Genomic DNA, 72,089 nt, shown 5'->3' with positions numbered 1-72,089 from the left:
GTGCCTAAACATAAACATATATTCCATGAACAAAGTTTCTTTCTTCGAATACAACCCTGTGGAACTCATCCATTTTCAACTTCAACCTAAACATATTGTTAATGATGCGTTTCCCTTAAGTAATCCAATTTACCAACAATTACGACGGCAGTGTTACATTAACCACTGTATGCTTATTTACATCTATCCTCGAGTGGCATCTGGGCCCTAATTATGGTGACTCTTTTGTAAACAACATCATAAGTAAAACATAGGTATCTAAAATTTCAAATGTAAAATTTTCACTGACTCTAAAAAATATAATAATTAATTATGATTTCTTAAACTTGAAAAAAATATATTAATTATTGTGTAGAAACAACTGTTAAAAATAACAAATGTTACGAACTATTAAAAACTGGGATCGCAAATTAAAATCCAACACATTTCAGCATTTTGTAAGACCATATTCTGTGGAGATCATAAAATTCTATAAAGTTTCTTCCGTAAACAACTCGTGCTTTAGTTCTAATTAAATAACTTTATACCTATTAAGTCTGCACTTTATAAACCACAAACAGAGTGGATAATGCCAACACAGAAATGTTAGGTAAGCCTATCTAATCCAATGCTCACCAAACAATGAATTACAACTACACAATGTATATATTGTCTGATTATTATGCGAAGATAAATTAATATTGATACAACACATAATATATATTGTCTTATTATTATGTGACGATGAATTAATATTGATACAACATATAATATATATTGTCTGATTATTATATAAAGATGAATTAGTATTGATACAACACATAATATATATTGTCTTATTATTATGTGAAGATTAATTATTATTGATACAACACATAATATATATTGTCTTATTATTATGTGAAGATGAATTAGGATTGATACAACACATAATATATATTGTCTTATTATTATGTGAAGATGAATTAATATTGATACAACACATAATATACATTGTCTGTCTATTATGTGAAGATGAATTAATATTGATACAACACATAATATATATTGTCTTATTATTATGTGAAGATTAATTATTATTGATACAACACATAATAAATATTGTCTTATTATTATGTGAAGATGAATTAGGATTGATACAACACATAATATATATTGTCTTATTATTATGTGAAGATGAATTAATATTGATACAACACATAATATATATTGTCTTATTATTATGTGCAGACGAATTAGTATTGATACAACACATAATATATATTGTCTGATTATTATGTGAAGATGAATTAGTATTGATACAACACATAATATATATTGTCTGATTATTATGTGAAGATGAATTAATATTGATACAACACATAATATATATTGTCTGATTATTATTTGAATATGAATTAGTATTGATACAACACATAATATATATTGTCTTATTATTATGTGAAGATGAATTAGTATTGATACAACACATCATATATTGTCTGATTATTATATGAAGATGAATTAATATTTATACAACACATAATATATATTGTCTTATTATTATGTGAATATGAATTAATATTGATACAACACATAATATATATTGTCTTATTATTATGTGAAGGTGAATTAGTATTGAGACAACACATAAATATATATTGTCTTATTATTATGTGAATATGAATTAATATTGATACAACACATAATATATATTGTCTGATTATTATGTGAAGGTGAATTAGTATTGATACAACACATAATATATATTGTCTGATTATTATTTGAATATGAATTTATATTGATACAACACATAATATATATTGTCTTATTATTATGTGAAGGTGAATTAGTATTGATACAACACATAATATATATTGTCTGATTATTATGTAAAGATGAATTAGTATTGATACAACACATAATATATATTGTCTTATTATTATGTGAAGATCAATTAGTATTGATACAACACATAATATATATTGTCTTATTATTATGTGAAGATGATTTTATATTGATACAACACATAATATATATTATCTTATTATTATGTGAATATGAATTAGTATTGATACAACACATAATATATATTGTCTTATTATTATGTAAAGATGAATTTGTATTGACACAACACAATATATATCTTGTCTTATTATTATGTCAATATGAATTAGTATTGATACAACACATAATATATATTGTCTGATTATTTAGTGAATATGAATTAGTATTGATACAACACATAATATATATTGTCTTATTATTATGTAAAGATGAATTAATATTGATACAACACATAATATATATTGTCTTATTATTATGTGAAGACGAATTAGTATTGATACAACACATAATATATAATGCCTGATTATTATATAAAGATGAATTAGTATTGATACAACACATAATATATATTGTCTAATTATTATATAAAGATGAATTAATATTGATACAACACATAATATATATTGTCTGATTATTTAGTGAATATGAATTAGTATTGATACAACACCTCAACATTTTAAGGAAAATCGATTTGGCACGTGAGTTGTTACATATTCCTTACATATAATACAATTTAATGTCCGGGTAAAGTCTGCTATACAAACAGTAAAGATGATATTTAATGACAATATGGATACTCAGGGTTCGTTGAATTAGCATATCTTTCAATATAGCACTCTATACACTTTAGTTCTAATTAAATAACTTTATATCTCGTAAGTAGTAATGATAATCATATGAAATATTTAATTCAATAAGAAACTTAAAGATAATGATAATACTAAGAAACCATATTGAATTCAATAAAAAAATCAATAATTATGAAAACCATGTGAAATCATATTTAATTCAATAAAAACTCAATAATAAAATAATATAATCAAATGAAATAATATTTAATTCAATAAAAAACTAAAAAATCATGAAAATAATAATTCAATAAAAACTCAATAATAATGATGATCATATAAAATAATATTTAATTAAACAAAAAAACTTAATAATAATGATGATCATATAAAATATTATTTAATTAAACAAAAAACTCAATAATAATGATAATCATATGAAATAATATTTAATTCAATACAAAACTCAATAATAATGATAATCATATGAAATAATATTTAATTTAATAAAACACTAAATAATAATGATAATCATATGAAATAATATTTAATTCAATAAAAACCAAATAATAATGATTAGCATATGACATCTTATTTTATTCAATAAAAAACTCAATAATAATCATAATCATATGAAATAATATTTTATTCTATAAAAAACTCCTTAATAATGATAATCATATGAAATCTTATTTATTCAAAAATAATGATAATCATATGAATGTATGAATGTTATTCAATAATAATGATAATCATATGAAATAATATTTTATTCAACAAAAAAATCAATAATAATGACAGGTTTCTGCTCGTTTTACTTGTTGATCTAGTGTTAATTAATTCACTGTTCAGGTACCTCGTTATAATACATCATCATATTCCAGTACCTTTCACTGTAGACGTGGAGCTCTACTCTGTCCGTTTTCATTGCCTATAACAATTTACTATAAAATCTCTTAAAACTATATTCCTTAAAAAATAGGAAACAGAATTAACTTTCTAAACATAAAACCATTTTTATAGATGTATTATTAAATGTGCTGATCTTACATGTGATTATGTTTTAAAAAATATGTTAAGCTGAATTAGAGATGAACAAATATTTTTCTTCATTGGTTTGGAATAATAGGATTGACACATTGAGAAATACACGAGAAGAAATAGAAAATGTAATTGTCCCAAGCAAGGAAAACATTAATCTATATGTTGTAGTTGTATTGTTATCAAATGTTTAGTTAAAAATCAAAATAATATAATTACGTTAAATGTTTGTTATATGTTAATAATTTAAATATTTTGTCTTACTAATATTTAAATATAAAACATTAAACTCACTTATAAGTTAAACGTCTATGATTCCAAATAATTTTAACGTTCAGATGAATTAAGAATGAACAAATATTTTGAAATAAAACAATTCAACCCCATTTTTAAACTTTTTTTGTCTCAAATAATAGAAGTCTTACAAGCATCAACACAGGAGAATGGTTGGATTTTGATGTTTGTCTGATTGGTCGGGAGTAAGTATGTTGGTGCAGAGCGTATACCTGAAACTTTTTTAGAAGTCTAAGACAAATATGGTCTTGGTAGTTGCACGAAGCCATATTTGGCAACAATACATATGGTCATTTTAGCTTTGTTTACGTATAGGATACTCTTATGTAATTTTCTAGCAAGGTTTAAGCAGGCTTTGTAACATCCTTACTATGTAAATTGTGTATTAACAGATTATTAAATAACAATTTTGTTTTAACCAATAGTTAAAGTGACCTTAAATGGGCTGGTAAGTCCAGCTAGAATTCGTCACATAAAGATTAAATATTAACTCACTGATAAGTTAAACACGTAGTAACAACAATTTCTATGTTCAGATGAATTAGCGATAAACGCATATCCTTAAACAATCTATAAATTTTAATAATATGCTTTAAATTTGAGAAATATATACGGAAAACAAGAAATTACTAATAAAAAATAAATGTATTGATTTTTACTGTAGTTTTCCCAATCGAATTACTTAGGTTTTACGCATTAAATACGTCTCTTTTAATAAATTGTCTAGACTTTTGATAAATTTACATATTCCTATATCAAGTGTATGCATGTGCATTAATAAAGGAAAAAGCAAACGTTTGCTGATGAACCTAGATAGATTTCTCTGATTATAACAATGGTACATATTACATGAAAATGTTCACGTTTATAATCTATTTATTTAATAAACATATATTAAAATTGCAACGGTTTATTAAGCTCAATAGAAATGATTTACATTTTCAGAGTATATGTAACTTTATTAAACATTAAATTCACATACATATTGTTTAAATTACTGCGTCTTACACGTTTTTCATTGCATACACCATACAAATCATCAGACTTTTCATCAGTTCATCAAAGAAGAAAATGTTTATTTTTCTTGGTTCGAAAAGGAAATTTAATTTTAAAGCGAATTAAAAAAGTTTAAGAGATATAAAAATCCAAAATCCAGTAAAAACAGTAAAAGAAAACGTAATTTTAAAGCGAATTAAAAAGGTTTAAAAGACAATAAAATATCTACTGGTTATAAATACAGCATTAATATGCAGAATAAAGAAAGAAGTTGTTTGGAGACCATGAATTGAATAGGCTAATTTTACATTCATATTAAGCATTTTTTGTTTCGAAAGGAGAGCCCTCACCACGATGAGGAAAGAGTTATAATGGCTGCTCAAGACGAGGGATTGATGAGCAATGCATTCAAGAAAATGACAAGTATCAGTAATGACAACAAATGCAGGTTCTGCCATACAGAATTGGAATGAGTCAGCATTAATATGCAGAAGAAAGAGAGAAGATTAGTTTGTAGACGGTGAGTTGAATAGTTGAATTTCACAGGCCATATTTAAATTCATACTAAGCTTTCAACATTAATACTTTTTAATAATTTATAATATTAGAAGGTGAAAATAATTAGGATAAAAATCATTAAAAAAACTAAAAAATATACGAATAAATAAAATATGCTAAATACATTGGATGAAATAATTCATTGAATGCTAGTAACAATTTCTTGAATTTGAAAAATTAAAAAATTATTTTAATAAAAATTAAAATAACTACTAAGAATATATACAATAATAAGAATACAATGTATATGGTGTACGAATATGTGTTACCAGACTTTAATTAAAAAAAATAAAATTGCGATTATTAAAACTTTATATCATTTGTATAATAAAATATGGGAATGATAATAATGCATTCAAAAGCGTGGGATGAAAAAGTTTGTTGAATGAAAATACTGTTGATTTCTAAAAATAAAAAGTAAATAAAATAAGAACCTAATTCTATTGCATTAAATTATTATGAATATTAACAAATATGTAATGTTAGGAAAATATCCAGTGTAATAGCAAACACATTATAAATAAGCGGCTATCTTTCCACACATATGACTTAAAACGAAAGCTATTTTAAAAGACCATATTAGTATCCATTGCTAAGAAACTAGATTATATATTGATTTGTATCATTAACTTTAATTTACTAAATATTTAAATTCTTCCTGTATTATAAACTCATTATATTTCTATTATTAGCAATATATTTTTTATTATTATCTGTAGCAACTATGGTAGTTGTATGCTTATTGTTTTTACAAATTCTTACTATATTATTGTTTATTTTACTTTATTAATTGCATAATTCCTTTATCTATTACAAAATACTATGAATAGTATTTAACATTTAAACAATATGAATGTGAATTAAGTGTTTTTTGTGATTTTTAAATGTTTTATAAGGTTATGTTTCTTGTATTGTTGGTACGATTAAAATAAACAATGATATTAAAATATTTAATTTAATTTATTTTTATTTGCAGATGTTCCTGAATTAATGTTTTTAATGAATATGTGGGGATCATCTTCCTCCTTAAACAGTATTCTATACACAATTATTTCTTTACGTGACTGACAGCAAAAACAGCCGCACACAACTTTATTAGACATATATGTGTGAAAAGTTATTTTATCTGGATTGTTTAGCAAATAGTGATAAGAACATCACACGTATTAAAATTTGTGAAATTTTTGTTTACTGTTTTTATAAATCATAAGATATCGAATTAAACATTTCTGAAAAATCTGCTAATTTAGCAAAGAGAATGTTTAAACTTTTACACTACAAAATATCTATTATCAAATAAATGAAAAGAAATTAAAAGTGATACAAATTGAAATTTAATTAGCATAAAATCTAACTTGCATCGGCAACTCCAGACTAAAATTGAAAAAGTCAGGATAAAATTTAATATTGTTTATAACCTTCCTGCAGGGACCATTTTATTAACTATGAATATACACATTAGGGAAAAGCCACATTCTTGTAAACTGTGTGGATATTCTTGTTCTCAAAAATCAACATTAGTGATACATATGAGATCTCACACTGGGGAAAAGCCACATTCTTGTGAAGTGTGTGGATATTCTTGTTCTCAAAAATCAACATTAGTGATACATATGAGATCTCACACTGGGGAAAAGCCACATTCTTGTGAAGTGTGTGGATATTCTTGTTCTCAAAAATCAACATTAGTGATACATATGAGATCTCACACTGGGGAAAAGCCACATTCTTGTGAAGTGTGTGGATATTCTTGTTCTCAAAAATCAACATTAGTGAGACATATGAGATCTCACACTGGGGAAAAGCCACATTCTTGTGAAGTGTGTGGATATTCTTTTACTGGAAAATCAAAGTTAGTGAGACATATGAGATTTCACACTGGGGAAAAGCCACATTCTTGTGAAGTGTGTGGATATTCTTTTTCTCAAAAATCACATTTAGTGAGACATATAAGAACCCACACTGGGGAAAAGCCACATTCTTGTCAAGTGTGTTGATATACTTGTACTGAAAAATCAACATTAGTGACACATATAAGAACTCACACTGGGGAAAAGCCACATTCTTGTGAAGTGTGTGGATATTCTTGTACTGAAAAATCAAAGTTAGTAAAACATATGCGAACTCACACTGGGGAAAAGCCACATTCTTGTGAAGTTTGTGGATATTCTTGTTCTCAAAAATCAAATTTAGTGAAACATATGAGAACTCACACTGGGGAAAAGCCACATTCTTGTGAAGTTTGTGGATATTCTTGTTCTCAAAAATCACATTTAGTGAAACATATGAGAACTCACACTGGGGAAAACAAAATGATAAGAAAAATGAAAAAAGAGGGAAAAGCCACTAGATACATACCTCCTGTATCTTCGGCCTCTCTGTAAAGGGGTTTATTAGTGTATCTCAGAATGCCTCTGCAAGTGACATGGATTAATACACAAATATGAGGATGCTTCTTTCAGGAAGTAAACCCCAACCAAATGTTCCCCCAAAAAATATGAACAAGAAAATAATAAAAAGTTAACACTGGCATCATCATCATCATCATGACGACGTCATTACCATCATCAGGATAAAAATGTCCCCTCGTCATGACTACGCACTGGGCCGTATGTGGAAAATAACAGTGTAACTTTTCCCAGTGATACTACTAAAGGTAGCAACACTATGCTCGAGAATCCACCAGACCAGGCAAATTCTGATCCTGGACTCCGGCAAAACCAAGCAAAGACCACAAGAAAACGTAATTATAAAACAGTGAATTGGTCTATTGTGGAAAAGAAAACATCCTTCACTGCTTCAAATACTTATCTGAAAATGGGGTTGATGCAAGGATAAAATATTCGAAGGCCAAATAAAAAAACGGATCTACCAAGAGAAAAACTGGAGGCAACAACAACCAAAAAAATACTCTCTATAGTCTCACAAATTGATAAATATATACATCCACATGAGATTTATTATATAAAGGAGAGAGCCATAAAAGTGGCTGAAACTGATTTCAAATCCCAAAAAGACCAGGGAGAACACCATGAAACACAGTGGAGCCGGGAAGAAAAGTGGACCCTTATATAGGCAATGGAGTATGCCAAAGCCAAATATACAGGGCTGAAAGAATGGTGTGCAGAAGGCAAAGAATTTTCTACCACCATTGCTCATACAAAAATAACATCCCAAAGGGAAGACTGACTTCCCAGAAATCCAACTTTTTTATGAGTGGAACATTCTCATATGATGAGATTGCAAAACTAAAAGGCTGCACCACCAGATGGCGACAAACGGGGAGAGCCCAATCGACAACCTCGTCCCCATGCAGGAACCTAACCAGACAGCGAATATATATATATATAGCCCAGCAACAAACACTACGGAACAAGCACCAGATTCCGAGGAGACGACATAGCCGAAATAACATTCAAAATCTACTGATGCAAAACAGATTGAGGACCTGCTCGCCAATCAAATTGAAAGAACTAGGCATCTACAACTACAAGACCGACCCATACTGGTCCAAATAAAGATGACCAAGGCCTTCAAAAATCTCGCTGTAAAAGTGAACAATGCCCTCTCAAAGTTAGTACCAACACATGCTTCGTTAATAGAAATTAACCATGCAACATATGGGGCCGCATGATTTATCCAAACAAAACTCCTTCCCCAAACATCAGAAAGGAAAAAGGAGCACACAGGAGGTCTAAACCAAATGAACCAGTCTAGCAAACCAAACTCCATAAAAGGATAAATGGTCTCAGAAAAGAAATATCCCAGATATCTTCTTTCCTGCGGACTGAAAACCCCGACAAAACTTAAAGAAGAAGGCGAGAACTTTAAAATCTCGATACTCCCTTCAAACCACGAACCAACTAAGAGCCCATATAGCAGAAAATTAGGCTAAAGTGAAGGGCTTTGCCGCAAAAATAAAAAAATAAGCAACAAAAAATTGAATCCAGGTCCATAAACAGGTTGTTTGACTGAAACCCAAGAATAGTGTACCGAAATCTCATGAGAGATAATATCAAAGTAACGTCACCACCAACACAAGAACAGATCGATAAATTCTGGAGGGGGATTGTATGAGGACCCACAACAACACCGGGAGAGGGAGTGGATAGGCACAATAAAAGGAGCAACGAAAAATGCAAGCGTTGGAAATTACAAAAGCAGATGTAAATAAAAAGATAATCCACTACAGCAACTTCAAAAGCTCAGGAATTGATAACATTCCAAATTTCTCGCTAAAAAAGCTGACGGCACTACACCAACACTATGCCATAGCATTCAACCGAATTATTAGTGGCAAAGAAGAACCACCAGAATGGCTCACTATTGGCAAAACAACTCTTATATCCAAGAGTCAGGAAACACATTTGCCAAATAAATACCAGCCTATCTGCTGCCTTTCAACCACATACAAATGGCTTACTGGAATAATAACCGATGCAATTTATAAGCATTTGACTGATGATGAATACCTTGAGAAGGAGCAGAAAGGGTGAACGAAAATACAAGCTTGGGACAAAAGACCAACTTCTTTTGAGCAAAACCATCCTGGAAGACTGTAGGAAGCGACAAAGAAACCTGTCAATGGCTTGGATTGACTACAAAAAAGCATTTGACAGTGTGTCTCATTCCTGGATAATGCGGTGTCTGGAGCTGTATAATGTCCATGAGAACATAAGATCTTTTATTACAAAACAAATGACAATGTGGCAAACATCTATTTCCCTACACCACATGGAAGGGACAATACAGTTTTCAAATATTAGCATCCAGCGAGGCATATTTCAAGACGATAGCCTATCACTATTACTATTCTGCTTTGCAATCGATGCACTCAGCAAGCTTGTAAAAAATGTGATGCTGGGTACAATCTCAGTAGAGGCAGAAAAAAGATGAAAGTAAAAGTGTGAATCATTTACTTTTCATGGACGATCTAAAACTATATGCAGAGACAGAAAAACACCTTGTCTCCCTGATAGAAATTGTGAAAATGTTCCCAGAGAATATCTGCATGGAGTTTGGATTTGACAAATGTGCTAAATGCACAATAAAAAAGAGGAAAAAACAACATCCGAACATCTTCAGATCAAGGACAGCCTCATTGAAGATTTGAAAGAGGATTCCACATACAAATACATCGGTATTGAGGAAAACATTAATGTGGAATATGAAAAAATGAGACGTAGAGCAGAACAAGAATATACAGTACGTCTGAAAAAGATCCTCAAATCTGAACTAACCCCTAAAACAAAATTACGGCTATAAACCAGCTTGCAATACCTATGATCACGTACGGTTTCAGTATTATAGACTGGCCTCAATATAACATAAACAGGCTCGATACCAAGACCAGGAAACAACTATCCCTACATAAGGTAACATACCGAAACCAATGCATGGACAGGATATACCTACCACGAAAAGAAGGGGGCTTGGGCCTTATTGAATTTAATCATGCATATCGAGCCACTATAGTAAGCATGAGCCAATATATTAAAAGTTCAACGGACATGACAATGGAAATGGTGAAAGACCATCATAATCATCTTTCTCAACAAAGCTTGCTGAAAACTTTGGAGAAGTCATACCGGAAAACACTGTCGATGTACACGATAAACCACCAACACAGATTGCAAGAACAAAAAGGAACAAATACACTGAAATAGAGCCAGAGACAAGAAAAGAAGGATGATAACAAAATAAGCGAGCAGGAAAGTTCCTAGAGGAGCTCAACCAGCAGTACATAGACAAAGATGCTTTACTCCAATGACTCAAAAGTGGGAGACTTCCATTTGATGAGGAAAGACTTATTGAAGCCGGGCAAGATCAGGGCTTACTTACAAATGGATTTAAAAAAATGGCTGGCCTACAAACAAATAGGCAGTGTAGGTTTTGCCACTCTGCGATTGAAAGCACAAGCCATCTAATGTCTACATGCCCAATCTTATTGGCAGATGGCCATTATACTGCTCGTCACAACAAAGTATGCAAGTACCTGCATTGGAAGATCTGTGGACAGATGCAACTTGGTAGATCGCCGAACATTTGGGAACATGAACCACCACCAATAACATCAAACAGAAATGTGACCGTGTTCTATGACAAAGACATACAGGCAGACAGATACATAAAATACAAGTCCATCAAACCAGATATTGTTATATGGAACAAGCCTGAAAGAACTGCACTCATTGTCGATGTCACAGTCCCAAATGATTTCGGCCTAAACAGAGCTGAACAGGAAAATATAAAAAAAATATCAGGACCTAAAAAATGATCTAAAACTGACATGGTCTCCGAAAGAAATAAACATTATACCGGTTGTGATAGGAGCAACGTGTTTAATAAAAAAGAATCTTCATAAATACTTAGAAACAATCCCTGGAAGACCAAGCTGTAATGAAATACATATAGCAGCCATAAAGGGAACAGTATCTATGCTTAAAAGGGCCCTTGGATATAAATTTAAATCATAACGGAATAAAGTGTTTGCTCCAGGAAGGAGCCCCTTGATCTGTTAAAACTTACTAAAGTAAAATACAAAAAAAGGGAAAACATATATCCTTGTGAAGTTTGTGTGTATTCTTGTTCTCAAAAATCAAATTTAGTAACACATATGAGAACTCACTCTATGGAAAACCACATGCCTGCTAGGTGTGTGGACATTCTTTTTCTGCCAAATCAAACCTATAACCACATGTGAGAATCTACACTTGCTGAAAGTCACATTTTTGTGAAGTGTGTGAGTATACTTGTTCTCAAAAGTCACGGTTAAAGATACATATGAGCGATCACACTGCTGAAAATCCACATACTTGTGAAGTGTGCGGATTTTCTTGTTCTAGAAAATCCACATTAGTGAACCATAATGGAAGTCAAACAGGGGAAATGCTACATTCTTCTGAAGTGGGTGCATATTCCTTTACTCTAAGATCAAGTTTAGGGAAACATATGAGGAGAGAACTTGAATGCCTATTAGACACTATCCTCGAGTCTCTAAGAACTCACACTGTGGAAAAGCCACATACTTGTGAAGTTTGTGGATTTTCTTCTTCTAGAAATAATCGTTAGTAGACCATATGAGAACACACACTGAATAATAAATGCAGGTTCTGTAGCACTGAGATTGAGAGTGTGGGCCACCTGATTTCTGGTTGCAAAGTCCTACTTTGAGATGGTTATTATACAGATCGCGATAACGGAGTTTGCAAATACCTTCACTGGAAGATATGTAAGAAACTCAACATTCAGTGTAGTAAAAAATCCTGGGAACATATACCCGAACAAACAGTTGGGAATGACAACTACACTATTCACTATGACTACATAATCCCTACTGCTACATATCTAGAAAACGCAGCTGTTAAACCAGATATAGTGATTTGGGACAGAGCAAACAAAAAAGCAACCGTAATAGAGGTCAGTGTACCCAATGATACAGGGTTTAACAGAGTTGAGAGGGAAAAGATAACAAAGTATCAAGGACTTATGTATCATATGAAACGAAATTGGAAATTAAAAGACGTTTCAATTATACCAGTCATCATAAGAGCAACTGGGCTTATGAAAAAGAACTTTAAAAAGTACATAGCAAGCATACCCGGTGAACCAAGTGCAAGTGAAATACAAACGATTGCACTGAGAGGGACGGCTAGAATCCTGAAAAGATCTCTTGGTTGGACTCACTAAAATAGGGTTAAATGTCAGACATCTAGTTGGATGTCCCATCCCCTAGAAGAAAAAGTTTAAGAAAAATGAAAAAAAAAAGAGAAAAGCCACATTCTTGTGAAATTTGTGGATTTTCTTGTTCTAGAAAATCATTTTTTTGTAAAAGATATGAGAACTTACATTGAGGAAAAGGCACATTCTTGTTAAGTGTATTGATTGTTTTGAAAAATCATATTGATAGCGTTTATATTCTTATTGTGTAAATTCAAATATAATAAAACATGACAAGTGACACTGGTGAAATGTTTGGCTATTCATTATAATCAATTATCCTTAGTGGCACAAATGAGAACTCACATTAGGAAAAAGTCACATTCTTGTAAAGTGTTTTAATCTTATTTTAAAAAAAAATCACAGTTATGCGAACTGACACATGGAAAGAGCCATATTCTTGTGAAATGAAATGTGAAATGTGGGGGCATTCTTCTATAAAAAATCAAGCTTATTAAATTTTAATATTTTTGATATTCTTCTGTAAATATTATTTAGCAGCACATATGAGAATGCACGCTTGGGGAAAGCTACATACTTTTGAAGTGTGTGCACATTCTTGTTTGGAAGAATCTTTAGTGGCGCATATGAGAGATCACACATTTCTCTTCTGTGTGGAATTTTTTCTTCTGTAAAATCAGATGAACTCTATGAGAACTCACACTGTCAGTTATTTAGGATAAAAAGGAAAATGAAGCAACCTTATCAGAAGTCAGTGTCTCTAATGATGCTTGGTTAAATAGAGCTGAGATAGAAAAAAATTATGAAATACCAAGGTTCCATGTATGACAAAAAACCTGTAATCTTGGGAAGATTTCTATCATTCCAGTAATTATAGAAGCAAATCAGACATTGTAATATGGAACAAGCCTGAAAGAACTGCATTCATTATCGATGTCGCAGTCCCAAATTACTTCGACCTTAATAGAGTTGAACGGGAAAGATAACATACTATGAGGACTAAAAACGATCTAAAACCGAGATTGTCTCTGAAAAAATAAACATTAACTTTATACCAGTTTCTATATCTTGCTGCTAAACTCCCTACATAGTACCCCTGGAACTTAGGTCCCTGATAGTAATAAAAACGACTTAATAAAAACGAATCGTCAGTCATAATTAAAATAATTAGAAGCAACTTGCGGCCATAAAATTTGAATCATAATGGAATCAAGTTTTCGCTCCAAAAACTTACTGAAAAAAAGAGAAAAGCCACATTCTTTTGAAATGTGTGAATATTCTTGTTCTGTAAAATCCTTTTACTACATATGCTAATCGTTAGTGTAACATATAAGAACTCACATTGAAACGTGAAAAAACACAATTAGTAAAATACATATTCTTGCAAAATAAATATGTTTATAGTCATAAGAATTCGCCTGTATTTATATAGGAATTTCAAGCCTAAAGAAATATTTGCCACACTATCTGGAAAACCAGACTGGAATCAAAAACAGATACACGTGATAAAAGCAACGTCTTTACTAAGGAAGCACTTGTATGCATTTTAATTGGAATGAATATATGATCCAGTGAGGAAACCACTCGATTTCATGTTACTGAGGTAAATAAAATCAAAAACGAAAAGCAATATTCTTGTCCACATGTCAATAGTCCGATTTTTGTAAATAAAGTGTTGCGAAAATAACTAACAATTTACAGAAGCCATATTCTTTTAAAGCATGTGTGTATCACGGGAAGAATGGAGTCTATGCGTACCTTTAATAAATCACCCACGAAGAACATGGTCTGCTACAACACAGTATGTAAATACATTTATTGATAGATTTGAGGAGAGATGCAGCATGACACATCGTCGAATATCTGGGCAGATAAACCACAACCGATAACAGCAAATGACAAAGGCATACACGATCATTAAGCCAGACATTGTATATATATATAAAATAAATCCCGAAAACATTGCGCTCATTATTGATCACACCGTTCTAAATGATTATTGTCTTAATAGAGCTGTACTAGGAAAAAGATAGCAAAATAGATGAATCTTAAAATGATTTTAAAACATGATCTCTCAAAACAACGATGATCACAGTTTTGATAAAAGCAACTATCCTAATATAAAAATCTTAAGAAATGCTTAGAAACACTCTGTGGAAGACCAAGCCTTAATGAAATACAGTTGGCAACAATAAACGAAACAATGGTAATCCAGAAACAAACCTTTGTATATAAAAGATAAACGATAAGAGTAATACATTAGAAAGGCAGATACGTAATTAAGCCAAATATTGTAATATGAAAAAACGCCTGAATCAAATGCTATCCCGATTTTGATAAGAGCAACTAGCTAAAACTCTTAATAATACACTCCATGAAAGACCCAACTGTTACGAAATACAGTTGGCAACCATAAACAAAGCCTTTCATATAAGTGTATATCGCAATGTAATCAAATATAAAGCTATTTGATCTTTTAAAACTAACTTACGTAAATTAACAAAAGAAAAAAATCAATAACAATCTGACAAATATATCCGGTGAACCAAGTTTCATATATATTCAAGGTCCTTGATATGACCTTAAACTATATCCAATGGTGAGGGCCCCAGCTTGCAGGCCTTAGGGAGTGTGGAGCCACCCTTTAATTGCCATTGCTCCCAGGTCCACTCTGACCCGGAGTGGTAGCACCTGTTAGGGTCCCAACTATGGGTTAAATAGAATACGACTTGAAAAACAAATATACTATATTAAAAAATCGTTCTTCAAAATCACCAGATTCGGCATTAAATAACCTGAAAAGGGTTGATATGCCGTAAAACAAAACAACCAACCAACCAACCAGCAACAATTGCCCTTAAATGAAATTGGTTTCGTCACCACAGCTAGAAGAACATGATTAGAAAATAAAAAAGAAAGAATCAAGAAACCAAGCAAATATTGAATATAGCTCAATATAATGAACAACACATCTTAATGCCAGCACCAAAAATAACGCATGGAATGTTGATATCGTTTAATTCATTTGCAGTATGAAAAAACTTGCTTTGTTTGCCACAGTTTTAGATGAAGGATTATTATTATTATTATTATTATTATTATTATTATTATTATTATTATTATTATTATGATTATTATTGTATTATATAGTAATTATACCAGTTTTTCATCAATTTGTTGATTAGTAAGCAGACTACACAAGCACTACATCTCATAAAACACAACGCTCCTCATCACTATAACAGCGATCCCATAACAAAGACAGATGTTCCGTCACAATATGAAAGCTCTTCGCTCAACTTGTAGCATACAACAATATTACTGTTTGTGGTGCAGCTTAATAAATATCAAGCTGGAAGTAGTTTAGCACCAACAACCAAGTTACTGCTTAACAAGATAAGCATTATTGATTGTTAAATAAAGCGGAAGATAATTCTAATCGGGTTTTTGATTGATTTCTAATGAAAAATAATCGAGAGTCTTAGTTAATATTGGATCTAACAAAATTATGAAAGAAAACCAGAACAATGTAAAAGTTGCATCGATTCTAGTATCATAGCAAATATGAATGTTGTTCCACTTCAGACGTGTTACAAGCCTGAAAGAACTGCACTCATTGTCGATTGTTGATTTCGGCCTAAACAGAGCTGAACAGGAAAATATAAAAAAAATATCAGGACCTAAAAAATGATCTAAAACTGACATGGTCTCCGAAACCAGAACAATTTAAAAGTTGCATCGATTCTAGTATCATAGCAAATTCAATTCTCTATCTATATAAAAGCCAAGTACGGCCAAGGATGGAATACTGTTGCCATATCTGGGCAGGAGCTGCCAAAAACAGCCTATCATGCCTTGACAGAGTACAAAATAGACTTCGTGGTTTAGTGGGGGATGCCCTTTTCTCTACCCTGCAACCCCTCTCCCACAGAAGAGACGTTGCGAGCCTATCCTTGTTTTATCGTTATTTTCATGGCAGGTGCTCGTCTGAACTCCAATCCCTGGTCCCCCCTCGCCAAACTTTCACGAAAAACACCCGTCTAGCTGAATCCACTGTGAAAAATTTCCCCCACTCTATATCTGTGCCTAAATCAAAACGCGGATTTCATGAGCAAAGCTTCTTTCTTAGAACTGCACGCCTGTGGAACTCTGTTCCGTCTGCCTGCTTCCCTCCGGACTACAACTTGGATGTCTTCAAGTCTAATGTTAACAAATTCCTAATGAACCGCCCCCCTAATTAAACACTTCATAAAATCTCCTCACTAACGTGATGTACTTGCAATAACCCTTATCCCTGAGTGGCTTCCGGGCCTTGATAAGTGGTGATCACTGTGTAAAAAAAAAAAAAAAAAAAAAAAAAAAAATATGAATGTTGTTCCACTTCAGACTTGTTATTGGTAAGAAAGCCATAAAAATCATGGCTAATAAAATGCAACACAGATTTCATAGCAACAACGATTAAGACACTACGCTATTAAACAATACAGATGAATATTCTTTCACACTAGCAAACATTGTTGTGGAGTGTGACTCCATAGCAGCGGCAGGTTGCAAGAGTGAAGAAGACTGTTACAAAATAAAATATAACAGTTGAAATTTAGTTCATAAAAATAAACAAAGGATGTTGGAATGCAAGATAATCAAAATAAAATTCGCACAAATAGTTTTTAAAGCTGAAAATAAAATACGTGAAAGAATGAACAAAAACAATCATATATAGTAAAACAGTCAGAGTCTGGGTTGGCCAGTCGACGTGGATATAGATTTTGTTTTGCAATTCATATAAGCAGATAGACTAATTTAAAACGACGTAGAACACACATAGAATGGTGTACAACTAAAACAACTAAATCTATATGAAAATATAACTTGGTTTTATAGTGTTATGTTCAGATGGAGATGTATTCCTTACACGGGACAGCAGCCAAGATAGCGAGTCTGCATTATTTGTATCAGTTGTGAGTTGTGTTTATATGCGTATACATAGAGAAAACCACAGACGCTGTATACTAAGAAAACAATAACAGAAAACACTATACATAGATCGAGAGAATAGAAAACACTATACATAGATCGAGAGAATAGAAAACACTATACATAGATCGAGAGATACATTTACATATCTAGACATGTATATATGCATCAGGTACGAAGAATTCTCGTCTATTAATCTATTTATTGCAGACAATTATCCTCATCTTTCGTAGATATTTCACGACGTTTTAGCCAACTATTCCTGCCTCAAGAGGTAACCACGATGGGATAGGTATTCGAATCTCCTAACTGAATTCTCAGCAATTACGGCCACCCATAGTTGTCGTCTAACCACGTTTTTGGCCAAGTAAGTCTCTGGCCGGCTTTGGGTAGGATTGAAACCACTATCCTCAGACAATTCCTACCTGGTACCATAGAGATTCAACGTCTCTATCCACTGTGCCACGGACCCCGAAGAACGATCAAGGTTGGATTTTTTTATCTTATAAATCCACGTTTATTTGTTATCTTCAATCCTACCCAAAGCATGCTAGCAACATAAACCAGACCATTAACGGAACAACAAAAGTCAGCCATTTGCTCTATTGAATACCTACAAAATTATGTTGTTCGTATCTTGATGTTACAATACAACTCTTAAGCATTACATGACGAGAGATAATGTTCTGGAGAATATATAAAACACTTTAATCGAATCCATATATCGGAAATATCACTTAAAATAACTGCCACCCATCAAAGGATAAAAGCTGTCTTTTCTTATAGATTGCATTTATTATTGGCCACATTGTATCATCAAACACCTTGACACAAACAATCAAGAAAATGCTGTCAATGATGCCAATTACTAAAATACAATATAATGACAAACTATACTCAACATGAAGAGAATAATGTAGTTTTTTCCACAGCAAATCAAGTGTTGCAGATGCTTATCATGTTTAATGACTTGAAAAAAACGTAAACTTACAAGAAAGTCATATAATTATTATGGACGAGACAATCGTCTGAGTTAAAAATATTAAAAATTGGACAGAATTAAAGCAAATTGTAGCAAAACATTTTGTTAAAAAAATCTAACCTCATTTTATATGGATGTCAGTAATTTAACATTCAAAATTTTATTATAACTAATTTTGTTGATTTGTGGGTTTATGACTGACTATGTTTTACCAAAATACTCCTAAGTGAAACAATCAGCCATAAACTCACAAATCAACAAAATTAGTTATAAAAAAATTGTAACTAGAGTTTTTTTACAAAATGTTCCAAATGTTTTAAATTCAAAAATACATTCAACACATTTAGTCAAACATTTGTTTACTACAACCATTAAAATATATGATCTTACTTTAAATTAAATTACACACTAAACAGATATATTGTACACATTTTTGAAAGGAAATATTCCTATACCTATTTGATGAAGTGTTAAAACATTTAAATGCTATGTGAACTGGATCTTCTCACGACAAGTAATACGCATAAAATATTGAAGTTTCTAGTGAAGCTCAACGATACAAACATTGGAGTATTTCTATGTTTACCAGCGTGGTTTAATGTTTGAAACGTTTTTTTTTGTGAAATTTAATTTTCTTAATTTCTGAGTTCATATTTAAGCTTTTTTTTTATATGGAAACATTAACAGATAATAAAATTTGTTTTTCACCTATAATTGTGTCTTGTTATTCATAAATTTATAATATTAATTCATTAATAATCCTTGCTTTTTTAAAATGTTATTCTATTAGATATTGTTACGTGGTAAGAAGGTTGAAATCTATTAAAAAAGTTTTGTACATACCGCAATATTAAAGTCATTAACTGATTGGAATTTGAATGCATTAATTTGCATGTATTGTATTCTGAGTAAAAAATAAATGTCCTACATTTTAACGCTCAAGGTAACCAAATATTTTAGTTTAATCAAACATTTATTTAAAAAGAAATAAAATTGATGAAGAGATTCAAAAAAGTTAATATATTCAGAAGTTTGATTTTTTTTTATTCAATAGACACACTTTATCTTTTCTCAATCGGATGATATTAATGATTTTAATATACGAATTATTCATTTATTTAAAAAGAATATATGCAATGCTATTGAAAAGGATAAAATATTGCGAATATTTAATTTGAACGAACAATATCTAATAAATAAAGGGAATCAAGTAACACAATGTTTTTTGTAGAAACTTGTGGAATATAACACATTTTTGGTTTTGTTTTAATTGTTGGCATTAATTCATCAGATGAGGACGATATTTTAGAGAATTGTTTCATTACTTGGCAGTGCAGAATGTTTTTGTGTAAATCTTCATGTGATCGTATGTAAAAAAATATAGGGTCGTTTTTTAATGTGGAGAAAAGGAACAAAAATAAAAATTGTTTCAGTCGTGAAGGATTTCTCCTCCACTGACAGAGAACAAGAAATTGAAGTGCAGCATCCGTACAGATACTACATTTGAGATATTAAATCCTTTAATCATGTTAAAAATACATTCAAAATCAACAATGAACAAAAAACTTAGGCACATGGCCAACTCAAAAGGGGGATTGTGGAGGTCGTTGGTCATCCTTCTCACTCCAGACTTGTCCCGAAGGCCAAGTTTTCTTTAGTTTGTTCAAAGAGATCAAAAGTTTATTGTTTAAGGTTTATATGCTTTTAGGGCAAACCCTAAGAAAATAAATAATACCATACAAGCTTCTGAAATGACGAACACAACTTCATAAAAGGTAATACAGAAAAGGTTTATTGAGGAGAATGTGATATGTTCCTTGTCAAAAGCTGGACCCAGGCTACCAGGTGCTATCGCGGTACTTATTCCTGTGAAATCGTCAATACCGTTAGAGAAAACCGAGGTAGAGAGAGCGAAGAAAAGAAGGTCCATTCTGTTTGGCGTCTTTCTCAGTAAGTACGAGTTGTTCTTCTGCAAACCGGATGCTGGTCGATTTCCTTTGGGGATAGGAAGTATCAATGCGCCGCACCCCTGATTGGTCAGTATGTGGCCAAATAGCACAGGGGAGAGGCATTGATTCGAGGAAGAAAAAAGTTCCATTTGTTTATGCTACAATTGCCTAGAAAAAACGATTTGAATTTATATATCTCAAACTAAATAAAGATATAACATTATCTGCGTTTCATTAATTATTTTCACAACAATTTTTATTTTCACATTATTTACGAGAACAGAAATGTTTACACTGTAAATATAAATATAAAAAAATCAATCGTTGGCTTTTCTATTTTTTTACATCAGTAAGTTTTATTGAGTCAATTGATTCACTCTTGAAGCTATCATTTGATTTTATTACCATTTAAATATTTATTAGAGTTTGGATCTATTGGGTTTTAACGTAATTCTTTTATAGCTCTCCTCTTTTATCAAAGGTTTGGTGTTCAAGACATTATGCTCATATATTTCCGAAGTTTTTATGAGTTCATTTGCACAATATATATATATATATATATATATATATATATATATATATATATATATATATATATATCAGAAATTATGTCGTATTTCAGCAGTTCTTTAGTTCATCATATTCTGTTCTATTCTCCATATTATGCCAATACATATTTCGAATAATTTAGTTAATCATATATAATACTGTATAGCTTGAAGTTCTCATATAAATAAATCTTAATACTTAGGACAAAACTATTCACATGTTATGCAAAAATATTGCGTTTAAGAACTGGGGTTTTTTTCATATGCGTCATTAAACATGATTTATGAGAACATTTACATACTGTGCAAATTTATGTTCTTTCACTTTTTTTTATTTCTGTCAAAATTATCAGAAATCAAGTGCCCCACTACCTGGAGCTAACACTAAATCTCTATATAAGATATATAGATATTCGAATGTTCTATTAAAGTTCTTTATCTCTCAAGCACTGAGTAAATAAATTAAGACCATAATTTTACCTCAATTAACCATTTTTATAGGTTGTAGTATAGCTTTCATTTTGGTCCTTTTGTCTTACTGAATTACAAGGCAAGAATCTATCTGATCTGGCGGAGTACCCAGCTTCGTGCTATTATTTGAGGTAACATCATTTAGAGAAAGTGAACCATTCCTCGTAAAAGCTAATGTAAGCCATAGTGAGATCTTATTTGGGTAGCAAATACTTGATGTGATTTTGAATATTTGGACAGCGTTTACTTCTAGCATAGCAACACCATCATGGCAGGTTTTGCTGATAAACCTTTGTATAAATCGAGACATTTGACAATCGAGTGTCTAATAGGCATTAAAGTTAACACCTTTTTTCATTTTCTTTCTTTGAATATTGTAATGCAACGTTTGGTGGAGCCAAAGCAGCTACCGACATTGCCTTACTTTTTATTGAAACCAACCGATAGCTCTTTTTAGTATCCTCGGTGTTCCCTAAAGTACAATTGTCTGGATTTCTCTTGCATTTAACCAAGAATAACAAAAAATATTAGTTACGTAAGACTTTAGGTTCTTCACAAGCCCTGTGGCACCTACTTCCTTTTATTTTAAATTTTTCATCCTTTGAAGATTGTAACGCTGGCTATGAGACAGCCAAACCATCAGCCAACAGTGCGTTGCTTTTTATCGAAACCAACCGATAGCTCTTTTTAGTATCCTTGTTGTTCCCTTAAGTGCAATTGTTGGGATCTCTTTAGGACTTAGTTCACCAGGAATATAAGTTTGGTAGGACTTCAGGTTCTTCTTCATAAGCCCTGTGGCACTTATAATACCTGATATGATTGATACCTCTCTAAGATTCCAGTATGATCGATATCCCCTTTAGGTTCCAGTTTCTTTTCATATCATACATGAGACCTTGATATTTGGTCTGGTTCTCCCTTTCAGCTCTGTTCAAACCTCCATCATTAGAGACACTCACTTTAACCAAGGTTGCAACTCTCTCGGACTTATTTCATATAACTATGTCAGGCTTCACAGCAGCATTGTCAAAAGTCCTTTTCAACTGTTTGTTCGGGTTGATGTTCCCAGGATTTGCTGCTACATTGGATGTTTAATTCTTTACAGATGGTCCAGTGGAGGTACTTACATACTCTATCATGTCTTACTGTATAGTAACCATCTCCCAGAAGGACCTTGCAACTTGATACCAAATAACTCACACTTTCCAATTTCGTGTGGCAGAATCTGCATTTGTTGTTATTGGGTAGACCTGCCATCTTCTTGAATGCATTGGTACTCAATCCCTAGTTTTGAGCTACCATTATAACTCTTCTTGATCATAGTAGAGCGCTCCCCTCTTGAGCCGTTCCAAGGAACCGTTTTTGTCTATGTATTCCTGGTGAGTTCCCCCAGAAAATACTTTGCACGCAGATGTTGGTCTCACTCTTCAAGGTTCCTCTTTTGAAAGGTTGCGGTATATTTCTGCCGGTTCCTTCTTTCTATGTGGCAGGTTTTCTTAGTGTTTCTCTCTCATCTATGAGACAGCCCTGCCCAGTATGTTCCACCAAACTTGACTTATAACAGAAAAAGAATATTCACACACTTCACAAAATCAGGGCTTTTCCCCAGTATGAGTTCTCATATGTGTCAATAAAGATGACTTTTTAGAACAAGAATATGCGCATACTTCACATAAATATGGCTTTTCTCCAGTGTGAGTTCTCATATGTTTCACTAAATTTGATTTTGTTGAACAAGAATAGTCGCACATTTCACAAGAATGTGGCTTCTCGCCTGTGTGAGTTCTAATATGAACCATTAAATATGATTTTTCAGAACAAGAATATCCGCACACTTCACACGAATGTGGCTTTTCCCCAGTGTGAGTTCTCATATGTTGCACTAAATATGATTTTATAGAACAAGAGTATCCGCACACTTCACAAGAATGTGGCTTTTCAACAGTGTGAGTTTTCATATGTGCCAGTAAATTTGATTTTGTAGAACAAGAATATGCGCACATTTCACAAGAATATGGCTTTTCTCCCGTGTGAGTTCTCTTATGTGTCACTAAAGAAGATTTTCTAGAACAAGAATATCCACACACTTCACAAGAATGTGGCTTTTCGCCAGTGTGAGTTCTCATATGTCTCACTAAATCCGATTTGTAATAACAAGAATATCCACACTCTTTACAGGAGAGTGGCTTTTCCCCACTTTTTACATGCATGTCTTAATAAAAGTTATCCAGTTTCTCACTATTTTATTATAAAAAAGGCGTTTTTCCACACTTTTTCAGTCGTAATTCAGTGTTTTTGATGCAAGTTTAATTTTGTGTTAAAGAAAGTTCAGTTTATATCGCTTATCATTTATTGATAAGAAATATTTTGTAAAAGTTAAAATATTGTCTTTTCTTATTTTCCTATTAATTTGAGATGTGTGACGCTTTTATAACTATTTGCTAAACAATCCTGATAAAACAACTCCTCACACATATTGTCAATAAAGTTTTTGGCATACGTTTTTGTTGTCTGCCACATAAGGCAATAACTGTCCATAGAATATTGTTTAAAAAATGATGGTCCATAAGCTTGTATTAAAAACGTTCAAGCAGAACATCTGCAAATACAAACAATATAATTTAATATTTTAATATCATTAATGTTATCAAAACATTTCAAAATCACATGAATATACCCTTAATTCACTTTCATATTGTTTAAGTGTTAAATATTTTATAATATTTTGTAATAGATGAAATTATTTAAGTAAAATAAACAATAATATCATAGGAGTTTTTAAGCATAATTTTATATTAAAATATAAAAAGTGAATTAAAATAATAATTTAAAATTTTAAGTTTATAATCTAAATCAATGTCGAATCCAGTTACTTAACAATGAATAAAAATATAATAAAGTTACTTAACATATGGATAATAATATTGTTGAAATATTGATCAATGTAGTAAGTACGTATTAATTTTAGGTTGTATACGATCAAGTTATATGTAGTGAAAAAAAAACGGACTATATCTCCACAGTTTATTTCATTTATTTTAGTTCATATACGAGCAACGTTATTGGTAATGAAAAAAAACTGAATATCAATATTGTCATTATTTTGTTTACTGTTTGTTCCGCACTTTTCCCGGTCATGAAATTAAGCTTATGCTGTTGTTATAAGTCAAACGAACATGACCAATACAGAAAGTTCTGATCAATTCTATGTTGTATACGACCATATGTAATGAAAAACAGAATAGAGCTTCACAATTTATTTCATTTATTTTATACGAGCAACGTCATTATTTATATATGAGCAACGTTATTATTTATATACGAGCAACGCTATTATTTATATACGAGCAATGTTATTATTTATATACGAGCAACGTTATTATTTATATACAAGCAACGTTATTATTTATATACGAGCAATGTTATTATTTATATACGAGCAACGTTATTATTTATATACAAGCAACGTTATTATTTATATACGAGCAACGTTATTATTTATATATGAGCAACGTTATTATTTATATACGAACAACGTTATTATTTATATACCAGCAAGGTCATTGATAATGAAAAAAACAGCAGGAATAGTTTCACAAGCATTGAAAAGGAAGGTACTGGAATATGCTGGTGTATTATAACGAGGATGTATTATATTATTATTTATAATGTATTATAAAGTATGGTAGCTGAATAACGAATCGATGAAGAACAGCAGTAGATCAACTGAGTAAACGAGCTGAAACTCTTTGTTTCTGTCTTTTTGTTGATGATTCTTTTGCATCAATTGTGGTGTGTGTAGGTGATTGACTACTTCTCTATTTTCACACAGATTCCAGTAACTTAATCATGACGCACAGAAGACTTATTGGTCTGTACTGGGAGGGAGATGACCGACCACATGAGTTTTTAAATACATGTCATACTGATGAGAGTTTCCAGAGTGGTAAGAAGTAATTCTCCTTAAGTCAACGCTTAAACAGCTTTGTAAGTATGGGAGCTAGTTCTGGTTGAAGCATTTTCAGCACTATAATTGGAATGTCGTCAGGACCAGTTGCTTTACTGGAATCAAAGTTTTTGATCAGCTTGGTAACATGACGCAAATCAATATAGAATCCCATTACTTATCAATGGATAATAATATTATTGTTTATTTATAAGTCAAACGCTTTGTTTCTGTCTTATTGTGGATGATTATTGTGCATCAATTGTGATTTGTGTAGATAAAGTTTGTGGTTAATTTGGTGAGTTTTTACGGTTGTTACACCTAATGCTTTATAAAGATAATTACATGAACATTGTATTGAGACAGTATTCTACTGTTGCTATCAATTTTGCATGTCGTCTAAAAGTTCTGAGATGATATTAAGTATATAATAATAGCAGTGGATAGGTAAGTGCCATATTGCAAGATGTAATTATTAAACGAACCCCGAGTATTCCTATTGTACTTAACCTTTATTTGGCTAATTGAGCTTATAAAAATAAGAACTGTCTGTGATTCACATATTAATGAACTGATAAAATTAAACTTGAAGGATTTTTAATTATTACACAATATGACATTACATTATACACATTATTTTTTATTACACAATAGTAAAAAATATATGCAAATTGAAAAGAATTTATAAATTGATATATTTCTACATATTAGGGACCATACGTTGGTGTCGATAAGGTTACTTAATGTGCAGGTTGACAAGACTTAGTTCTCATTTCTCAGCTGCCACTATCCAATTAGCGTGTGGTTTATGAAGTTCAGACAAGATGGTATGGTAGTTGAAATTAAACTTTAATCACAAGTAATAAGATCAGCAGTGGATAAATAATACATGTAACACTGAGTATCAATATTGTACTTAATTATTCACTTTACTGTTTGTACCGCGAACTTTTCTTGCCATTAAATGGAGGTTATGCAAATAAATATTGTATGTGCTTCACAACACATATCTTTATGAAATGATGAAATATATTGAACTTTAATTTGAACCACAATTTTTATGTACTTTTAAAAGTTACGTGTTACAGAATAGTAAACGAAATGTGCAAATTGCAAAGAAGTTTAATATTAGGGACCATATGTCGGTTGCCATAATGTGCAAGTTGACAAGGCTTAGTACATATTTTAACTACCACTATTCATTTTGCAAGTGGTTTATGAAATGCAGGCTGGGATGGTATGATATCATAAAAGATGCAGTGCTGTATGCGGTATCGGACGATATTCAGATTGCTTAATGTGTAAGGATGGTGTAGCAATTCCGCTACAAAACATTTAAAATGTTTAGATGTTGTATCAATATTATTTCATCTACACGGACTAAGCAGACAGTATATATTGTTAGGGGAAAGAAAAGTTTAAAATCAATATATTTTTGGAGGGAATTTTTCCAGCGGCTGTGGAAACAGATTTGATGTACGTGTTCCATTTAAGATCAGGTGTAAAGGTCAAGCCCAGAAGCTTATAAAAACTTGAGGCTAGATAGGGATCAGAACGCTGATGATGTAAAGAGAGAAGCTTGGTTTTAGATACATTAAAAGTAACCAGCTACTCCTTTCTCCATTGTACCACGTGCTCAAGATCAGAGGAGAGAACATCGGAGATAACTTGGCCGTTCACTGTCTGAGATGTGATACCATAGATGTCTATGAATGATGTATGAATGTGATTTGGAAGATCATCAATGTAGACCAGGAAATGAGTTTGGCCCAGGTGTGACCCCTGAGGGACTCCAGCATTAATACAGTGAGCTTTTGATTTATGCCATAACCTATCAAAGGCCTTTGAAATGTCAAGAGCAATTGCCCTAGAAAGGTGGCCTCCGTCGAGAGATTCGCTAATCCTATGAGATATAGCTGTAAGCACATCTGCTGTAGATCTAGCAGAACGGAAACCATATTGTGTGTCACTAAGAAGGTTATTTTTGCTGAGATGGTTGATTACTTCTCCATTTAACACAGATTCCAGCAACTTACTCATGACGCACAGGAGACTCATTGGCCTGTACTGAGAGGGGGATGAGCGATCACCTGAATTCTTAAATACGGGGCATACTGATGAGATTTTCCAGGGTGATGGGAAGCAATTTTCCTTAAGACAACGTTTAAACGGTTTTGTAAGGAAGGCCGCTAGTTCTGGTTGAAGTTTTTTTTTATTACTATAATTGGAATACCGCCAGGGCCGGTTGCTTTACTGGAATAAATGTTTTTAATTAGCTTGGTAACATCACGTACGGATATTTGTACATCACATAGCGTGTTTTCTGATACAGGAGGAAATATTGGGGTTGGCGGCCTTGGTCGCAAAGGGTAAAATTAGCTGCAAGGTTCTTGGCAAAGAGTTTGGCTTTGTCTGATGCTGACGAGATTACATCAGGTCCATTGATGATAGTTGGGATAGAACACATGCTTCTGTTCAGGATTCTGTTTGCTATTTGCCAGAACTGGTGGGAACCAAGCCTCTACTCACCTACTTTGTACTAGACGGACTGAGCATACAACTCTCTTGCGTTCTTTATTACTTTCTTACAATCGTTGCTGGCAGTCATCTAGAACAATTTTAATGGCTTCCTATGAAACATAACTCAATCCCCACACAAAGTAATACGGTTTTGTTTTGTTAGATATGTGGAAATTGAAATTCCCAGGCTAACTCGCTTGTCGCCCTTTAACTCAGAGAGCGACCTAGCTATGTCACTTCCTGTTTCTCATATCTCTGTCTCTTTTCAACTGAACGCTCGACCAGTCAAGACGTGACAGAAATCGATCCGGGTGGGGGCATCGGCCACCCAACCAGTTCCTGACTAACTCGTCAGCCTATTATCAATCGCACATAACGAACTCTTATTTCTCAACAAACTCTTATTCTTGCTATCTGCTTCTTAATATTTCTCATGTACATTTATGTAAATAAATTGCATTTCTTTCGCTGATAATTATCGGTAGCTTTTCGTCGATTTTTTGCTTTTTCAATCCTGCCATTCAATACATTCTTTCACCATACACAATGAGGACGGGGTCGTCTATCACACAAGCAGGCCATCCTGTCCTCTCCTCTCTCAACAGATATATAGTTTCTCCGATTAACATATATAAAAAAGACTGTTTTGAAAGTTAGATGATTAACGAGAAAGTACTCACAAATCATAAAAAAATCCCTACACAAGGTAATATGGTTGTGTTTTGTAAGATATATATTTTCTTGGATTAAAATATATAGAAAATATAACCCTTGGTGTAAGGACTGTTGTGAAACTCAGATAATTCATAAAAAAGTACTCGCAAATCGTAAAAAAAGTTTCATGTTTGCGGTAATGAAAATTCGTAGGTATTTACAAGCCAGAACTGTTACATTCACAAGATGGGTTATCCTTTACGGAAATGGTCCCGACGTCCGCCTCGTTCTGAGTCCAGGGAGAGGCTTTCTGACGTAGGCGGTGTCAAGGAAGAAAATTACCCTAACCCTAAAATATGCGATATGTCCTAGACAGATGTTTTTACAAATATTGTGAAACAAATCGCAGAATTTTATAGGGTTAACTAACCACGTGGAACTATTCTAATCATGTGGACTGTTTTTTTTTTTAATTCTAATTATTTGAACTGTTTATTTTGTAAAATTCTAATTATTTGAACTGTTGAATTATCAAAAATTTGAACTGTTTATTTTTTTAAATTCTAATTATTTGAACTGTTTAAAATAAAAATTCTAATTATTGGAACGGTTTTTTTTTCTTCTTAAGTTAACTGGGCACTCTATTGAAGGGGTAATTTTCTGCCTCCATACCGCCTACGTCAGACGGCCTCTCCCCGAGCTCAGAACGAGTCGGACGTTGGGACCATCTCCGTAAAGGTTATCCACAAGATGTTACTAACGATTTCCAGATAAAAAAAAGGGCTAAACGCCGTATAGTGTCAATAAACTACTGAGACTAAATTATGACATTAAATTGGAGTTTATCTTAACTTTATCCCTATTCAAATAGCGAACGATTTTTTTTCAAGATTTTATAAACATTATGTTACACTGTAGATTACACGTTCATTCATGCAAGGAAAATATTAGAATCTTACATCTAAAAATTACGTTAAAAAACGAGAAAATATTTTTTCAATTATATTTTCTTTTGTGTGAAAATATTAAATAAACAATGATTAATTCAATGATAATAGAATTAGTTTCAGATATAATTTTTTTTTTTAGTTATATCGATTTCGTTAATACGATGTGTAGGGACTTTTTCATAGTGTTGCTGAAAAAATGTTTTTATTGTTAAATTTACGATGCTTTATTTTCATTAAAAAAATCAAAATAGATTCTTGTTTTACTACCGATAACCATCTTTAGAAAGGTGTTTTTGTTAAAACAAAATAATACTTTTTTTCCTAATAGGATTTAAAGAAGGGGGTTCAATATATTCCGTGATTATTATTCGATAAACACTGACATTTTCATAAAATTGATTAATTTCTTGAATTTTTGTGAATTTTTAAGTTAAGAGGGAAAGGAAGAAAGAGAGAGAGAGAGAGAGAGAGAGAGAGAGTCCAAATGTTTATAAATATCGAGCATAGCATCGGCTATTCATTTTACACTACATAATTTTTATATTTCCTGCATTTCAAACACAATAAAATAAATCCATTACCTATCAAAACACAATAAAAACGGAATTGAAAATTAAAATAAATCATTTTGCACAATAAAAAAAAAAAGTAATCGAAAATTTAAAAAAAAACATATGATCTGTCGAGTTATATCGAATTCATTAATACAGACTTTAGGGGCTTTTTTGTAATGTTTTTGAAAAAATTAAATTCATTCAATTTTTTTATTTATTTATTGAAACAAAAAATTTTGGTAAAGGTGCCTTTGGTTTAACCAAAATATACTATTAAAAAAGAAAAATGGGTTCCTTTTCCTTACATTTAGTGATCAGTATTTGAACATTTCATAATAATTGGTTAAATTCCAGATTTATGATGAATTTCCACTAAGATTCGGATAAAAATCATATTTAGTGATCATTATAGTAAAATAAAATAAATAAATAAATAAATCATTAAAATTGGTTAATTTAAGTAAAGGGTCAACATTTTTATACATTTGGAGCATCGACTATTCATTTTGAACATATTTACTGTTCAATTGTCTAATAATTCGATTAACTTCGAATTATATTATTGTTATTATAGTTAACATTTTTTTGTCAGAAATCACACAAGTTTGACTTAAATAAACGTATCTTCGACAAAAATCTTAATGTCAGATGAAATAATATTTTTTTCTAATCAGGAATTTAAACTTTTTTTTTATTCACGTCTGTTATAAAGTATGGGCTAATCAGTATTCTTTTATTATTATTGGATTGCGATCTTATATATTTTATAAATTTTAAAGAATAGTGAACGGAATTTTTCTTAAAGTGTAAAAAGAAAAACTTACCTTTCATTCTTGGAATTCAATAAAAAAAATCCCGTATGAATTCGTTTTTTTTTTCTTTGTTCAACACATAAAATGTGTTTTGTTTATGATTTCTTTAGTAAATTGATAAAACTTTTGTTTTGTGTGTCCAATTCATTAAGAAACAAAATATATGAAAATATAAAAGAATAAAAATTAAAAGATAAAAAACATAATTTAACATAAAACTTTGAAAAGAGAAAATCGATTTCTAATGAACAATGAATTTAGGTTATCGAATCACGGTGTAATCATTAATTTGTTCCTCGTATAAAAAATGCCTGTTCATTAGTTAAATGTGTCGAATTGTTTTCCTGTCAATTCAAAATTAGTTGTCCATTCTTAATACAATATATACAAAGAATAAAAAAAAAAAAACACGATTTAAACATAAAATCATTTAAAGAGAAAATAACTGTTAAAAACAATGATTTCAGGTCACCGTATAACAGGTGTAATCATTATTTCGTTCCTTGTGTAAAAATAAGAAAATAAACAAATGTGTTCCTATCAAGTTTAGATTATGTCAATGATTAAGGCTTGTTACGATTTCTTATGTGAATTTCAAAAAAAAAAAAAAAAGAAAAAAAAGTTGTTACTACAGTTTATCGCTGAAACTGGAGACGCCATTTTATTTCGCGCACCTGTCGTTCAAATCCAAGTGAGAAATCATTATTTTCAACTATGACTGAAGTTAGAAATAAATAACAACAACAAAAAAAGATAAAAATTAAAGTAGATATTAATTAATTCCGGAAAGAACTTTGAAAAAAAGTAAATAAAGAAAGTGAAAGAGAACATATATCCGTAAGTGTTTAATTGGAAATGTTTCGATTTAATTGATGAAAACGGGAAAGTTTACACACACACACACACACACATATATATATATATATATATATACACACACATATATACATATATATATATACACACATATATATACACACATATATACATATATATATATATACATATGTATACACACACACACACACACACACACACATATATATATATATATATATATATATATATATATATATATATATATATATTAAAAACTGAAATTGAAAATGACATATTCATAATTGGATTGTCTAAACTGGGCGAGCGCCATTTAGTGTATAAAAAATTATCAAAATAGTAAAAACATTTATTGAAAAGCTTGCGTAAGAAAATATAATTTTAATAAAACAATTTTGTAATGAAAGCAACATTGGATTTTTATAAAATAGTTTGTTGTTGTTGTTGTTGTTGTTGTTTTTGTTTTTTTTTTAGAACAAATAAATAATTTTAATGATTTTTTTGAATTAAAGCAACTTTGAAATTAGTTTAAATGAAACCGAAAAATCATTATTTAGTTTATTTTTGTTATTTATTTCATGCTTCGGTCATCGTTTAAAATAATGATTTCTCCCTTGGATTTCCACGACAAGTGCGCGAATTAAAGTGGCGTCTCCAGTTTCGGCGATAAAGTGTAGAAGTACCAAATAAAAAAAATATAAAGATTAAACAATCAGGTTTATTTATTATTTAATCGGAATTCATTATTGAGATGAGTATTATCTTATTAATTAATTTATTTATTGCGGACTTATTTATCCTCGACTTATTTAGTTGTTGTTTCACGACGTTTCGGCCAACTAGGAAGACAGTAATTGCTGGGGATGTCGTTAGGAGATTCCAAGTTCTTATCCCATCGCGGTTACCACCTGGTGAAGGCCAGGGGAATAGTTGGCTGAAACGTCGCGAAACAAGGAAAAAAGATGAAGATAATAGTCCGCAATAAATAAATTAATCAGGTTTATATTTTAAAACCGAGCAATCAAATGGGCATAACTCCCTAAAGAGTTATTTACTCATTTATAAAGAACAAAAATGATATGAGCCACAAAATTGGAAACTGCGAACGATTGCATGCCTCATTGACCATGAAGTGGGTGCACATTTTACGTAAAATTTATATAGGAAACTGATACTTTAAAATTTAAAATATTATTATTTTGTAAACAATAATTTCAAGTTAATTTCAAGTTTGACGATTTCTTATCTTATTATTACTATTTAGGTAAAAGTACAGAATAATCAGACCACACTAATCCCACCGCATGATAAGAATGGCACTCGAAATAATATCGCTATGATTTTTACACGGTACAATAAGTACATATGTACCGTTATTGAATAGAATTTTTATGAAGTGTAAAACAAACTTAACTTTCATGGCAACACTTGAGTTTAGGTGGCAAAATACCCTCGAACCCTCAATCACATAAAAAGAACCGAATTCTCTAATCACTGTTATATTACTATGCCAACAATATTTAAACAATGACATCGGTATTTCAGAAGTTAACAATTTTAAATAAGCAGTCATGCGCAATATTATCACGTTCCACGTATATTATATTTGTATATATGTTAAAACCTTTTCACATAAATTTATATTCGTTTTACATGAATATGTGTGTTTGGTCACGATGCTAAAAATGTAATGTACACTTGCTAAGCGGTATATGCAAAACCTGTCTCAATACCTTACAAAACGGTGTTTGTAAACTCGAAGTGACAACTTTAAAACTAAAAGCTCAAATACATTTCTTTTCGCATAAAGTTATATTTGTACAAACCTTTTCCTACATTAATATTTATACTACGTTGTCACCTTTCATCCATTAATGTTTGTACGTGTGTTTTTATATTTCACATAACCTGACGTTATCACCTTTCATATATGTTTGTGTTTGTGTAATATAAAGAAAAGTTCGTTTGTGCCAATTCCGACTTAATAGGGTAGACTTGACTTTAAACGCCCTAATCTTTCTCAATGGCTCGTGATCATTTAAATGTCTACAAGTGTGTTGTGTCATGTGTGAAGTAAAACATCTTAAGACATATCTTTTGATCGTTTCTTTTCTGTGCCTTCCTCCTGAGCTCTCTTCCATTGTCTCGGGTGGCTGGCAAAATCTGTTCTGGGTGGGAGATTACAGATGAACCAAGACAGGTGTTTATTTCTATATAGAATCTTTATTTAAATTGACCAGGAATCAGACTTTTGATGCCGATCGGGAGAGATTTGAACCCTTTCCTGAGTGTGGCGCTTTCCATCTCTGTTTCGAAACTTATTGAGTCTTCCCAAAGGGGAAACTCGCAAACACGTCTGTCCTCTCCGATGATCTAGGCTCAAGTCTCTCTTTTTCTAAAACTCGGTGCAATCACTTGTGCCCCCACGACGTTAGCACCCTCGAAAAACCCGACAAGCTACTAAATCCCTCCCCCACACTGTAGAGATCCCTAGATGTAAAATATCTTTTTACTCCAATAGTTTCTTCCCCAGAACCGCTAGACTCAGGAATTCCATTCCAGGTCCCTGCTTCCCCAACAGTACTAACGTGCAGAAGTTTAAATGTTTTTAAATACACCCCTCTATCTAAACAAACATAATATAAGGAATACCCGAAAAGACTGAAACGAAAAATCCCAATACTAAAATCCAAGAATCCAAAAAATAAATATCAAAATAGAATGAAAGCAGCCCTACCCTTATTTCAGAAGAGTTGGTCCCCCCTCCTCACACATACACATTAGTAACGACCTTGGATCACAGTCACCTTCCTAGGGAAGCAAATAACCTCATAATACTATAAAACAGTACACACATTCTCAAACCAATAAAAGAAAACTCTCTCTCTCTCTCTCTCTCTCTCTCTCTCTCTCTCTCTCTCTCTCACACACACACACACTACCCTAAAGGAAAAATTAAAAAAAAACACAAGCAGAAAGAGAGAGAGTGACTACAGCCGAGGTCAGCGGCCTCGACAAGCCCAATAAAAGAGTAATAAAAATTGAACATGCCAATGAATAATAGACACTTACACGTGTCCACCCCTTGGAAACACTTCAAATGAACTACGAAAATGCCATTTTTACATCTCCAACACATTTGAAAATAATTTCTGACGAGAACGCTTCGCAGAACATCTGAAACGCGTAAAAACGATTTCAATGATTTAAAAAGATTATTACAATGATCCAAACAGAATTCTCAATGAAAAACCAAGACACGGAATAATAAAATAATGTTAAAAAATACACATTTGTTGGTGACTACCCCCTTATTTATATATATATATATATATATATATATATATATATATATATATATATATATATACATATATATACATATATATATATATTTATATATATATATAGTCATCCACATACAGTACTGTTTCGCTGTATCACAGCTCATCAGTACGGCTAGATAGGAAACTGCCTCAAGCCAGTATCGAAACCCGATAGTCAAGGCTTCTAACCATTACGCTAATTGGCGGCTGCTGTGCGAGTAGTGAATTAACGATGTTTTGATATCGTCTGAAATACCTAAGCTCGGTTTGTTTCCACAAAGAGCATCGCTTAATGCGCCAATGGTAATTCGTATATCATTTCTAAATATGTTCAATTCAAGATAAGAAGCATTATAGTCGTGTGCATACAGTACTGTTTCGTTGTATCACAGCTCATCAGTGCGGCAAGACAGGCAATTAGATAAGTCACTGATTAGAGATCAAGTGAATTGTCCTGTCAGATATTGCATTGAGGTAATACTTTCAGAATGATCCTAGTCAATATTTAAAAGTAGAGCAATATATACGTTTAAAATACAGAACTCATTCTGATAATGGATAGCCCAGGTTGTATGAAATCCATTTTTATATAACTCTTATTCACCATACAAATAACATTTTCAATATATGTGCTAAAATGCAAAATATTTGTTTATTCATAGCTGAATATTTTGCTAATTGCATTTAATTTCCTCTGGTGATATGAGCCATTATTGAAAATCCATGGATTAATGAAATAAGCGTATGTTTTCTCTATATATTTCTTGTTTCAAACAATAAATTCATAACTTAAATATATGTGTATATATTTTGATGTACATAATTTAACTTCAATATATATATATATATATATATATATATATATATATATGTATATATATATGTATATATGCATATATACATATATATATATATATATATATATATATATATATATATATATATATATATAACATTAACTTAATTAAACATAGTTATTTGAAAACATATGCGATAAAAATATTTAAAAAATTGATTTACGTATTTATATATAGAACATTTCATGAGCCAGGAATTCCTGTGGTGTCGCCGATTTAAAAATAACTGTTTCGGCAATATCATTTACTGGATTCGTACATATTATGTTGTTTGAATTTAATTTTTTTTAAACTGTTAAACAGTTTTCTGTTGCACATTCAGTTTTTTAAAACTACTAAAACTGTAAAAAATGCGATACATTTATATCTTTTCAAATAAATATATTTTTAAAATATCTAAATAGTTTGACAAAATATATAACATATTAACTTAAATAAGAATAGTTATTTGAAAAGATTTGCGATCAAAAAATAAAATAATTGAAATAAAAAGTTTACGTATTTTATATATTTTATTATAAGGGGTGAGAAAAATAAACATAAAATATAATTAAAAATTGTATCGATTCTGTGCTTCCATACCTCAGTTGAAAGACGTATGTGCCAACTTCCGGTGTGTTTTAAAGTTAGGGTTTCCCTTTATGCACATATTACCACATTGTCTATTCGCCAGGCAAAACACCAGCTAATCCTTTCACAATTAAGTTAAGAGAATTGAGTCTTTTCACGAGTCATCCGTCTACAACATCCACCTTCATTAAATAATATATTTTGGTAAGCAAAAATACCTGTGCACATAATTTCATTTTGTTTAGATGCCCAATTTTCGGGGTCATGTGTGCAGTTCAACCAATAGACACACTAATTTTGCGGTAGTTTGTTTAGAGGTTTTCATTCATCAATCTATATCGAAAGAAGACACTTTCAGTTGTTGAAGTTGACAGCTCGGTGGATTTCTTACGCTTACGAGATTGATATGTTCAGGGCAAACGTTGATTATATGTACATGCAGATTAGATACTATCACAACGTTCGGATTAAAATGGATGATAAACTGGTGACACACGTCTTTGGGAGCTGAAAACATACGGATGGGATGTAGCTGGGAAATGAAGGTTTTCTGCTCAGAAGAAGTAGTATGGTAGGGTTTCTGATTTTGATTATATTATCGGGGTAAGCGCGTACGCAGACCCCACACTTGGAAATAACGCGTCCGAGTCGTCCACATTTGAGACGATCGCAAAGGTCAACCCAGGGCCTCACTCTGGAGGAGCGACCTAAATGATCATCGTTGACCTCTACGTCAGGTAAGTATAAATTTTATGGCAGTCACACTAGTGTATTTATATTATACGTATATATATTTACGTATTTATATTATTATACGTATATATATATACGTATTTATATTATACGTATATAGTAACTACTGACAGTAATGAATAAAATACTAAATATGTTCCATATAATTCTCACCAATATTAATATATCACAACATTTCATTCACCAATAACAACAATTCATAACAAAAATATTACTATCATTTAAACTTACAAACACTTGCACAAAATAGTAATATCATTTTTTATTTTTAATGTAATATGAAAAAACACATTAATATAATTTATTATTTTTTAATGTAATATGAAGAATTAATATCATTTATTATTTTTTCTATAATAAGAAAAAAGACACATTAATATAATTTATTATTTATTTAATGTAATATGAAAAAACACATATTAATATAAATTATTATTTTAAATGTAATATGAAAAAAGACACATATTAATATAATTTATTATTTTTAATGTAATATGAAAAAAGACACATATTAATATAATTTATTATTTTAATGTAATATGAATAAAAAGACACATATTAATATAAATTATTATTATTGTTGATGTAATATGAAAAAAGAACACATATTAATAGATTTTATTATTTTTAATGTAATAACGAAAATAGACACATATAAATATAATTTATTATTTTTACATGTAATAACGAAAAAAGGATACATATTAATATAATTTATTATTTTTAATGTAATAAAGAAAAAAGACACATATTTATATAATTTATTATTTTTAATGTAATATGAAAAAAACACATATTAATATAATTTATTGTTTTTAATTTAATATGAAAAAAGACACATAGTAATATAATTTATTATTTTAAATGTAATAACTAAAGAAAAACACATATTAATATAATTTATTATTTTTAATGTAATATTAACCAGACATATATTCATATCATTTATTATTTTTTATATAATAAGAAAAAAAGACACATATAAATATCATTTATTATTTTTAATGTAATATGAAAAAACATTAATATAATTATTATTTTACATGTAATATGAAAAAAACAGACACATATTATAATTTATTATTTCATATTATTTGAAAAAAGACACATATTAATATCATTTATTATTTTTTATGTAATTTGAAAAAAGACACATATTTATATCATTTATTATTTTTAATTAAATATGAAAAAAGACACATATAAATATAATTTATTTTTTAAGTGTAATATGAAAAAATACACATATTAATTTAATTTATTATTTTTAATGGAATATGAAAAGAGACAGATAATTATATAATTTATTATTTTAATGTAACATGAAAAAAGATACATATTTATATAATTTGTTATTTTTCATGTAATATGAAAAAAGACACGTATCAAGATCATTTATTATTTTTAATGTAATATGAAAAAACCCATAAAAATATAATTAATTATTTTTAATGTAATATGAAAAAAACTCATATTAATATAATTTAATTTTTTTAATGTAATAACAAAAAAACGACACATATTTATATAATTCATCATTTTTAATGTAATATGAAACAAAACATATTAATATAATTTATCATTTTTAATGTAATATGAAAAAACACATATTAATATAATTTATTATCTTTAATTTAATATAAAAAAGACACATAGTAATATAATTTATTATTTTAATTTAATAATGAAAAAAACACATATTAATATAATTTATTATTTTTAAAGTAATATGAACAAGACATATATTTATATCATTTACTATTTTTTATATAATAAGAAAAAAAGACACATATTAATATAATTTATTATTTTTAATGTAATATGAAAAAAACATATTAATATCATTTAATATTTAACATGTAATTAAAAAAAACAGACATATATTATTTTAATTTATTTTTTAATACAATTTGAAAAAGACACATATTAATATCATTTATTATTTTTTAATGTAATTTGAAAAAAGATACATATTAATATTATTTGTTATTTTTAATGTAATATGAAAAAAGACACATATTAATTTAATTTATTATTTTTAATGTAATATGAAAAAAGACACATATTAATATAATTTATTATTTTCAATGTTACATGAAAAAAAGACACAGATTAATATCATTTGTTATTTTTAATGTAATATGAAAAAGACACATATTAATACATTTATTATTTTAAATTTAATATGAAAAAGACACATATTAATATAATTTATTATTTTAAATTTAATATGAAAAAGACACATAGTAATATAATTTATTATTTTTTAATGTAATATGAAAAAAAACACATATTAATATAATTTATTATTTTTAATTTCATATGAAAAAGACACATATTAATATAATTTATTATTTATAATGTGATAACGAAAAAAACACGTTAATATAATTTATTATTTTTATATAATACGAAAAATACACATATTAATATAATTTATTATTTTAATGTAATATTAAAAAAGACACATATTATTATTTTAATGTAATATGAAAAAACACATATTAATATAATTTATTATTTTTTAATGTAATATGAAAAAAGACACATATTAGTATCATGTATTATTTTTAATGTAATATGAAAAAAAACACATATTAATATAATTTATTATTTTTAATGTAATAACGAAAAAAGACACATATTAATATCATTTGTTATTTTTAATGTAATATAAAAAAGGCAGATAGTAATATAATTTATTATTTTTAATGTAATATGAAAAAGACACCTATTAATATAATTTATTATTTTTAATGTAATATGAGAAAAACACATATTAATATAATTTTTTTTTTAGTGTAATATGAAAATAAAAAGACAGATATTAATATAAATTATTATTTTTAATGTAATATTAAAAAAGACACATGTTAATATAATTTATTATTTTCAATGTTAAAAAAAGACACATATTAATATAATTTATTATTTTTAATGTAATATGAAAAAAACCCAACTTGATGAAGCATTTCTGTTACTACTGTTTTCGGGTAAACTTACAACAAATAACGAATCCAACGTCCCATGTTAAGAACGACATGCGAAATAGACACCCCTAACCTTCTCATGTTAAAAACGTCTTTCAGATTAAACGCCCATAACCTTTTCAGCATACCCGAAAATCTATAAAGTAGACACGTCGAATGTGAACGATGAGTTGGACGTAATGTAAAAATGATCAGAATTTAAAACGAAACGAAATTTAAATTCTCTTTTTCATTTTACAAGAACTGTAAAAGTGCGCATTTACCGCAAGTTTTACTATCGTTTATTATTTTTAATGTTAGAAAAAAATAGACACCAACTGCTTGGAGCATTTCTGTTGATCTCATGAAATAGTTTTTAATTAATATAAATTGAAGTTTTTAAGGCAATCTCCTATAATATATCGATAATTTAGCATAGTTCCCTTTTTTAGGCGAACCACGCTTTTTTTATACAAGGTTATTATGTAGAGGGAGACAACTCCATATTACTAAGAGATTCGTTCATTTTTTTAATCTCATAATTTAGGACGTCAATCCTAACGATATTTTTTTATTAAATCAAAACATCAAAAAAATAAGCTGAGACGATTTTGTTTTAATCTAACAATATATATACAAAATAACATTATTAAAACAAAATGTAGTTTTTATGCGACTATTAAGAGAATCGTTTTTGTTTTCATATCATAGTTTTTTTTATTACATTACAAAAAATGAAAATGCAACAATAATTGTAGAGGAATTATTTTTTCATCTCATAATTTAGGATACTAAAACCAACGATATTTTTATTAAGTCAAAACATTAAAAAAAAAACTGCAGCATTTTTTATGTTACAATATTGATAACCTTAATAATACAAAACGTAGTCTTTATGCGACTATTAAGAGAATCGTTTCTGTTTTCATATCACAATTTACGACGCTAAAACCAACGATATTTCCTTTTGATGAAAACATTTGAAAAGGAAAGTTGCGGCAACTTTTTCTATTTTTTTTCAACTACATTTTTATTAAAACGTAAATATTATTGTGAGGTTCTATAAAAAAATAATCTTTAAGCTTAAAACCAAACGAATGAAAACATTACAAAAGAAAAATGGAATTTTTCCGACTACTTTTTTTTTTTAATTTTTTTTTTTACTACTTTTTAAAATTAATTAATAAATTTCATGGGAAAATGTGTTACAGAAAAAAAAAGTCGCCACAGCTTAAAAAAAAAACAGTTGTTTGTTTAAATCCCAATTTCCTCTTCAGCTATCGTTGCATTTTCCTTTATTTTCGCAACAAATCTTACCAGACATTTTTTTGTTAATTTAAAAATGTAGTAACAAAACGTTTTGCAATGTTTTCATTCTTTGGGTTTTAAGCTTAAAGACTAATTGGGTTTGTTTTACTGTACACATAGATTCGAAAAAGTTGTCATAAAACAAATATAGAACAAATAAATGTTATCAAAGGCAAGATAAGTTACTTTTCTAAATAACTGGATATGTTTTTAGTGTTTATATTTAATTGAACATGTTTATTCAGCTCAAAAACCATACAGTGTTTACCGATGTATTGGAAAGTTAAAGATGGCGACTGACTCTCTCGTTGACACGGTAGATTTGGGAAAAGAAGTTAAAAAAAAAAAATATGCAAAATACTGTTGGAAACTTGCTAAATATATTTTACTGTGACATAAGCTGACATATATTCGGTGTTTTTTTAACAGTATTTTGTATGGTTTTTCTTTAACTCCTTTTCCTAAACTTACCGTGTCAAACATTAAAAAAAAATCGTTGCAGCTTTTTTTTATGTTTTGATTTAATAAAAACATATTTAGTAGTAGCGTCCTAAATTATGAGATGGAAAAAATAAAATAAACGAATCTCTTAGTGAAATGGAGTTGTTTCCCTCTGTACAATGACCTTGGATATGAAAAAAGGGGATAACATTTTACATTAAGCCCGTCTCACGTTCGTATGTAACGAAATATTTTTTGTAGATTTTGTTGTGCTAAAAACGAATCTGAAAACCGTTTCCGTCGCAAAAAAAAAAAAAATAGTTTTCATGATATGAAGAAATTATTTTTTCGAAAAGCGGGTGGTCACTTTTCCATGTAAATTCAACTTAAAATGAGTATCCACTTTCTGCCCACCTGAGAGGGGGGCATTTTAGTGTTTATTGGCTAAAAGGTTTCGATTTTTTTTTGTTTTCATCTTTCAATAAAGACACGAGGAAATTAAAAAATAAAGAAAAATCGGTATTTTTTTACTTTAAGGTTCGTCTCACATTTGTATAGAAAAAATATAGTTTTTTGTAGTTTTCGGTGTGCTTTAAAAGAATATGGTAACCGTTTCCGTCGCAAATTTACCGTTTGTATGGTATTAACTGGGACTATTTTCCATTCCACAGCCCATCCTTCGTTTCGCACGATCATAAACGAAGGCTGTTAAATATGCACTCGCGTACCAAACTGCCTTGTCACAGTGTAGTATTGGCGAAAATTTCAAATTAGACAAAAAACAAGTAGTTTTCCATATATGAAGCCATGTAATTCTATGTTATCACGGCTGGCCATTTTTGTACGCGTAAGCGCGCGCACATATCCTATAAGGATAATCAAGAAACTGTATTCCGTGAGGGAAATAAAGAGATTAATATGTACTGCGCATTTAAATAAAAGAAGGAAAGTTTATTAACGTATTTATAGGGAGACAATGTGTAGTGTTTATCGTGTTCAGTCCAGGAAGGGTCTCTCTTCTCGTATATCCGGTGACCAATGTTTGCAACTAAAGGGACATAACTCCCAGAAGAGTTACCTTCCCCTGAAACAATATATAAGGTAAATAAAAGAGCGTTTGAACAAGTTACACGGTGAGCAGTTGATTGTGAAGTATTGATTTGTGTCCTTTTCTATTCTCTACCATATTCATACCCGGGAGGCGGTGCATCATTTTACAACATTAAACTACTTCTCTATCAAAGACACGTAATGTATGGGAGGATGGCAAAACCCATGACAAATGAAGCCTCTCTTGAACTAGCTACAATGATGATAACGCAAAACACGGTTGAAATGAGCAAACAAATTAGAAACAGCTACTACACTTTCATTATTGTTCGTTTAATGCTGATTTTATGGGAAACAGGCAAACTAATAATTGGGTTTAAGTCTGGAATAATGAGTGAAGGTCATCGTAAGTTTAACCGAATCGAGTTTGATAACAATATGTTGCAAGAAGTCACATTATTATTCGGAATACTGTTCTCATTTTGAGCGTTAACGGTAATTCGACTAATCCAAATAATAATGAAATGCTTTATCTAAAAAAAATAAACCTGCTTTTTATAGCTTCATATATATTTTTGAATGAATTGAAGACGAAATATAAATTTACAATAGAAATACCCCAAACGGTTTAAGAATTGACAAATATAATCTAATCTTTATACGAAAACAATTCGGACATTTTTATACACGGAACAAAATAATGATTTCACCGTTTTACGGTGACCTTAAGTTCTTTGTTCTTAAGCAGTTGTTTTTTCTTTAAATAATTTCACGTTTAAATCGTGTTTTGTATCTTTTAATTTTGATTCTTTTATATTTTCATATATTTTATTTCTTAATGAATTGGACACACAAAACAAAAGTTGTATCAATTTACTAAAGAAATCATAACAAACAAAACAAATTTTCTGTCTTGAACACAAAAGAAAAAAACGACACTTTTCTCGCATTTAATCCCCTGAATGAAAGGTAAGTGTTTTTTTTAATATCATTTAAAAACTTAAAAATAATTTTAAATATTAAAATATTTTTTTATTGCAATCCAATATGAAAGGTAAGTTATTTTTACGTCTTTCAAAAATCCGTTTGAATAACTTTTAAAAATAATCTGAAACAGAAAAGCTGTTTATATTTTGCACCTCAGAATTTTTTTTTTAATGAAAACGAAATATAAATTTACAGTAGAAATACCCCCAAAAATTTAAGAATTGACAAATATTATCTAAACTTTATAGGAAAACAATTCGGACATTTTTACACAAAATCTTAAAAATTAAAAATGGTTTATTTTTTTGCAATCTAATAAAATTATTGATTCCCCTTCTCAAAAAAAAAAAAAAAAAAAGGTGACCATAAAGTGAGTGCATTTCTTCATATCTTGGAAACTACTTGTTTCTTGAAATTTTAAAAGTCAGTGGTAATTTTAAAGGATTTTCCGAGGGATAAAAAAAGACCCCCCCCCCCGAAAAAATCGTGGCCACAAAGTGGGTGCTCATTTTACGTGAAATTAAAATAGAAAATTAATCCCCCAGTTTTTTAAAACTACTATTTCTTCATATCTTGGAAACTACTCACTTGACGTAATTTTAAACGTTATTTTAGTTTTCAGCGACCCCGAAAACCTTTAAGAGTGGTAATTTTAAAGGAATTTTCGAGGGTTGAGTGATTCTTCATATTTAACAATCTTCCTTTAAAATATAGTATTCAATCTGACTATTAGATGTTTTTGTCAAAAATGTGTTTATTTAAGTAAAACTTAGGTGATTTCTAGTAAAATAATAATGTTTACCATAAACAAAATAATTTAATTCGAAGTATTTTTTAAACTGCTTTTTCGATATTTAATTGCTTTTTTTTTAATTTTTAAAAACAGTTTTTAGTCTACCGTTTTCCATGTGAATTGTAATATTTTATTCAATATTTAAGGTTATAGAATAGGCAACACTTTCTTTAATAAAGTTTACATAAAAATGAGCACCCATTTATTGACAATCACCAATTAACTAAAATTTAACATAGAAAAAATAATTGGCAAATGTTTACAATCGTCTGAAAAGCCATAAAAATATCACGAAAAATAGAATTAAAAAAAAAATATATATAAATATTTAAGACTTTGTTAGATAAATTTAACATGAATTAAGCACCTGCTTCCTGCTCACATTTACATCAACTAGACATGTACTACTTCGCAGTTTCAAAGTTTTGTGGCGGTGAAAGGGAGAGGGAAGTCCTTGTATCGATTTTTGTTTTGATTTTACGAAGGTAGGATTAAAACCCACATGTTTTTAACTATTCTCTACTTCCATCTAACAATTTACTTGTCAGAAAAAGTGATGCACGACATTTATTTGCGACTGTCTGGAAGAGCTTAAGCAAAGAAAATGTTTGTTGGAATGTTGATTCTTTTTATGCTTGAGGTAGCCATTACGTCCGATTCATTTGATTGGATAATTTGGGTATAAAAAGTCACATGATCAGACTGAACGTGTGGATAATCATTCCGAAGTTGTGATCAGTGGAGATGAAATCTTTTCTAACATTAGCAGACCGACAAGGTTATACTTTTTGTGTTACCTACGACACAAGTCACAAGAATCCATTGTGGCAAACCTAAGATAACCGATGCTCTACAGTGGAAAAATACCACATAATTCTAATAAAAAAATTGGAATCTTGTCAACATTCAGATGACATTCTAAGTTCCATCACTTTCATTCCTGTTCTCCAGAACTCAGCTGCCGCCATCTTGATTGCCGGTCTTATATGCTCTCATTCCAATGTCTATCCTCATTGATATGCAAATCACACTAAACCACATTCCCCCCTGATTCTTAAAGATCACCTCATAAACATACAACCGTGCAAATCTTGCTTCATAGCCCACTTAGATATCCATGCCAGTCTCGCTGACTAACACATTCGGATAACCCTGCTAGTTTCACTTCTTTGCCCACTCAGATATTTCCACTAGTCTTGATCCCTAGCCGCCTCAGACATCTCTGCTCGTCTCACTGACTAACCCAGTCAGATATCAAAGTTAATCTCACTTCCTAGCCCACTCAGATATCCTGCTTTTCCACGATACTCGGCTTAAAAGTGACGACTCCTAAATACAACAAAACTGAATCACATTTCCAAAATTCTTCATTTTAGAACGACAAATTTGTACTTCTTCATTTAAGACCAACTACTTATGTTTCAGCTAATACAACCAAATTTCTTTTTAAATTTCTTATTTAAAAACGACTACTTTTTCCATAAAATTCAACTGAATCGCATTAAAAGTTCTTTTAACAAAAGCGACTTTTTTTTTCAAATACAACCTAATTTCAGCATCAGGCAATCAAATTACCATTGTAAGTTCAATAGAATGTTTAATTTTCAAATTTTGACTTGCAAATGCAAATAAAAAATTCTCTATAGTCCGACAAATAATCACAAGGTCGAGTTTTGAATACATATTTCACTTCTCAATAGCATCAATTTTTTTCAAAGTCCAGCTTTTGAATACGTATATAAAATCCACAACATGACCAATTTTCACATTGACTTTTAAATGTGCGTTTAACATTAAATCGAATAATTTTTTAAATACGTTTGTTGTATGATGACAATAAAAATATCCAACGAATTTTCACTTTGACTTTTAAATTGTTTATTAATTTGTTAGATGACAATACAGAAAAGTTAACATGAAAACTCTAATTTGCAACAACGTAACAATGCATCCTTTGTTTATTAATTTGTTAGGTGAAAGTACAGAATAGTTAACAACATGTAGACTATAATCACCCAACAATGTAACAAACGTTTTGTTTATTAAAAATGATTGTAAAAAGCTGCAAACGATATGCTGCTCTTATACTACTATCAGCCGGTCACTGAGGTGTATGACTGACAGACATGTTATATTAAATGTCTTTAAGTGGTCTCGGGAAGACGTAAAGATGGGCCAGTCATTAGGGTCTTTGTAGCAAGAAAATCATACCTGAGATGTTGAATGTGTTGTGTGGCTCCTTCTTCTCCCAGGAAACATCTTGACCTCTTCACCCTTGTTGACGATCTAAATGGAATTTTCTTTCTTCATTTTCTGGACTGCTTCATTGTTTCAATAAAGGCACTTATGAAGGCATTCATGGCAGACACAAGAAAAATGACACGCAACACAATTGTAATATATATAAAGCATAACTATTTTATTTTAAAAAATATATTTTACAAAAACTTTTACAATTAAAAACTGGACAATAAGCTTTTCAAAGCTAACCAACCTAACTAGTATTGAGGGAGGGGGCGCTCCCCCCCCCCATTTACGGGGAGTCAGAATATGCGTCTTCACTTCATGCTGGTCGTGCAGGAAAAAGACAGATAGCAAATCTCATATGATTAGTTAATCTCTTGACAAAGGTTTAATTTCCAGGGCAATTGCTCTTGACATATCAAAGGCCTTCGACAAGGTATGGCATAAAGGCCTACTTCACAAGATCTCCAGCTATGGTATAACTGGAAATATTCTCTCTGTCATTAAATCATTTCTCTCTGATCTGGGCCCAACTCTTCCTTATCTACATCAATGATCTCCCTAAACACATACTTAATCATTCATTGACATCTATGCTGATGAAACGACCATCTACGGCAACACATTAAAGGCTGTAAATGACAAAACTCTCTCTGATTCTCTCTCCTCTGATCTCGAACGAGTGGTTCAGTGGGGAAAGGCGTGGCTGGTTACCTTTAATGCATCTAAAACCAAACTCCTATCTTTACATCATCAACGCTCTGATCCCCATCTGGCATCAATTGAAATGGATGTCTCTCGTCTAGGAGAAACCCCATGTTTTGACAAGCTTCTGGGCTAGACCTTCACTCCTGACCTGAAATGGAACATGTACATTAAGTCTGTTGCCAAGGTCGCGGAAAGATGGTGGGATCCTTCTACCGCTCCAGAAGATATCTCACTACTGATGCAAGTCTCTATCTATATAAAAGCCATGTACGCGCAAGGATGGAATACTGCTTCCATATCTGGGCAGGAGCAACTAAAAACAGCCTATCCTGCCTTGACAGAGTACAAAATAGACTTCGTGGCTTAGTGAGGGATGCCCTTTTCTCTTCCCTGCAACCTCTCTTCTGTTGCAAGCCTATCTTTGTTTTATCGTTATTTCCATGTCAGTTGCTCGTCTGAACTCCAATCTCTGGTCCCCACTTACCAGTCTTTTACAAAAAAAGCACCCGTCTAGCTGAATCGACTGTCAAAAATTTTCCCCACTCTTTATCTATGCCTAAATCAAAACGTAAATTCCATGAACAAAGATTCTTTCTTAGAACTGCACGCCTGTGGAACTCTGTTCCCTCTTCCTGCTTCCCTCCTGACTACAACTTGGATGTGTTCAAGTCAAACGTAAACAAATTCCTGATGAACCGCCCCCTTAAGTAGACACTCTAAAATATCCACACTAGCGTACTGTACTTACAATAACCCTTATCCCTGAGTGGCTTCCGGGCCTTGATAATGATGACCGCTTTGTACAAAAAAGGGGCAATTATAGGAAGGGATTTCTTTGTATCTCAACGCTCATGGCCAAATTACCGCTCGGGCATGTTGTAGAGCGTGTTAGAAACAGTGGCATGGAAAATAGTGCCACATCCCTCCTCACGCAATCCTAAATTCATGAGTATTCATAAATTTCAGAATTTCCTAATTTTCCACTGATGGTGCATCAACCAGCCGTCAGCGATCAATGTCCCCATGCTCAACGTCTTGTCAGGAACTCAGTGAAGCAATTTATTTTTTTCGCCAGTCACCTGGTAGACTGGTATACTGCTTCAAATACCAGAGAGGGTAATCATCCTCGCCCTTCATCGAGGCAGTTACGTCATGATTTCAGTTACTAGATTTACGCTCACTTAGGCAACCAGTATAATATTTTTTAACAAAGCTGGATTTTACGTGAGTTCATCACGCCAACCTATACGTATTTTAATTTATTCTGCATTAACTTATAACATCATTTAAGTAACTAGATTTAGGCTCTCTTCAGCAACCAGTATAATATTTTTTTAACAAAGCTGGATTTTACGTGAGTTTATTATGCCAACCTATACGTATTTTAATTTATTCTGCATCAACTAATAACATAATTAAAGTAACTAGATTCAGGCTCTCTTCAGCAACCAGTATAATGTATTTTAACCAAGTCTGGGTTACGTGACTTCATCACACCAACCTATATGTACTTCGTTATTATTTCAGTAGCTGGACTTATGGTCTCCTCAGCAACCAGTATAATGTTTTTTTAAATAAGTCGGGGTTACGTGACCTCATCACGCTGACCTATATGGATTTTGTTAAACCTCGGTCTTCAGAGGTTCTAGTCCAATTTAATTCTGTTAGAGCAAGGTGTCTGCCGCCGAATGGCTAATAAAAACTATGCACCACGGAATATTTATTAATTATATAAAGAATTAATTACAGAAGGGCACTCAGCTTCATGAGTTGGAATACTCAATTAAAGCAAAATAATTTCAAAAAATAAACAATTCAGAAACCTGGTATACATTAACTCAATGAAATAGGGTGTTAACATTTTTAAAAAATCATTTCAGAGTTCCTCAGTTATAATTAGAATGTGTTTACACAATGCAAACGCATTTCAAGTTATTACATTCATAAATAACTTTTTCCCAAATTTCGGGGTACATTTAAAAAGTAATTTCTTTTAAAAACAACTTTCTTTACAAAAAGATCATTAAAATTTCATTCCAAAATTTAAAAATTATCTCAAGTATTTTGGTTCATCGTTAAAATCAATTTTTCTTCCCACTCATTAAAAATTCCGAATTTATGTTAGTTAACTTTTTTCCAAAGTAATTCATTTATTATTTTAAAAACAATCTTCTCGAAAGAGCATAAATCTAAAATCGAACTATTTTTCACAATGAAATTCAAAAATTATTCATAACATTTGGTTCATTATTAAAATTAAGTTTCTTAAAAGATCATAGAAAATTAATTTTGAATCAATTAACCCTTCACAATGAGATTCAGAGACATCCCAACTTTTTCATTTCGTAATTATTATTTTTAAAAGAAATTTAAAGTTATTTCTTCTTATAGGTCATTTCGAATTCAGAAACTTTTCACGTTAATTAACTTTTTTATAAAGTAATTAGTTTATTATTTACAAAAAACAACCCTCTTCCTAAGATCACTCACAAAGATTATTTCGAATTAATAAACCCCTGCCACACCTAGGAGTTACATTAGTTAACGACCAGTTCTGTATAGTTAACAGCTTGATAAAATTAAAGTTTAAATTAAAGAGAGATCTTTCTAGACTGAGGAAACTTTTTTTCTTCTTAAGAATTAATTCAATTTTTCGTAAATACTCGTCAGTCATATTTCAGGGATCCCTATCATATGGTCCAATTTCAAATAAACCTTCAATTAAAGAATTCGCTCGAATAATTCTTCCTTAAAAATCATCTAGAAAGAGATAGAAAGGGAATTATGGGAAGGGATTTCTTTGTATCTATACATACATACATACATATATATATATATATATATATATATATATATATATATATATATATATATATATAGTGATTGTTGGAGAGCTATTGGCTACACATTAGCAAACGTTTTTGGCCTGATGAGGTGATTTTCTCTGCTAGGGGGTCATTGAAACACGTTTGCTAATGTGTAGCTATTAGCTCTCCAACAATCAATATATTGCTCTGTTTCATGCATTGAGCACTCTTTGGAATGACATATTGTGTTGTTTTTATGAGTTACTGAAAAATTCTACCAACAGTATAATATATATATATATATATATATCAATATCTATATATATCAATATCAATATCTATCTATATATATACATATATATATATATATATATATATCAATATCTATATATATATCAATGTTTTTATGTTTTCCTTATGATGGATATCATAAAAATTCTAGGTATAACTGTTTCTAAAGTATATATTGAAAATACCTGTATCGATTCTTCCTGTGTTAAGTTATAAAACATCCAATTATTTTCTTCTGTGTATAATATTAAGTTTTGAGTAAATAAGATTTTATGAGTTCCATCCAATAATATTGAATAACAAACAATATTTAAACGATAATAATAAAATATTGAATTTAATTTATTTCTTTTATTTACAGATGTTCCTGTTTGATGACTGTTATTACATTTTTATGGATCAGTATGTTTTATTACAGAAAATTATGTATTTGAAATAGTGTAGAAAATCACACACACCTTGAAGATAATATTCACATATGCAGTATATGTGCTTAATGCTCCAATGAATGAAAAGGTATAAACAAGATAATAACAATTTTCAGAAAAATATGCGGCTTTATGGTACAAAAATCGATTCCATTAAAATATCTTACATATATAAAAATAAATATTGTATTCTTGTGTAGAAGCTTCTTTTCAAAATAATGCTAGAGTAGTATTCTGTAGAATTCATAACAAAATTCAGTATAAAATTTAGTAAAACATGCAAGTATACCAGGAAGAAAAGCCACATGAAGTGTGTAGATATTCGTCTCATCGAAAAGATCGTCTAGTAAGACATATGAGAACTCACACTGGGGAAAAAACACATTCTTGTGAAGTATGTGGATACTCTTCTTCTACAAAATCATATTTAGTGACACATATGAGAACTCACACTGGGGAAAAGCCACATTCTTGTGAAGTGTGTGGATATTCTTGTTCTAATAAATCAAACCTACTGACACATACAAGGACTCATACTGGTGAAAAGCCGCATACTTGTGAAGTGTGTGAATACGCATGTTCACGAAAATCCAATTTAGTGACACATATGAGAAATCACACTGGAGAAAAACCATATTCTTGTAAAGTGTGTGGACATTCTTGTTCCACAAAAGCACATTTATTGACGCATATGAGAACTCACACTGGGGAAAAACCATATTCTTGTAAAGTGTGTGGACATTCTTATTCCACAAAAGCACATTTATTGACGCATATGAGAACTCACACTGGGGAAAAGCCACATTCTTGTAAAGTATGTGGATATTCTTGTTCTACAAAATCAAATTTAGTGAAACATATGAGAACTCACACCGGTGAAAAGCCGCATACTTGTGGAATGTGTGAATATTCATGTTCTGCAAAATATGTATTAGTGAGACATATGAGAACTCACACTCGTGACCACAAGAAAAGGTAATTATAAAACAGGGAATTGGTCGATTGCGGAAAAGAAACAAATCCTTCACTGCTTAAATACTCAAGATTTGAAAAAATGGGGTAGGTGCAAGGACAAAATAGTCGAGGGCCAAATAAAAAAAAACGGACCTTCCAAGAGAAAAACTGGAGGCAACTACAACCAAAAAATACTCTATAGTCTCACAAATTGATAAATATATAACTTCACATGAGATTTATTAGATTAAGGAGAGAGCCATAAAAGTGGCTGAAACTGACTTCAATTCCCAAAAAGACCAGGGAGAACACCATGAAACACAGTGGAGCCGGGAAGAAAAGTGGACCCTTATATGGGCAATGGAGTATGCCAAAGCCAAATATACAGGGCTGAAAGAACGGTGTGCAGAATGGCAAAGAATTTTCTACCACCATTGCTCATACAAAAATAACATCCTAAAGGGAAGACTGACTTCCCAGAAATCCAACTTTTTGATGAGTGGAACATTCTCATATGATCAGATTGCATAACTAAAACGCTGCACTCACCGGATGGCGACAAACGGGGAGTGCCCAATCGACAACCCCGTTCCCATGCAGGAACCTAACCAGACAGCCAATATATATAGCCCAGCAACAAATACCTGCGGCACATGCACGTGACACAATTGAGAGATCTCAACCGAAAGAAGGAGCACCCACCAAAATCTCCTCATCAATGAATAGCCTGTCAAAGAAACAAGACCACCAGATTCTGAGGAGACGACAGAGCCAAGGTAATACTCAAAATCTACTGATAGATGCATAGCAGATTGAGCTAGAGATCCTGATGGCCAATCAAATTGAAAGAACTAGGCATCTACAACTACTAGACCGACCAAGACAGGTCCAAATAAAGATGCCCAAGGCCTTCAAAAATCTCGTGTAAAAGTGAACGATGCCCTATCTAAGTTAGTAGCAACAGATGCTTCGTTTACAGAAATTAACCATCCAACATATGGGGCCGCATGATTTATCCAAACAAAACTCCTTCCCCAAACATCAGACAGGAAAAAAGGAGGCCTAAACCAAATGAACCAGTCTGGAAAACCAAACTCCAAAGAAGGACAAGTGGTCTTAGAAAAGAAATATCCCAGATATCATCCCTTCTGTGGACCGAAAATCCCGGACAAAACTTAAAGAAAAAAGTAAGAACTTTAAAATCTCGATACTCCCTTCAAACCACGAACCAGCTAAGAGCCCATATATGTTTGACAGAAACCCAAGGATAGTGTACCGAAATCTCATTAGAGATAATATCAAAGTAACGTCACCACCAACACAAAAACAAATCGATACATTCTGGAGGCCATTGTATGATGATCGTAAACAACATCGGGTTAGGGAGTGGATAGGCACAATAAAAGGATCAGTCAAGGGCAAGGAAAAAATGCCAGCGTTGGAAATTACCAAAGCAGCTTTAAATAAAAAGATAATCTACTACAACAACTTCAAAAGCCCAGGAATTGATAACATTCCAAATTTCTGGTTGAAAAGGCTGACGGCGCTGCATTAACACTATGCCCTGGCATTCAACCGAATTATTGGTGGCAAAGAAGAACCACCAGAATGGCTCACTATTGGCAAAACAAGTCTTATACCCAAGAGCCAGGAAACACATTTGCCAAATAAATACCAGCCTATCTGCTGCCTTTCAACCACATACAAATGGCTTACTGGAATAATTGCCGATGCAATTTATCAGCATTTGACTGATGGTGAATACCTTGAGAAGGAGGAGAAAGGGTGCACAAAAACAAGCTTGGGACAAAAGATCAATTTCTTTTGAACAAAACAATCCTGGAAGAATGTAGGAAGCGACAAAGAAACCTGTCAATGGCTTGGATTGACTACAAAAAGGCATTTGACAGTGTGCCTCATTCCTGGATAATGTGGTGTCTGGAGCTGTATAATGTCCATGATAACATAAGCTCTTTTTTTACAAAACAAATGACAATGTGGCAAACATCTGTAATAATATATATTTGTGTTATAGTTTTTCGTTCATAAGAAGATGTATTTCTTGTAAGATAAAAACCACCAAGAGAGCGAAGGTCAGTGGGATAAGGTATGTTTCCCTTTTGTGTGATGTGCAATGCAAAAATGTCTATTCCTCGTGTTAAAAGACCTGTCTCGCATACGGTATTTGTTCCAGTTGTAAACAATGTTGATATGTGTATCCACCTGCACACTGAAAACCACATACGTTGTATACTAACAAAACAGGAAAGAAAACATTATACATAAATTAATAGATAAATTTACATCAACACGGTTACATAGACACAATACAACGTGACATATACATATGCACATTATGTATATGCATATATACACCAGTATATATGCACTAGTATACTACAACGCATGCTCTTCCCTGTCCCATGGCCTACTAATATGTACAATCGAACATATCACATTAGAGAGCACCTTTCTTACAGGTCATTGAAATGAGAACAAGACGGATGATTAAGGTCGCTTCAAACATTAGAGATCACCTTTCTTAGATGAAAATTGAAATGAGAACAAGGAAAGTGATTCAGGTCGTTTCAAACATTATTTCAGATATTAATAACTGAAATAATGATTAATGAATTCTATCTACATATGTTAATGTCAAGGTGTTTAAAATGGTTTCTTTAATTAATATTAATAGGTGGTGGTTAAATATATTTTCCCTTTCATTTCAATCGCGTTGCATGATGAACTTGTTTACAAATATGAAACAAATATTTGAATAGACAATAACATGTTATGTTATTATAAATTTTATTGGAATATCTTTTATTGAAAAATACAGAATGACCCCAAAAACTAGAGGATATTCAATTGTTTTTCTGAGCATTTTACAGTCAACTGAGGAAAAAAGGCCAAAGACCCTAGTGTTTTGATGTGATGTTTTCAATATAATAAACTAGTTATGACCAAAGTCTCATTTCATTCGGACAAAACACTAAGAAACAGGGACTAATTAGAGTTGGGACCCGTTTTTTTGCGGTCACCCTGTATTAAAGTATTTTTTACACATAAATCACCACTTACAAAGGCCCGGAGGCCACTGGAGGATAAGAGTTAATAGGTATACATTATTCACTTATTATTATAGCGAAGTGAATATAAGTAGTGGATTACTTAGAGGGATGGTTCATCAAGAACTTGTTTACATTGCACTTGAAGACAAATAGATTGTAGTCAGCTGGAAAGCAGGCAATCCGAAGAGGGTTCGACAGGCGTGCAGTTTTATGAAAGAAACTTTGTTCATGGAATGTACATTTAGATTTAGGTGCAGATAAAGAGGGTGTTAAATTATTGATAGTTGTTTTGGCTAGACGAGTGGTTTTCGTGAAACTTTGGCGAGGAGAGGCCATAGGTTGGAGCTCAGATGAGCACTTGCAATGAAATAACCATTAAGCAGAGACAGGCTCGTAACGTCTCTTCTGTGATAAAGAGGTTGCAGGGAAGAAGAAAAGGGCATCTACTAAGCTACGAGGTCTATTTTGAACTCTGTCAAGGCATGATAAGCTGCTTCTAGCAGCTCCTGCCGAGATGTGACAACAGCATTCCATCATATAATGTACCTGGCTTTTATATAGGTAGAGAATTGCAGCAGAAATCTACTGGAGCGGTAGAAGGATCCCAATTTTTCCCACGACCTCGGCAATGGATTTGATATACATGTTCCATTTCAAATCAGGAGTAAAGGTAAAACATAGAAGCTTGTCAAAACATGAAGGTTCCCCAAAACGAGAGCGGTTCATTTCAATTGATGCCAGATATGCATCAGATCGTTGATTTACAAAAAGAACATGAATATAAAGATTGAAAGTAAAATAAATTGCTTTTCACTCTGCCACATTTTTTACATGGGGGTCACCACTTATCAAGGCCCGAAGGCCACTTAGGGATAAGGGTCATTGCGTGTACAGTGATCAATGAGATAGTATTGTAGTAATCATTAGTATTGGGGGTTTTGATAGAGTGTCTTACTTAAGGGGGCGGTTTGTCAGGAGTTTGTTTATGTTGGACTTGAAGACGTCCAAGTTGTAGTCAGGTGGGAAACAGGCAAGCGGCAGAGAGTTCCACTGGCGTGCAGTTCTAAGAAAGAAGCTTTGCTCATGGAATCTACGTTTGGATTTATGCACAGATAAAGAGTGGGGAAAATTATTGACAGTTTCAGCCAGACGGGTGTTTCTCGTGAAAGATTGGCGAGGGGGGGACGAGGGATTGGAGCTCAGACGAGCACCTGCCATGGAAATAACAATAAAACAAAGACAGGCTTGCAACCTCTCTTCTGTGGGAGTCAGGTTACAGGGAAGAGAAAAGGGCATCCCCCACAAAACCACGAAATCTATTTTGTACTCTGTCAAGGCAGGATAGGCTGTTGTTAGCAGCTCCTGCCAGATGTGACAGCAGTACTCCATCCTTGGACGTACTTGGCTATAATACGTATAGAGAGATAAATATTAAGTGTCATTTTTTCTCATCAAAAGTGTTTTCATCTATTTTTGCAAAACACAAAATCAGTAAAAATTGTAAAAATAAAGATTAATATTCAACACTGGATTTTAATTTTATTTCGACCCTTACCGCTTTTTAAAATATTTAATGAATTTTTTTCTAATTTCATCTGAAGAAATTTTTTGATTGCTATATAATATATTTATAACATTTTTTGTTGCAAATTTATATATTTTTTTCAGTGGAGAATAAGTTTTCAAATGTTTTCCGGCTGATGACCTTATTTTGCGTATGTGCGCTACGGTGCATAGCTTGCTTTGTGTCTGATTGTTCGAGATACACACAAAACAGGTTGAGCGTTTTAACAATTCACTATAGCTGGAACTAAAAGGAAACAAAAATGGAAAAAAAGCATGAGCGGCACGTGTTTACTGAGTTGTTAATGCAGCTGTGAGTCGATGGTGAAAGCTCTCTACCACCCCGTTAGCAGAAGGATGATAGGCGAATGTTGTTGAGAAATTCTGAAAGTTACGTGGTGTGTTTATTGTGCGGAGCTTCTGATCAGTGTGTCGTCGATGCATGCAAAGACGAAGAGTAGTCCACAAACGACTTCAAATATGAATATTTGGAATGCCTGGGCGGCATCACCCAGTTCAAAAGGTAGACGTGTGAAATCGAATAGTTTAAAAAGAATGCATATCATAGACTTCGGATTTACTTCCTTAGCGACGGGATTTTTGCTGTATGCACGGACTCAATCAATGCGTGAGAAAATTGTAGCATTGGTTAAGGACGCAGAAAAATCGATAGTCTCGACGAGGCTTGGCATGCAATGGTGCACCGCGGATTGTAATGTTTTGCATCCTTGCTGTGGGAGAATTGCTGGGTGAGTTTGGAAAATTTGGTCAATAGTTCAGTGAAAACTGCACTTGATAGTGCTGCCGTATGTATGCTGGATGTGTCAGAGGAGAGCCTATCGCAGTAAACAGAAAGAGATGTCCTTGTGTCGGATAAACGGATTTTTAGGTCGACGGAAAGTTGAAAATGGGAAGGAAAATCAGCACCAAGAATAGGTGTCTTTACATCAGCGATAACAAAAATTAACTGGAAAAATCGTCGAAGTCCAAAATGCAGAGCAAGTGACAAGGTACCGTAGATTCGGATGGAACTGCCTTTCTGTGTTTGCAGTGAAACGAGGTCTATTACTGTATTGTAATATCGTATGGGAGGAATCACATTTACAGCAGCAGCGGTATCCACAAGGAATTTCGGATGAGAAGGTGGATCGAAAATATAGAGTAAGCGACACTGCTGGAAAAATGTGGAATTTATTGCACAATTCTAGCAATCTACCCATTTTTATGCTTTGGTCTCTTGTAAACGCAGGGTTGCTTGCATTTGCGTGCATCCTTCCTGAAAGGACGATGATAGTAGATTGTGAGAATGATCTGAGTCTTTGTAATGAGCGTCTGTCTCCATGATTTCATCTGTGGTTGAACCGTGATCGTTTGTCCAGTATGAGGGCTTGAATTGCGTTGGTCAAGGCAGCAATTACCGATAATTATATGCTGGAATTAGATGCAGCGGCTGAAGCGGCAGGTTCGAGCACGACGCTGGTTACAACTGACGCGTGGTGGTAATGGTCAGCGATAACCATTAACTGTGCCAGATCCTTATTTCCAACGAATGTGTCTGGGATAAGTGTGGGGACAGTTTCTCCAAACAAACTGCTGTAAGATATTGTCGTCCATCGTGCGTGCACTGAGTAGGTTGAGCATATGTCTCAAAAGCTGAGAAGACTTTTAGTCGCCAAGGGTTAACTCATTAAAAAGTTGTTTCAACCTGGCTGTTTTTGAAACGCTGCTCCATTCCAGAATGGCTTGCTTAAGTAACTTATATGACTCCTCAGTAGGGGGTGTTCTGTAAATGTCCTCTACTTCGGCAATATCTGTTGGTAATGCCTCAATCAAATAATAATACTTTTGCACTGGGGAAGTAATCTCCCTATTTGAAGAATTAGCCTCCGTCTAAAAGTATCATATGTGTGTGTTATATTTTCATTTAAAATGTTTTGTTCTTACTGTTTAAAATAGTTTTATTTAAATTGTTTTGTTCTTACTATTTAAAAAAAAAAGATTTGCAAATACAGTTTCTTGCCACGTGATTTTGCACGTGTTCTTTTTTCTTCAAAAGACTTATATCTTTCTCTCTTTCTTTAGTAGCTGTGAATTTTGTTCAATAAAACCTTGGAAAGAGGTTTGTCTTACGTCTTCATTTATTTAAAACACTACAATTTATTGAACAAACATTTATTTCCCTCAAGATTTATTTCCCTCAAGATCAACTATTGCTTCGTTAAACCCTGATAAACTCGAAGTTCTTTATTTAAACATCGGTCCCACCGTTGCTGACGTTATCGAGGGTTGTTCAGAATTTTTACACGCTGTCGAATTACTGAAAGATGTTTACAAGTCTTCAAGCGTTATTCATGCTAGACATCTGCTTTCCACGCGTCTGCAACAAGAAAACGAGTATGTCAACCAATAAATTAAACCTTGATTCCAGTAAAGCAACCGGCCCTGACGGTGTTCCAATTATAGTACTCAAAAACTTCAACCAGAACTAGCACCCATACTTACAAAACTGTTTAAACGTTGTCTGCAATAAAACGAGTCTATCAACCAAAAATCTTCAGGTCTTGAATCGACTTGCCGCTGACTGTTACTCTAAAGACGTTATTTACTTACAGGGAGGAATCTCTCCGTGGGGCATTTATATGTCGTCCTCGGTCCCCAGTAATAATTACGTGCTAAACTACTTAAAACTGATACGATAACTCTCAAAGAGGCTACTCAATGTGCTAGGGCTCTAGAACAAGCTCACTTTCGTGCTTAATCATACGCTTCCCCGATTGGAACAGCCGCTGCTGCTACTACTACTACTACTACTACTACTACTACTACTACCATTAGAACTAAGAATGTGTCTACTCATCCGTCCGAGGAGGCCACAGTTACTAAAATTTCTGATTCTACTGGTTCTCGTACCGAGTGTGACTCTGTACCATTTTCTGCTGTCCTTCCTGCTCATGACAAGTGTTACAACTGTGGAGGGAGACGTCACTTTAAGGATGATCGCCGTCATTGTCCTGCCCGCGATTAGGTATGTCGAAACTGTGGTAAACTCGGTAATTTCTCCAAAGTTTGCCGTTCTGCTATGCCGACCCATTCAGGTTCTACTTCTGCCATTATGGTAGCCCATGCTAAAGGTGGTGATAGGTGCCTTCCCATTACTAAAATTGTTGAATTAAAAGAAAAAAATTAACTGGCCTCGAAGACACCGGCAGTTCTGAAAACTTTATCAGTGCTCGTATTGCTAAAACAATGAAGCTGTCTACTTCAAAACGTAATTCTGCAATTTCCATGGCATCATCCGCTGTTTCCCTCAAACTATCGGAATATTGCACGGAAAACATTTCCTTCAATGGTTGCGAGTATAAAGAAATTGAGTGCTTCCTGCTTCCTGTATGGATATTATACTCGGAGAGCTTTCTTAAAACTACAATCAGGGTATCACTATTTCTTTTGGTGGACCTCATACTAAAAATCTGCGCCTTAACTAAGATCAGTGAGTGTATGAAGAGGAGGCTAACGCGTCCATCCAAAGATTCAATTCTGTATCCCTAAGTTCTTCTTTTGACCATTTCTAAGACACTCGCCCATGTTTTGAGTGAATATGACAATAAGGATGAGTTATGTATAGATTGAACAGGTCAAAAACTCAGGTCGAGCAAGTGACTTATTGCTGTGCTCGTCAATCATGACATACACCTTGAATCGTCTATGTCTTTCTCCCTCTGGATGCACAGTGACCATGCAATTTTTTTAAAAAGATTTGTCAAACAAGTTTTCACAAGAAACCTGTGTGCAATGGGTTGCAGCATTGTTACTCTCCCCGCGATGGTCTTGCATGTTTCTTAGAGGGGAAGCTTGCATGACAGGTCCCGGGTGAAGGGCAGTGTTGTGATTATCACTTCCATATTCAGCACATTTCAGTTTAAACTTACAGTCACTATGAGTGTGAGAAGAACATTGTAAGCAAATGTGGTGTTGTCTTAGGCTTGTCGTTCAGGAAGAGTTTTCTTTATGAAGTTCCAACAGCTGCGAAGAGGATGATGCAAATTGTGGATGGGATATCGTTCTTAGATGCAACTTGGATTTGCTGCACCGAAATTTTCTTAGTTGAGCTATTGATCTAATACCTTGCGCAGTATCCAGGACGGCAATTTCAGGGAGATCACTGCTATCTTTGGCTGCTTGAAGTTTGGTGAGGAGGTCGCTTAACTCCCTCAGCCGATAGTAGTCTCGGCTCACTTGTGGGAATCTACTTATTCTCTCAAAGAGGGAGGCTTCGATGGCTTCAGGGGATTCGCAACATTTATCCAAACGGTTCCATATCTTTTGCAAGCCTTTCTCTGGATAATTGAGATAAGCCGTCCTCAAGCGGTTGACTAACAGATAAATTTCTGGAATTGACAACAATTGCAAAGCTGGCGTTTAGAACTGCACGACTTTAGGCCCTGTAGACATTTGGTTAGTCCAACAACTTCATCATACTGGCCTGGAGTAATTCCTGTCTGGTGAAGTACTGCATTAAATTTCTGGAATAGCCAGGGAAATTTTCTGACAGGCGACTCCTCTGCTGGCTATTCAAATTATCTGGTTGGGTATCTGTATGGAAGCGAAGGGAGGTATCCATGTTTCTGTTTTGATCGGATGGTAAGTCATATAAAAGAATAAAATTTAAAAATGGTAAGGCAGGAAGCTGTGTAGGTTGAGAAGTTGTGGGAGGCATACCAGGAGTTTGTGCTGGTTGTAAGTAGTTTTGCGTGGTTAACCCAACAACATACACCTTTGTGCGTAGCATGGGATCAGCAGGAGTTTGATCGACGTGTATATCAGACGCCCCCATTAACTAACAGAAGCGTATTCCTCAAAGGTCTAGACTGTGGCTTCTTTAATTGCTATCTCATTTGCAATCATTATGGCCTCCTTCTTTGATTCTACTTTAACCCTTGCTTACCGTAGTTCATTGTTTTTGAAGAAGAGAAGGCTCGCTTTAGTCATTTAAAGCTCTGCTCGGGCGGCTAAGGCCTTTAGTGAAGCTGGGATGATCTGGGATACGTTCTACTCAAAGTATAGGGATATACTTTAATAGTGTTGTGGTTGTAACCTGGGGTTAGAGTCAATGAGGGGTAAAGCGGGTTGATGAACGACGAGTCTAAGAATGAGAGCACATCTAATTAAGGGGAGTGGTCGAACAGTAACCATGTGAGCTGAGTGAAGACAATGCATTTCGTGGAGATAACTCGTTTTTTACTGTGCTGCCGTCATCATCAAAATTCTAATAGACATCTTTCTCAGACAGCCAGATAACTCGGCCCCACACAAGAGAAGAACAAATGCATTACAACTTAATTAAAATACGAAAAGTTATTCCTTCGAGGATCAGGTAAAAATCTATTAAAAAAGACAGTGGGTTTCTACTGCCACGAAGAAAAATAATAAAATAAATAAATGAGTAAATATTAAAAATAACGTACTGGTGAGTGGTGCACCCACCGAAGTGCGCTGAAACAATAATGCCAACATTTAGAAAGCCATTCTCAACATGGGGAAAAGAGGGCGCCATGTAATTATTCTGTACTTTCACCTAACAATTAAAACAAGGAATGCAATCATTTTTTATTTTTATGCATATGAACAACATTATAAATCGCTATTATTTATTTATATAAACATTAACAAATCGGACTGCATTAAAATTAGTATTTATCCTAAAATTAAATCTATGATTAATAAAAGAACAAAATTATACGGTGATCAAATTATTTATTTTCAACGTATCGATGTTATTCAACTTGAACAATCTAATAGAAAATATATGATATAAAAATTTACCAAACTATTTAAAAGTGACAATAAAATTAGAAAATTTAGTGATATTACAATATGGTATATATATATATATATATATATATATATATATATATATATATATATATATATATATATATATATATACAGAAGCGCAAAAGGAGGAAGGAAAGAACTGCCGGTTCACAGCCTGCCGATACCGCCTTCATGTGTCCAGAGTGTGGAAGAGTCTGCCGAGCACGGTTTGGCCTTATCAGCCATCTCAGGACCCACCGACACCCGATGCCGAACTGATTGATACCTTCTTGGTCATCGTCGACTTCGATGGACGAGCAAGAAGATATATATATATATATATATATATATATATATATATAAGGTGGTCACTACTTATCAAGTCCCGGAAGCCACTCAGGGATAAGGGTTGTCGTAAGTACAGTACATACATATATGACAAATTTGAAAGCAATTGCAATCGTTTTAGAGAAGGTTATACGGTGATAAAAAAATGGTACTTCCAAATTATTGATGTTATTACACTGATAAGAAATAGTTGCAAATCTAATGAAAAATACATATTACAAAAGTGTACCAAACAATTGAAACAATCAAATTAGAATTAGTGATATTACATTAGTTGCAGAAAAATATTATTTAAATATCGATGTATCAACAAGCTTTAATATATATGGCATACGTTGATATAAATCCAAATCACATTAAATAACTGTTGAGAAATATTGTCTGAATATTAAGAATTCGAAAGAGAATATGTGTATAACATTTGTAATAAATTCAAATCACATGAAATTAAAATGTTTTAACACTTTATAAATAGTGATGAGAATATTTATTTCATAAAATATGTGCAATATATTTGTTCAAGGTTTAATCATCTCAACATATTTTAACGATTGTAGAAAATATTAAACAAATTTTAACAAGTTTTAAAATATATTCTAATAATCATCATAGTAAAAAAAACTATCATACTTAAACAAATTCTAATGTTAAAGTCAATGAGGTTACTTCATTTATTTTACTTTTATAATTTATATACACATTCATCCAACATTCTCGGATTACTATCAGCAAACTGTTTCCTGTTTAGCACTTATTCCTAAATTATTCAATTACCATTTAACAATTACTCCATACCAGCAAGTTGATTTTGTCCACTTTCAGATTCCCCTATGTATAAGAACAATAATTAAAACAAGAAAACAAACCACCAACCACAAGTGGCTCTCATAATCAAGAATTTTCAATACGTTACAAATGCAATGCATCCAACGATTATTCATTAACAAAACAAAAAAGTTAACAAACTACTATCTTTACTCGCATCCCTTCTGTAAACAAGAAATTGCATTCGCCCTCTCTCTCTCTCTCTCTCTCTTTCTCTCTCTTATCCTGTACAACTGTGTTTGATGATAATTCTCTAGCAGTATCTACAAAGCAAAATATTTCTCTCCCTCTCTGTCTCTCTCTCTCTTTCGCTTATCCTGTACAACTGTATTTAATGATAATTCTCTAGCAGTATCTCCCTCTTTCTCCCCCCCCCCCTCTCTCTCTCTCGCTTATCCTGTACAACTGTGTTTGATGTTAATTCTCTAGAAAAATATCTACAAAGCAAAATATTTCTCTATTTCTCTCCCTCTCTCGCTTATCCTGTACAACTGTGTTTGATGATAATTCTCTAGCAAAATATCTACAAAGCAAAATATTTCTCTATTTCTCTCCCTCTCTCTCGCTTATCCTGTACAACTGTGTTTGATGATAATTCTCTAGCAAAATATATACAAAGCAAAATATTTCTCTATTTCTCTCTCTCTCGCTTATCCTGTACAACTGTGTTTGATGATAATTCTTTAGCAGTATCTATAAAGCAAAATATTTCTCTCTCTCTCTCTCTCTCTCTCTCGCTCGCTTATCCTGTACAACTGTGTTTGATGATAATTCTCTAGCAGTATCTCTCTCGCTTATCCTGTACAACTGTGTTTGATGATAATTCTTTAGCAGTATCTATAAAGCAAAATATTTTTCTCTCTCTCTCGCTTATCCTGTACAACTGTGTTTGATGATAATTAGCAAAATATCAAAACAAAATATTTCTCTATTTCTCAGCTTTTTTGTAATCTTTTCTTACTATTCTCAACAATTAATGACAAACCTTTTTCTCTCTTTTTTATTTTGATAGACCACCAACTTAAGTTCGTTTATAATGGACGTTTCCCAGGGTCGATCCTGGTCAGGGCACAAATGAAACAAGTACAGCTACCCGATACTCCTTGGCTAAGATGCAATACGAAGAAGATTCACAATATTCCTTGGTTAAGATGCAATACGGAGAAGATTCACAATATTCCTTGATTAAGATGCAATACGAAGAAGATTCACAATATTCCGCTATGAAGCTTCAGTTGCTTCCACAAAAACATGGTTGAAATGAAGCTGATGATGATGCAGTTGACCATCCTCTCTCCCTTCCTTCTCTCACTGAAAATCGATCCACTTTATTGTTTTTCTAAAGTTCACTTGCAAGTAATAATAACGATAATCGATGCAGACTCTTGTTGTAGTTTGCGTATGAAATTATGTATTCACAAGAGAAAATAAAAATAATTATGTAGTTTTTCACAAGAGAAATAAAAGAGAAAGAATGAAAAAGTCGATTATAACTTTCATTTTCTCATAGTTTCGAGAGTCGAAAACCGTTTTTTCTAGTTTAAACTGATTTCTTGCTTATTGTACAGTTGAATTGAAGTTGGGTAGTAGACTTCCTCCCTCCGAGTTTAAACATTCCACAAATGAGCGTACGCTTCAAAAACTGATCCTTCTTGCGAGCAGAAATGGGTTTTCCATTCAACACCCGTTCACTACTTTACTCTGATTTACCCTGATTGAATATTCAGTCACTTTCCTCATACATCCAAATCAGGTAACTTTTCAGAGAACGATTTTTCTCATTCATCTAACAGCTTCAACATTGACTTCAGGCCAACTTCCTCACATAAACCATCAGCTAGATCTTTTTTAAATGATCACGTTTCATAGAAATATTGTTCAATCTTTTCAACTTCTTTTTTCCTTTACAAAGACAGTTTCATTCACGAAGTCCTGTTTTGTTTTTATGTACTGGCTTAAAGTTTTCATATGCATGAATGCCAATTTTATGCACATGGTTGCAAGAACAAGATTTTATTAATACTAATAATTTCTCATATGTATCAGTAAATTTTACATGAATAGAGCTTTCACTGGTGAGTTTTCATGTGTTTGACTAAACTTGATTTAACAGAACAAGTATAATCATACACATCACAAGAATATGGCTTTTCCCCAGTGTGAATCCTCATATGCTTAACAAGGTTTGATTTTTGAGAACAAGAATATCCACACACTTCACAAGAATGTGGCTTTTCGCCAGTGTGAGTTTTCATATGTATAACTAGATTTGATTTATCAGAACAAGTATATCCACACACTTCACAAGAATGTGGCTTTTTCCCAGTGTGAATTCTCATATGTTTAACCAACGATGATTTATCAGAACATGAATATCCACACACTTCACAAGAATGTGGCTTTTCCCCAGTGTGAGTTCTCATGTGCTTCAATAAATTTGATTTCTCAGAACAAGAATATCCACACACTTCACAAGAATGCGGCTTTTCGCCAGTGTGAGTTCTCATATGTATAACAAGCTTGGATTTTTGAGAAAAAGAATATCCACACACTTCACAAGAATGTGGCTTTTCTCCAGTGTGAGTTTTCATATGTATAACTAGATTTGATTTCTGAGAACAAGTATATCCACACACTTCACAAGAATGTGGCTTTTCACCACTGTGCGTTCTCATATGTTTAACCAACGATGATTTTATAGAACAAGAATATTCACACACTTCACAAGCATGTGGCTTTTCTCCAGTGTGAGTTCTCATATGATTTAATAAATTTGATTTCACAGAACAAGAATATTCACACACTTCACAAGAATATGGCTTTTCACCAGTGTGAGTCCTCATATGTATAACAAGCTTGAATTTTTGAGAAAAAGAATATCCACAAATTTCAGAAGAATGCGGCTTTTCACCAGTGTGAGTTTTCATATGCGTAACCAACGATGCTTTTTGAGAAAAAGAATATCCACACACTTCACAAGAATATGGCTTTTCCCCCGTGTGCATTCTCATATGATTCAATAAATTTGATTTCACAGAACAAGAATATCCACACACTTCACAAGAATGTGGCTTTTCCCCGGTGTGCGTTCTCATATGTATAACCAACGATGATTTTGCAGAACAAGAATATCCACATAATCCACAAGAATGTGGTCCTTCCCCAGTGTGAGTTCTCATATCTTTCACTAATATTGATTTTTCAGAACAAGAATACCTACATAATCCACAAGAATTTTACCGTTCCCCAGTGTGAGTTCTCATATGTTTCACTAACAATGATTTACCAGAACAAGAATATCCACAGACTTCACAAGAATGTGGCTTTTCCCCAGTGTGAGTTCTCATATGCATCAGTAAATTTTTGTCTTTTTCTACTGCAGACTTTCATGTTTCACTAAAACTGATCTGTGAACAACATTATCCAAGGATTTCTGAATATGATATTTTGTCCACGGGTTTTTGTCTAAAATCACAGATGTTTAAGCAAATTTGAAAACAGAAAAATAATAATTAACATTGTGTTTACCCCGCAGTATATATTTCCTGGTGCTATACAGAATGTAGTTTTATCCAACGACACATATTTTCTACAATTTGTGGTTTCATCTTTTCAAATTTTTTGGTTTATTTGAACATTAAACACAGATTTCACAAAGAGAATTGATAGTTATTGATAAAAATGCAATACTTTCCGATAAAATAATGTATTAAAAATAGGATGGCCTTTCAAAATTCACTAAAAGTTTTCAAGTTGAAACATCTGTAAATAAACAAAAATACATGAAAGTCAATATTTTAAGTATCATTAATCACATATTAGTATTTTCTACTTTTTTATATTGTCAATCTATATTTTATTGAATTAAATAGAATTTTATATGATGAAAAAGCCAGGAATAGCGTTTATAGCATATTTGTGATGAAATATTTTGTTGAATTAAATAGAATTTAATACTATCATCGTGATGAAAAAACACGGAACGTTCTTAAGCTTTTTTATTTGAATTAAATAGAATTTCATGTGATGAAATATTTTGTTGAATTAAAAAGAATTTAATACTATCATCGTGATGAAAAAAAACAAGGAACGTTTTTTAAGCATATTTTATTTGAATTAAATAGAATTTCATGTCATTGTCATGGTACTGAAAAAAAACAAGAACTAGATTTACGGAACGTTTTTAAGCTTTTTTATTTGAATTAAATAGAATTTCATGTGATGAAATATTTTGTTGAATTAAATAGAATTCAATACTATCATCGTGATGAAAAAAACAAGGAACGTTTTTTAAGCTTTTTTATTTGAATTAAATAGAATTTCATGTGATGAAATATTTTGTTGAATTAAATAGAATTTAATACTTTCATCGTGATGAAAAAACACGGAACGTTTTTAAGCTTTTTTATTTGAATTAAATAGAATTTCATGTGATGAAATATTTTGTTGAATTAAATAGAATTTAATACTATCATCGTGATGAAAAAAACAAGGAACGTTTTTTAAGCTTTTTTATTTGAATTAAATAGAATTTCATGTGATGAAATATTTTGTTGAATTAAATAGAATTTAATATTATCATCGTGATGAAAAAACAAGGAACGTTTTACGCACGTTTTATTTGAATTAAATAGAATTTCATGTCATTGTCATCATGATGAAAAAACAAGAAGTGTTGTTTTAAGATGTTTTATTGACTTAAATAGAATTTCATGTGATTATCTTTGTGATGAAAAACTTTCTTATGATTTTCATCGTGATGAAAAACATGAAATTAAATAGAATTTAATATGATTATCAATGTGGTGAAAAAACAAGAAACGTTGCTTTAAGCATGTTTTATTGAATTAAATAAAATTTTATGATTATCTTTGTAATGAAAAAACATAAAAGTTTGTTTTAAGCATAATTTATGGATTTAAATACAAGACAATGAAATAGAAACAAATAGAATACAATCATGATGCCAGTTTTAATAAGAACCAAAAAACTAAAGATGATTAACATAAAGGCAACATATTTACAAATCATGATGCCACTTTTAATAAAAACAAAAGCTAAAGATGATTAATATAAAGGCAACATATTTACAAACAATATATGAACCAATTAATGAAAGATGCAAAAAGATGGAAAGAACTAGATTTACGTACGTGTTAAATACACAGGGATTGATTTATAAGTTCTTGGACGTTTTGCAATTAAAACACATCATTTTCAGTTTCCAAATTTTTGTAGAAGGGGTGAAAGGAGTATATCGTTTGTGGCTGTTTTATGTTTTAGGTGATTAGAACCTACATATTGTTATTATTCTGTACTTTCACCTAACTAATTAATGAACAAAAGATACTGTCAAAATATTAGAATCAGGGAGCATTTTTTAATTGTTTATCGGGGTATTTTGCAGAGTAGCCAACAAACAACTTTACTGAAAAATATATACAAGAAATAAATGTCACCATAGCCAATAAATTTAATTCATAAAATTAACTTTTTTTCAAATACGCTCGGAAAAACTGAATTTGAGATTAAATAATGAGCAATAAAAACTATTTAAAAATTAAAAATGAGTCATGTAGGTATAAGAAGAACCAAAAAACTAAAGATGATTAACATGTTTACTATTCTGTATATTCACCTAACAAATTAATGAACACAAGATACCGTCAAATTATTAAATGAAGGGAGGGAGCATTCTTTATCGGGGTATTTTGCAGAGTAGCCAACAAACAACTATACAGAAATATATATACAAGAAATAAATGCTACCGTCAAAGTATTAGATTCGAGGAAGGTGCATTAAATAAAAAGCAATAAAACCTTTTTAAAAACCAAAAATGAAATAAACGTATTGATATGAACTTTTATTGTCTAGGATAACATTTATTTCTTGTATATTTTTTTATTTTTCATTGTAATTTTGTTCTGTTTCAAATTAAAAAAATCTCCACTCATTCCTTATTGTTTAGAAAGTCATTCTTAACACAGGAGGTTCTATTAAATAATTTGTACTTTAACCAGACACTCATAAACAAAAGGTGCATCTTCAAGTATAAACAAAAAAAACAAAAAGAAAATAAAAATAAAAAAATACAAATAATAATGAATCGAATTTAATTACAGTGATAATTTTTGTGCTGTAACTTATTTTAAAGCGTTTATTTGCTTTAAAAATAATTAATTTCTGGTTTTACATTAAAACAATAAAATGGCATTTGTTTCTTGTATTTCGCTGTTTAAAATTTTAAAAAAAGCCTCCCCTCAATAATGTTATTTAGAAATTCATTCTTTACAAGAGATGGGTTCCTACTAACTAATTTGTACTTTCACCGAATATTTTCCTAAACAAAAGGTGCGTAGTGAAGTATAATAAAAAACTAAACAAATCCAAATCCAAATAATTATGAAGGATTGTTTACTACATGTATAAGTTTTCTGTTTTAACTTATTTTGAACTGATTATTTATTTGAAAAATAATGTCTGACACGAAACAGTCATTTGTGAGTCCCAGTAATCATTCACAAATCGACAATTAAACAAATTGCTCGAAGAAATCCACCCAATAAATGTAATGGTGACACTTTGCAATATTTGTTATGACAAACGATATTTTAATGGTATTTTTTGTTTATTGAATCGTTAGGTGAAAGTAACGATGGGTCCTATTCCTTCCGTCCTAAGATCAAAGCAAAAATCGATATAATTTATGGTAAACATTATTTTTTCAGAAATCACGAACGTTTTACTTAAAAAACATATTTCTGACAAAAAAATCTAAAATCAAACTGATTAAGCTATTATTAGGAAGATTTTATATACATATATATTGTATTATAACAACGTCTTAAATATTTATAATTTTGTTTTTTTTTTATTTATATGCACATATATATTGTATTATAACAACGTTTTAAATATTTATAATTTTGTTTTTTATTTATATGCACATATATATTGTATTATAACAACGTCTTAAATATTTATAATTTTGTTTTTTATTTATATGCACATATATATTGTATTATAACAACGTCTTAAATATTTATAATTTTGTTTTTTTATTTATATGCACATATATATTGTATTATAACAACGTCTTAAATATTTAAAACTTTGTTTTTTTTTATTTATATGCACATATATATTGTATTATAACAACGTCTTAAATATTTATAATTTTGTTTTTTTCTATTTTTCGATATATTTTTTAATGACTTTTCAGGCATAATGGCAAACAAAAAGTACATTTTGATTTTTGCGTTGGTTACAATTGCGAATATTTACCAATTATTTTTTCTATATTAAATTATGTTATTTATGGTAAATATTATTTTCTCAGAAATAACATAAGTAGTAGAAATGGAACCTCCTTCACTCGTTCCAATGCACTGAATAACCTCTGTCTTGTAATATCACTTGGTTACCTTTTGTACAGTGAGAACTCTTACTCCTCCAAGCGACCTGCTTTATATTACATTCACCCATGAGACCGTTTCTGTTAAATATCACAGACGCCATAATGGTTTCTCTTTTTCTGGTCCAACTCGTATGACAGGCAGACAAATGGGCGCTTCACAGGTAGGCTGTTTTTATGTCCGTTTCTATTTTCCTCAACTCACAA

General features: G+C 31.6%; 1 pseudogene; it reads right to left on the bottom strand.

The window, feature by feature from the left end:
- Positions 1–37,711: 37,711 nt before the first annotated feature.
- LOC145271690 (U1 spliceosomal RNA) lies at positions 37,712–37,858 on the bottom strand (annotated as a pseudogene).
- Positions 37,859–72,089: the final 34,231 nt, after the last annotated feature.

This window comes from Euprymna scolopes, chromosome 46 (assembly GCF_053919585.1).
Source record: "Euprymna scolopes isolate OS-2025 chromosome 46, ASM5391958v1, whole genome shotgun sequence".
Classification (NCBI taxonomy): domain Eukaryota; kingdom Metazoa; phylum Mollusca; class Cephalopoda; order Sepiida; family Sepiolidae; genus Euprymna; species Euprymna scolopes.
This window is presented reverse-complemented; position numbering and strand designations above follow the sequence as displayed.